The sequence below is a fragment of the Coregonus clupeaformis genome, chromosome 27, assembly GCF_020615455.1.
Source record: "Coregonus clupeaformis isolate EN_2021a chromosome 27, ASM2061545v1, whole genome shotgun sequence".
In the NCBI taxonomy this organism is placed as follows: Eukaryota; Metazoa; Chordata; class Actinopteri; order Salmoniformes; family Salmonidae; genus Coregonus; species Coregonus clupeaformis.
This window is the reverse complement of record NC_059218.1, coordinates 30,483,366-30,537,670: the sequence shown is the minus strand read 5'-3', so window position 1 is coordinate 30,537,670 and position 54,305 is coordinate 30,483,366. Positions and strand designations below refer to the sequence as shown.

The 54,305-nt window shown below is 44.9% G+C and overlaps 2 protein-coding genes across 3 annotated transcripts; one reads left to right on the top strand and one right to left on the bottom strand.

The window, feature by feature from the left end:
- Window positions 1-7,347: 7,347 nt before the first annotated feature.
- On the top strand, window positions 7,348-33,449 carry LOC121541733 (dihydropyrimidinase-related protein 2). 2 transcript variants are annotated; one of them, XM_041851004.2, is made up of 15 exons: window positions 7,348-7,687; window positions 8,069-8,464; window positions 23,031-23,119; window positions 23,339-23,523; window positions 24,127-24,291; window positions 24,531-24,592; window positions 25,360-25,440; window positions 25,545-25,613; window positions 25,738-25,858; window positions 26,021-26,177; window positions 26,555-26,696; window positions 30,463-30,633; window positions 31,822-32,001; window positions 32,254-32,428; window positions 32,972-33,449. In XM_041851004.2, the coding sequence occupies exons 2-15, from the start codon at window positions 8,207-8,209 to the stop codon at window positions 33,061-33,063; spliced, it is 1,947 nt and encodes a 648-aa protein (XP_041706938.2). In that variant the 5' UTR covers window positions 7,348-7,687; window positions 8,069-8,206; the 3' UTR covers window positions 33,064-33,449. The 2 variants fall into 2 exon arrangements, with proteins under 2 accessions (XP_041706938.2, XP_041706939.2); XM_041851005.2 differs by lacking the exons at window positions 7,348-7,687; window positions 8,069-8,464 and adding an exon at window positions 11,537-11,884.
- Window positions 33,450-44,650: 11,201 nt separating this feature from the next.
- Window positions 44,651-48,004, bottom strand: LOC121541734 (alpha-1A adrenergic receptor-like). The gene is made up of 2 exons (XM_041851006.2): window positions 47,071-48,004; window positions 44,651-45,323 (listed from the first exon to the last, which is right to left on the bottom strand). The coding sequence occupies exons 1-2, from the start codon at window positions 48,002-48,004 to the stop codon at window positions 44,785-44,787; spliced, it is 1,473 nt and encodes a 490-aa protein (XP_041706940.2). The 3' UTR covers window positions 44,651-44,784.
- Window positions 48,005-54,305: the final 6,301 nt, after the last annotated feature.

Below are 54,305 nucleotides of genomic sequence, written 5' to 3'. Positions count from 1 at the left end.
ACATAATGTTCCTTCCTCATGATGCCATCTATTTTGTGAAGTGCACCAGTCCCTCCTGCAGCAAAGCACCCCCACAGCATGATGCTGCCACCCCCGTGCTTCACGGTTGGGATGGTGTTCTTCGGCTTGCAAGCCTTCCCCTTTTTCCTCCAAACAGAACGATGGTCATTATGGCCAAACAGTTCTATTTTTGTTTCATCAGACCAGAGGACATTTCTCCAAAAAGTACTATCTTTGTCCCCAAACCGTAGTCTGGCTTTTTTATGGCGATTTTGGAGCAGTGGCTTCTTCCTTGCTGAGCGGCCTTTCAGGTTATGTCGATATAGGACTCGTTTTACTGTGGATATAGATACTTTTGTACCTGTTTCCTCCAGCATCTTCACAAGTCCTTTGCTGTTGTTCTGGGATTGATTTGCACTTTTCGCACCAAAGTACATCAATCTCTAGGAGACAGAATGCGTCTCCTTCCTGAGCGGTATGACGGCTGCGTGGTCCCATGGTGTTTATACTTGCGTACTATTGTTTGTACAGATGAACGTGGTACCTTCAGGCGTTTGGAAATTGCCCCCAAGGATGAACCAGACTTGTGGAGGTCTACATTTTTTTTGCTGAGGTCTTGGCTGATTTCTTTTGATTTTCCCATGATGTCAAGCAAAGAGGCACTGAGTTTGAATGTAGGCCTTGAAATACATCCACAGGTACACCTCCAATTAACTCAAATGATGTCAATTAGTAATAATAATAATAATAAGCCATTTAGCAGACACTTTTATCCAAAGCGACTTACAGTCATGCGTGCATAAATTTTTTGTGTATGGGTGGTCCCGGGGATCGAACCCACTACCTTGGCGTTACAAGCGCCGTGCTCTACCAGCTGAGCTACAGAGGACCAGAAGCCTATCAGAAGCTTCTAAAGCCGTGACATCATTTTGTGGAATTTTCTAAGCTGTTTAAAGGCACAGTCAACTTAGTATATGTAAACTTCTGACCCACTGGAATTGTGATTCAGTGAATTATAAGTGAAATAATCTGTCTGTAAACAATTGTTGGAAAAATTACTTAAGTCATGCACAAAGTAGATGTCCTAACCGACTTGCCAAAACTATAGTTTGTTAACAAGAAATTTGTGGAGTGGTTGAAAAACTAGTTTGAATGACTCCAACCTAAGTGTATGTAAACTTCCGACTTCAACTGTAGGTATTCCTCTTGTCCAGATGGGACTCCATGCACTCACTTTATGTAAGTGCATGGAGTCAACACTGACATAACACTGTGTTGATGCTTGTAACATGATTTGATGCTTGTAACTGCCCCCTCAACCCCCCCTCTATCTTTCTTTCTCTTTCTCTCTCACACACTCACTCACACACATCCTGTTACTAAACTGATTAGCCTCTGGCTTCCTGTAGGCACAGCACATATATACTGTAGAAGTCTCACCAACCACTGGTGAACAACACTCACTGGTGAACAACACCTGCTCTTTCCATGACATAGACTGACTAGGTGAAAGCAATGATCCCTTATTGCTGGCCATGCTTTCCATCTGGCTACCACTACCCCGGCCACCAACTCTGCACCCTCCGCTGCAACTTGCCCATGCCCCCCCCGCTTCTCCTTCACACAAATTCAGACAGCTGACGTTTTGAAAGAGCTGCAAAATCTGGACCCCTACAAATCAGCTGGGCTAGACAATCTGGACCCTTTCTTTCTAAAACTAGCCGCCGAAATTGTCGCCACCCCTATTACTAGTCTGTTCAACCTCTCTTTCATAACGTCTGAGATCCCCAGAGATTGGAAAGCTGCCGCGGTCATCCCCCTCTTCAAAGGGGGTGACACTCTAGATCCAAACTGCTACAGACCTATACCATCCTGCCCTGCCTTTCGAAAGTATTTGAAAGCCAAGTTAACAAACAGATCACCGACCATTTCGAATACCACCGTACCTTCTCCGCTATGCAATCCGGTTTCCGAGCTGGTCATGGGTGCACTTCAGCCACGCTCAAGGTCCTAAACGATATTATAACCGCGATTGATAATAGACAGTACTGTGCAGCCGTCTTCATCGACCTGGCCAAGGCTTTCGACTCTGTCAACCACCGCATTCTTATTGGCAGACTAAATAGCCTTGGTTTCTCAAATGACTGCCTCGCCTGGTTCACCAACTACTTCTCAGAAAGAGTTCAGTGTGTCAAATCGGAGGGCCTGTTGTCTGGACCTCTGGCAGTCTCTATGGGGGTGCCACAGGGTTCAATTCTTGGGCCGACACTTTTCTCCATGTATATCAATGATGTCGCTCTTGCTGCTGGTGACTCTCAGATCCACCTCTACGCAGACGACACCATTTTGTATACATCTGGCCCTTCATTGGACACTGTGTTAACAAACCTCCAAACGAGCTTCAATGCCATACAACACTCCTTCAGTAGCCTCCAACTGCTCTTAAACACTAGTAAAACTAAATGCATGCTTTTCAATCGAACGCTGCTGGCACCCGCCCACCCGACTAGAATCACCACTCTCGACGGGTCTGACCTAGAGTATGTGGACAACTACAAGTACCTAGGTGTCTGGTTAGACTGTAAACTCTCCTTCCAGACTCACATAAAGAATCTCCAATCCAAAGTTAAATCTAGAATCGGCTTCCTATTTCGCAACAAAGCCTCCTTCACTCATGCTGCCAAACATGCCCTCGTAAAACTGACTATCCTACCGATCCTTGACTTCGGCGATGTCATTTACAAAATAGCCTCCAACACTCTACTCAGCAAATTGGATGTAGTCTATCACAGTGCCATCCGTTTTGTCTCCAAAGCCCCATACACTACCCACCACTGTGACCTGTACGCTCTTGTTGGCTGGTCCTCACTACATGTTCGTCGTCAAACCCACTGGCTCCAGGCCATCTATAAATCACTGCTAGGCAAATCCCCGCCTTATCTTAGCTCATTGGTCACCATAGCAGCACCCACCCGTAGTCTGCGCTCCAGCAGGTATATCTCACTGGTCATTCCCAAAGCCAACACCTCCTTTGGCCGCCATTCCTTCCAGTTCTCTGCTGCCAATGACTGGAACGAATTGCAAAAATCTCTGAAGCTGGAGACTCTTATCTCCCTCACTAACTTTAAGCATCAGTTGTCAGAGCACCTTACCGATCACTGCACTTGTACACAGCCCATCTGAAATTAGCCCACCCAACTACCTCATCCCTATATTGTTATTTATTTTGCTCTTTTGCACCCCAGTATCTCTATTTGCACATAATCTCTTGCACATCTAGCATTCCAGTGTTAATACTATTGTAATTATTTTGCACTATAGCCTATTTATTGCCTTACCTCCATAACTTGCTACATTTGCACACACTGTATATATATTTTCTGTTGTATTTTTGACTTTATGTTTTTTCACCCCATATGTAACTCTTTGTTGTTTTTATCGCACTGCTTTGCTTTATCTTGGCCAGGTCGCAGTTGTAAATGAGAACTTGTTCTCAACTGGCTTACCTGGTTAAATAAAGGTGAAATAAATATAAATAAAAAACTTGTTAAATCCACTTCAATCAGTGTAGATGAAGGGAAGGAGACAGGTTAAACAAGGATTTTTAAGCCTTGAGACAATTGAGACATGGATTGTGTATATGTGCCATTCAGAGGGTGAATGGGCAAGACAAAATATTTAAGTGCCTTTGAACAGGGTATGGTAGCAGGTGCCAGGCGCAGCGGTTTGAGTGTGTCAAGAACTGCAACACTGCTGGGTTTTTCACGCTCAACAGTTTCCCATGTGAATGAAGCAGTGGAGGCTCCTCAGAGGAGATAAGCTTTTGGTTTTATTAATTTATTGGCACCGGGCCTGCCGGTGTAACTGCTAAACTGCTTGCTGCTGACTGTACATTGTACTGCATGATTGTAGTGGGTTTACTAACGCTTTAGTTCTAGTAGCTATGTTCACTATGACGTTAACATGGTGACAACGGTGTAGGCTGTGTGTAGCGGTTATGATATGAAGGTTTGGCTTGTAAAGTTTTTTTTGCCTGGTCACAGAAAGCTGATGTGTTGTGCACGGAAGTCCACAAGCGAAGGGAAAAGGTCAGAGGAGGAGAGCGCATAGATGCGAGAAGAAATACAACGATCAAAGGGATCATGCTTTTTAAAATGTGTCTGCTATGAAAGTGAACTGTGTTTGCGTGTGATCAGGGGTGTATTCATTCCGCCGATTCTGTTGAAAAACGTTTCTTAAATGGAAGCAAACAGAATGAAATGGGAATAAAACATACCTGAATTTGTCCAATAGAAACTCTCGTTTGCAACTGTTGGACTAATGATTACACGCTAAATCAGCTAGATGCAGGCAAGAGTGTGCAAGGCGGTACTGAATGTGTCAATGTCTGTCAGTCACCTTGATTACTCAAATTTCTCTCGACCTGTGCACCTACGTTGTAACCTTTCATTCATAGGCTAGGTTGTAGCAACCTCATGATGGGTGTAGGGAAAATGTTGGCATCATGTAGTAGCCTAACCCTATCGATGTTACATTGAGCTGGGTGAATGGAATATGAATGACAGAAATTCAGTATGCTGTAATAGAAATAAGGCCATGTTCATAAAACATTTTTTAAATCATCCTCCCTCATCTTAAACGGCACCAACCGCCACTGGTATCAAGAATTCCTAATGTTTCAGTGTATTTTCTGGTACAGTCCCTATTGAAGAATACTGTCCTCTAGTGGTGAAAATGTGAATGAGGCGAGCCTGTGCTTTGTGTGTTAGGGAAGTCTGGGGACCTGTGTGTCTATGTATGCTTGTTGCCTATATGAAATTAATGTTCAGTAGAAATGACTGATATGTGTATCAATATGGTGAAGTTGTGCAATACTCATACACTCTGACAATACAAATGACACAGACACTGAGAGTCAGACCAAGTGGAAAATGAGGCCGAACAGTAATGAATGGTAATCAGTGAGTACAAATGGGAATTATCCTAGAATTCAGTTCTACTTGCTTTGTAATAATGCATGCATACAAGTGGGATGGCATGCATAGACATCATTCCACCTTCATAATATACTAAACCAAAATATAAATGCAACATGTAAAATGTTGGTCCCATGTTTCAAGAGCTGAAATAAAATATCCCAGACATTTTCCATACTCACAAAAAGCGTATTTCTCTCATATTTTGTGCACAAATTTGTTTACATCCCTGTTAGTGAGCATTTCTCCTTTGCCAAGATAATCCATCCTTCTGACAGGTGTGGCATATCAAGAAGCTGATTAAACAGCATGATCATTACACAGGTGCACCTTATGCTGGGGACAATAAAAGGCCACTCTAAAATGTGCAGTTTTGTCATACAACGCAATGCCACAGATGTCTCAAGTTTTGAAGGACTGTGCAATTGGCATGCTGACTGCAGGAATGTCCATCAGAGCTGTTGCCAGAGAATTTAATGTGCATTTCTCTACCAAAAGCTGCCTCCAACGTCATTTTAGAGAATTTTGCAGTACGTCCAAACGGCCTCACAATCGCAGACCACGTGTAACCACGCCAGCCCAGGACCTCCACATCCGGCTTCTTCAGCTACGGGATCGTTTGAGACCAGCCAACTGGACAGCTGATGAAACTGCTGTGTATTTCTGTCTGTAGTAAAGCCCTTTTGTGGGGAAAAACTCATTCTGATTGGCTGGGCCTGGCTCCCCAGTGGGTGGGCCTATGCCCTCCCAGGCCTACCCATGGCTGCGCCCCTGCCCAGTCATGTGAAATCTATAGATTAGGGCCTAATGAATTTATTTCAGTTGACTGATTTCCTTATATGAAATTGTTGCATGTTGCATTTATATTTTTGTTCAGTATATGTACATCCTCCTCCATCTCCCTTTTTTCTTTAGATAATATCAATTCAAGCATGTAAGAATGCAATTTGAGTGTGCTGTATGAAGTCTGGCCTGTTGAGATGTGTAGGGTTGTGTTTTCAGTAGAAAAGGACACACAGAGCTGGCCACCACCCTGTAACCCATGGTAACACCACAAGCTGCAATGGGAGGAGCTGGGGAACTTGCCGCCTCTGGATTGGCTGGAAGCAGGTGTTCTGAGGCTCCATATGGGGAATGTGTAGGAGGAGGAGATGGGATGGGGTAGAAGGAGGGATCGAGAGCAAAATAATGTTTTATTTGTGTGTGTGTGTCTGTTACCGAAAGAAAGCAGTGATCATTGCTGTGCACTACCTGTTAATCCAGACACAGAAACCCATTCTCTATCCATTGGGGGATGGATGCAAGTACTTCATTTTCAGATATATGTTTTCTGTGGCAGTGTAACAGAATCAACAGTGTATAAAATATGGATTTACAACTCTTTGAACGCCATCTGTTTTCGTAATGCCAGGACCATGCCCTCCATATGCGGATGGAATGCCCAGAGGTCAGACATGGGGCCCCTTCTATTTTTTGGCAAACTACCTACTTTTCTCTCTTATTATCCAAGCTCCTCCCTCTTCCCTCTTTATTACAGAGTGTTGTACAGTATGAAAGGCAACCACAGTGACAGGTTTCTCATGCATGTCCATTGATTGTTGGGTGTGGTTGTGTGGACATACTTTTAGTATTTGCATGTGGACATAGAAACTCCTCTTTGACATCCAAACATCCAGTCCTCTCTTCCATTCGGCCCTTTCCTAGACAACCCTAATGCTCACCCAGACACTGGCCCTCAAATCCCCCCTGGAGAGCAGCCAGGCCAGTTGGTACTATGTTGTTATGGAAACTGGGCCTTGGCTCTGTCTGCCTGACAAGAGAACAAAATGGCCTTGTGTCCTTCCAAGATGGGCACACTGGGTTCTGACTCTGCTGAACGCTATTATCATGTGTGCTACTGCCTGATCTAGCTTTTGTCTTAACACTGTTACAAGAAACCATTTATAACATGTTATGTAATCAAAAATACAACTTAATATCATCAAATGTAGAATTATGCATAAATGCCCATAAGAACTTATGATCATCTTGTAACTAAACATAGGCCTATACAATCTGCATTCATTTCTATGAGAAATATCAGTGGACAGTGATATAAAAAAAAGTCTAATTTTGTGGTACTGAGGAAAATATATAAAACTTCAAATGCAATTCTTCTTCAGAATCTAGTTGATTCATGTTTTTTTCACGTGTGAGCAAGCGAGAAAGAATTCAGAACATGAGCAACTGCTGCCAGAGCTCTCAGCGCCACTAGTGCAGAAGACTTTCCCAGTCACGCATGTGGATGGGATGGTGCTGAAAGGACAGCGCCCTTCATTGTTGAGCGGGGCGTGACGTAGAAAAGTCTGAGAGGTGCTCTGACTGCCTTTTGAACCCATTCTGAAGATTCGAAGTTTTCAGTTAGCCACAATTTAACCCAATAGTTACATTTATTGACATAGTTTTCTCACTACCTCTCCAGTGCAAATCACATTAAGACCAGACCAGTGTTAAGCTTTTGAATGACGTCATACCCCTCTAAGTAGTAGACTACTCTTAATCGATTGGGGCAACAGATGAGCTAAATTTGATTAAGAAAGCATTGTCTGTCCTATGCCAGTGAGTGCACTGTTCGTTTTTGGGCATTACTTCCGGACAGAAGGCTCTGATGTCCTCCAGCTATATCTGAGCACCAGTGACCAGTCACTGTGGAGTTTGCTCGCATCTTAAAGGTAAATCTTCTCAGCATATCTCAAACTCATTCATTCATTGCCCATTGGGATGGGGGAGAAATTAGGCTACTAGGCTGGGCATGTTACTGGATCATTTATTCATGTTTTGCATTTAGGCTATGGGTTATACAGTATGTATTTTATATCTACATGAGTAAGCAATTATGTGAGTGCAAGAGATTACAGTTGGTCTCAAAATCGTATGATTATAGAAAATGATAGGAGCTAGAGAAAATTTGGTGCATCTCTGTGTAATTGCTTGAGATGAGCTAAAGGAAATATTTGGACTTGCAGAAATAAATAATGAGCTATTTTCCGATTTTACTAATAATTTCGCACCTTTCCTATTAAATTATGATGTATGCTATTCCTCCCTTTCAGCACTGAAGACAGAAACAGTGCGCTATCAACGACCACCTGCGCTATCAACCCGCAAGGCGGTGGCTGTCCAATCTTACAGTTCGCAATTCGCAAGCAGCGCTACAAAGGATCAAAACTCAGCAACCCCGCTGTGCAATCATGTCGACTACCGGGGAAGTCCCTGCCTTCTTCAAGAACATGGGCTCGGGTAGCCCCATGCCACGGCAGAAATTCTGTGGCATGTTCTGTCCAGTTGAAGGTTCTGGCGACAGCAAGACGTTGGATTTTCAGTCACTGCCCGGGGGCAGTAGAAGGAGTGACGGACAGGTCATTGACAGGCAGACGGACATCTCCCAGCCAAGGGTCGAGATACGGGAGAGCAGAGGAAAATCAGCCCTGCAAAACCTGGATGACAGGGTAAGAGCTGCAGATTTTTGTGCTTTGTCACCCTTGATGAAATAAAATACATGTATTTCTTTCTTTCTTCTATATCATTTATGTATGTCTGTCTGCCTCTCACAGATAAAGCATAAATAAATGAACACAGTCATGCAGAAATAGTTCACTGGGATCTCTAGAAACTTCCCAATCGGTAAAAAAAAGTAAAGTCTCTTTCCAAACCATTTAGCTAATGCGTTTACTCAATCAATCAATGCCAGTGCAATTAATTCTGCCGACCTCTTGAATTACGTTCGAAACGTGATAACCATTATTCTAAATTAGGAAAAATAGACACAAACCTGGTTAACAATACATTTATATTACACCAAATTGCGGATACAAAATATACACTTACAAAAATACATCTCCCAGTGTGCTTTAGCCTCAACATGTTTACTGCTCATTTTAACATACATTCTAGCCTAATAAAAATATTCAGACAACAGCAGAGTAACACGACCAAAATATTATATTATTAATATTATTACCATCATCAATTACAATCAATCAGGGAATTATTTTAATTTACTAATTTAAAAACAGAACAATGGCCTGTGTACAAAATGTGTGAAATTGATGAAACAGCACCGCGCATGGTCAACTGGTATAGTTTACACATTTCGCCAGCTCCACACGTAATCTGGTACCTTCAGAATCGGCACCTCCTCCAGTATTTCATAGGATACTGGGTTGCAACATGCACTACCAGTTTCATAAAATTACTTGGTTATTTAGCCATTACTTACCAGGCCTAGAGAATCAGGTTTCATAGGCTATTTAATGTTATTGAGGTATGGATCATTGACTATAGGGAAAGCAAATCCAGAGCAAGGCTAGCACACAGCTGATATCCTTCATATCACTTTTAAACGGACTGGACATTATCAGGTGAAGTTTGCCTACATTCCCCATGAGGCTCTGTGATGGGCTATTTCTTCCTATGCTGTGCTGGGTTGTGTAGCCATCAGAGGGAGTAGTTCCTGTAGTTCCTATTGTGAGCTGGTCCTGTTGCTGACTGAGATTGATGTTCATAGGGTCCCTCTGCACTGGGTGTAGGCTATAGGTTGGTATATGTGGGTGGGAAACACGCTCACATACACATGCACACACACACGGCTCTGACAGATCATCTCTTACTCAGTGGAGGCTCCTCAGAGGAGGAAGGGGAGGTCCATCCTCAGTGAATTTCATAAAAATAAAAATAGTAAAACATTGAAAAAGTAAACTATACTAAATATATTCACGTCATAACATAATTGATTAAAACACACTGTTTTGCAATGAAGGTCTAAGGTAGCCTCAACAGCACTCTGTAGGGTAGCACCATGGTGTAGCCGGAGGACAGCTAGCTTCCGTCCTCCTCCTGGTACATTGAAGTTAATACAAAACCTATGAGGCTCTTGGTTCTCACCCCCTTCCATGGACTTACACAGTAGTTATGCCAACTTCCGGAGGATGTCCTCCAACCTATCAGAGCTCTTGCAGCATGAACTGACATGTTGTCCACCCAATCAAAGGATCAGAGAATGAATCTAGCACTGAAAGCATATGCTACAGCTAGCTAGCACTGCAGTGCATAAAATGTGGTGAGTAGTTGACTCAAAGAGAGAGAAAGACAATAGTTGAACAGTTTTCAACAAATTAATTTCTTCAAAAATGAAGGAGAAGCAAGAGAGAGAGAGAGAGAGAGATTTCATCTTTTTTTCACTTTCAGTTTCACTTACTTAGTTAGCAAATGCAGCTGGCTAGTTTAGTTACTCAAACACCCAGCTCAAACAGAGGGATGCTATGTTAGCTAGCTGGCTATGACTAACCAACACAACACTGTAACTCTTCCAAGTCAAGGTAAGCTTTTGGTTTTATTAATTTATTGCCACCGGGGCCCGCAGGTGTAACTGCTTACTGACTATACACTGTAACGTTACTGCATGATTGTAGAGGGTTTACTAATGAATTAGTTCTATTAGCTATGTTGACAAGGACATTACTTTAGCTAATATGGGGACAACGATGTAGGCTGTGTGTAGTGGTTATGACATGGTTTGGAAAGTGTTTCTCGCCTGGTCATATACAGCTGGTGTGTTGTTCATTGAAGTCCACAAATGAAGGGAGAAGGTGAGATGAGGAGAGTGCATAGAGGCTGCTATGAAAGTGAACTGTGTTTATGCATGATCAGGGGGGTATTCATTCCGCCGATTCTGTTGAAAAACATTTCTTAAATGGAACCAAACGAAACGGGGTTACATTTACCAGAATTTGTCCAATAGAAACTCTTGTTTGCAACCCTTGGACTAATGATTACACCCTAGATAAGATAGATGCAGGCAAGAGTGTGCAAGGCGGTACTGAATGTGTCACTGTCTGTCCATGTGTCACTGACTGTCATCTGAAATGTTTCTCTCGACCTGTGTGCACCTATGTTGTAAACTTTCATTCATAGGCTAGGTTGTAGCAACCTCATGATGGGTATAGGGAAAATGTGAGTATCATGTAGTAGCCTAAACCTATCGATGTTACATTGATCTGGGTGAATGGAATATGAATGACAGTCATCCAACATGCTGTAATAGAAATAAGGCCATGCTCATGAGAAAAAAAAATCGTCCTCCCTCATCATAAACTACACTGACCGCCACTGCTCTTACTATAATGTATATTTTATTACTCTTTACAAATATCCTCTGATTTACCTTCCATTTCCTGAGTAGTCTAACGCACTAATTTCCCACAATCTGATACTTTTTTATTAATTTTGTATATAATTTAGACCTAAAGTATAGCTCTTTACATTGTTGATCTATGATTTTTGTATGGTTATGATGAAGTTTTTAGGCCAAATTCTTCAACGATGACATAACCAAAACAACTCAAGGAAATATGACCTCATACCATAGAGAATCAAAAGCTAGACCGTGCACATGCCGTGGAATTTATATTCAGGGCAGGCAGTAGTGGTGTAGCTAGCTGGAGCCTACTACTGTACTGGAAATGGCATAGTGCCTGACTTCGCAATGGATCAGGGCGGGGCTCTGCGCATGCACGTTGGGCTTAGTCCAGAGTATCTGTCCCTCCCTCCCTCGGTGGCTGAGTCTGTCTGGCAAGGTTTGGTGCATCGGCGGAGAACAGAAGAGTGAACGTGATCTGGAGCTGCGATTATTTTCCTAGATTCTGCGAGTGGTGGCCTCCCCCTTTAGGACGCACAACTCCTTTTGGAATTGTACCCACTTTTTGCTGCTATTTTTCTCTGCCTATTCCACACCGGCCTTATCCAGCCGCAAACCGCACTATTCTGAACATCCATTCCATTGATAGCGGTCCACTAAGTGCAGCAAGAACAGAACAGCGAAGATGTCTGGGCAAGGCTATCAGGGCAAGAAGAACATTCCCCGCATTACAGTGAGTTAGGAAAACATGTATTCATTCCATTGAACAAAATGAACATTGTGCATGTAACTAACTAACCTACAAAATGCGCCATTCACTAGTCAGGCAAAGATGTGGCATTGCTGAAATGAGGCTTGTGGTCTGTAGTTGAATGCTCTCTCGGGTAAACCTACAGCTCAGAGGTGAAGGACCTGTTTGCATCAGCTGTGAAATGCATTCTGCACGAGCCCTTGGTTATAGGCCTTTAATAAGGTGCTTATAAATAAAATCGGGTCAACACACGTGATCTTTCAGAGCATCTATCTCAAGGGCTCATTTCAATTGTCTTTATTTGACAAAATGTAAGCCTGTGGGTGACTGTCTACTTTTGCATAAGCTATGTCACATGGCTCTTGTAAGACTATCCTTGAAATCCATGTTGTCCGTGAATCAATTTCACGCGTAAAAGTCCGTCAGGTGCACGGCTGAGGTTTCGCGGTCGCGCATTATTACATTTCCACGCGGATGTTCTTTGTTAGGGAACGGTGTCTGGCCGGTTATCACCGCTAGCCAACGGGTGGAGCAAATGCAATAGTTTTCTCGCATCCGCCCATCCGCTGCAATGTCGGTTAAATTTTTTATTTAAAGGGGGTTTAGGGCATGCAGGCCGTTATTGTTGACGGATTTTGTGTGGCTTTGCGTGAGGCAGCAGCCCTGTCTCTCCCCCACTGTCTCTCCCCCAGATTATCGCCGGGAGCCGGGAGAAATCATGACGAATAGAGAATAGCGGTAGGCCTATAGGATAATGGAAATAGAAGAAGAATGGGAGAGGGGCGGCAGTGGCTCCAATTTCCTTCCTCATCTCTCAGCACAGTAATGAAGGGAAAGGGGCAAAAACGAGACAATAACTATAGACTCCTGTCTTTCCATATTTATATCGCTGAACTGGATCATTTATAGGTTTTCCTCTCTAAACCGCACTGGTCTATGAACTCCTCATGGTCACAATAAACTACTGACCCTCATGGGTCCCCACCCCACTGCAATGAACCGATGCTTGAGTACATCGTTATAAAACACGTGTAGGCCTACATGTCATAAAACCTACTTTTCCATCTAAAATATGACCTAAAGAAAGATCTTTAACAGTTTAAGGTTTTGGGGGTACAGTGCACCTCTCCTCATTGTGTGTGCATGAGCTTTTGTGTGGACAAAGAAAGCACTTTGATGGGTTACTCCAGCAGGCTGTCAGGCTGGCTGAGTCTGACACAACTGGAGCAGGTTTGCCCTAAACTCCTGCCATATCCTACACCCTGCTTATGTGGATACTGCATTACCCGGTGAAGGGAACAGGCCAGGCCTAACTCACTAATGATCTATTCACACAGTCTCTCACACACACACACGTACACACACAGAGTCTTGTATAACTAACCTTGTGGGGACACACAATTCAGTCCCATTCAAAATCCTAACCCTTACCCGAAAACCTAACCCTAAACCTAACCCTAGCTCCTAACCCTAACCCTAACTCCTAACCCTAAATTTAATTGTAACACTAATTCTAACCTTAACCCTAAAACCCTAGAAATAGAATTTGATCTTGAGGGGACTAACAACATGTCCCCAGTTGGTCAAATATTTGTTTGTTTACTATTCTTGTGGGGACTTCTGGTCCCCACAAGTATAGTTAAACATGTCCACACACACACACACACGCACACAGTCATGCTGCGGTGCTCAGGCCCCCAAGGCCCCCAACTGAGCATGCTCCCTGCCTGTCCTCATCCCTCTCTGAGCTCCTGTTGCTAAACTCAGCCGTTGCCCAACATGAGGATGACAGAAGGAAAGAGAGAAAGAAAAGAGGTACGTCTAAAGTGGCCCATCTTTCAGACAGTAAGAGATGAAAGAACAAAGTGGATAGACAGCAGAGAAACAGGGGTGACTGAGAGTACAGTGCCAAGGGAGCAGCCGCAGTGTGTGTACGTGTGCCACACCCCTGTGGCAGAGAGCAGTGAGCACACTATGTTGTCTGTCTGTCTCTCTGTCTTCTTAGAGACAGCCTCAGTCACAGACACGCTTATGGAACCACACAATCCCCTTATAATCCAACAATCTCCTGCTTATCCAGGTCGTCACTATCCTTGTTTATTTCATTCATTTACCCATTATCATAACATAGCCATCGGTCATAGGACCAGTGGCCAGGGCGTCACTGGGTCTAATTGACTGTCATATCAACTGTTTCAAGGTAGATTGATGACCATGTGTATGAATGTGTTTGCGTTTGTATATCAGCTGTGTGCACAGTCAAAGAGAAACTCTTTCATTCATTCTCATCTTCTTGCTCCGGGCTTGGCTCTGTCTTCACCCAGTTCTGGAGTAGATTCCACGAAGAGCCTAACTGTTACAGTGTTAGATCAGAGGATTAGGAGCCATAGTAGCCCAAACAGTGATTAAGCTAACTCTAAACTGATATAGAACGTATACTCTGGACCAGGGAAAGAGACAGAGTAAGAAAAAAGTAGGGTGAATCTAATGTACTAAGCAATTCACTGTATAACCAAACACAAATGATCACTATAGATACACACAAAGGATGTATGCTACTTTCTGTCTTGCAAGTTAATCCAATTGAGTAATTATTTTTAGATTATGACATAATTCGATTTTAATGTCCTTTTACCCACACACACACACACACACACAAGCACACGCACACGTACACACACAGTTGTAGAGATTGGAAAGTCAAAGGCTAACAAAGGACAGCAGGCAGGCTGCAGTACGAGGCTGTCGTCACCAGCTGGAGTGGTCAGCTGCAGACTGGGGAGCAGCACACCTCAGGCACGCCTCATAAAATATGAATCTCATCCTAAAATCACCACCTGGGACTGCCTTCAAAAGATGACTCATCCAATTTTCTCATGAATAAGATTATCTTAATTTACAGTCAGACACACACTCAAAGTTACAGTTGGAAAAGAAGGAAACAAAATAGATTTTTAGATGTTTTTTTATTAAAGGGGAGGACTGACATGGCTCCTGTATAAAGATGATGGACTTAACTGCAGGATGGACATGTCATGAATACTTTACTGAGAGAGGTCTTCCTGTGGTTCCCAGGCTCTGGGGTCAAGAGTTCAGTACTCAGTGCGGTACATGGTATAGGCCGCCGTGGATGCCTTTTTACCCAGAAGACCCTGCCTCTTCCTGTTAGATCAGTCTCTCTAACTAAAGACAGTCCAGCCTGGCACTGCTCATCTCCAGCCCGCCATTCTCCTACAGTAATCCCGCAATGCACTGTGGCCCGGGGCATTCCGTGTTCACACATTACACAAAGCACACTCTTAGTTCTAAGGGCCACCTGCCAAGAATGCTTTTTTCCCTTATATGCTGAGAGATATAATCTAGGATATCCCCATTCATAAACCCTCCAGTTTGAGGTAGCATGTATTTATGTCCACTTCAGCAGCTGGGCACAGGAAAATAGGGGAAGGAAAGTAACTGAGATGCATGCATGCATACCTCAGCCTTATGGTGCCCCAGTGCAACCTGGGATTGTCATTATGGGGTATTGTGTGTAGATTGATGAGGAACATTTTTTATTTAATCCATTTTAGAATTAGGCTGTAACTTCTCAAAATGTGGAAGAAGTCAAGGGGTTTGAATACTTTCCAAATCCACTGTATATCCTCTGGTGTGTTGATGTTAATGTGTTGATGTTCTCTGTATCCATAGCCAGAATGATTTTGCAGTGCATGGTGATCAAACAGGTTTCCTGTTATATTCATCAGAGGTATAGGGAGGGTGAAGTCTGTGAATCCCAAAAATAGTAATTATACAAAACATGCACACAACAGTATTCATACTTTGGTTTTTGGGAAAGTGTGAATGAAAAAAAGTGTTTTGATAATGGTTTTCATACACATACCTTGTCCATAATGTAGAGGCCTATGGGATTCTCATTGAAGAGGTAAGGGAGGACGATGGTACATGTGATCTGCATAACATACCAATACCTAAACCTGCTGTCCTTTCAAATTAAAATCCAAAAGTTTCAGTTGGGCTGTTAGGTTCCTGCAAAACCCCCAACTAAGGAGGTTCCTCGATAAACCCCACCGCCTATGAGGTTCTTGGAAGAACCTTTTGGGGGCAATTTTCAGTGCCAAGAACCCGAAGGTTCTTCTAAGAACTTTGAGGATCTTAGAAGAACCCTTGTTGAACCCCAAATGTTTGAGTGTAGTCTTTAATCCAAGCCCTCTATCACATGATACACTGGATTGATCTTCCACACAGTGTGGAAAGAGGACTGATCAATGCTACCTCACTCAGTCTCTCTCTCTGATATGCAGTACCTTTAACCTATCCAGGCTCTAGTCTGGTGCTGGGCTTGTTATTGGTTCAGATCTGATTTTGAGCATAGGGACATTCTGAAAACTGCTTCTACGCTTAATCTCAATTGAATAAGTTTTTATTTGGGTATTTTTGTTAACAAAGATTTATGGCCTGTATTAGTTGGTCAGAGATGATTAATGAACATTGACCAACAACCATAGGCATATTATTTGACTAAGTTTAATGGATACATTTTTTTTGTTGAAACACTGTCCACATCCTGTTTGTGTGTGGCTGGAACTGGTTCTTATCCAGGGAAGGTCACTGTCATGTTTGGCTCAGGTCCAGCATAATCAAAAAGAGATGCTCTCCCACAACATGATGCCTGATGGCCGTCATAGGCCAAGCAAATGGGGACTCTGACTTGCAAATGCTTCTTTAAATATATATATATATTTTATACCTACAGTGATCCTACAATTCAAAATCGAATGGCTAAATAAAACATTTTATGACCATCTTAAAATAATTCCATATGTTAGCTTAATAGATATTGCGATCTAAGGGCTTAGACCTACAGGGGTTAAAAACAAGAAACCGCTAAGTAGGATGAAATAAGAATAGGCATGCTGTCACGATCGTCTGAAGGAGGAGACCAATGCGCAGCGTTGCGAGTGAACATGATGACTTTATTTACTTAAAGCAACCACGAAGAAAAAAACAACAAATGACGATCCGTGAAGTTCTATACAGAATACTACTAACAGCAAACACGGAAACAATAACCCACCAAAACAAAGGAGAAAACACACAGAATATATAGGCTCCCAATCAGAGATAACGAGCCGACAGCTGACACTCGTTACCTCTGATTGGGAGTCATCGACCAATCACCACATGACACAAACAAAATGAAACTCACCCATCCCCAACACCACCAAATGAAATACACCCAACACAAGAAAATGAACAACCCTGGCTCAATATAAACGTCCATAGAGCCAGAGTGTTACAGTACCCCCCTAAAGGTGCGAACTCCGGGCGCACCAACATCAGGACTAGGGGAGGGTCTGGGTGGGCGTCTGTCCATGGTGGCGGCTCTGGCCCCGGTCGTGATCCCCACCCCACCACAGTCACAACCTGCTTCGGTAGCCTCCTCCCAATGACCACCCTCCACCTAACCCCACCTGGACTAAGGGGCAACCCCGGACTAAGGGGCAGCATCGGCCTAAGGGGCAGCACCGGGATAAGGGGCAGCACCGGGATAAGGGGCAGCACCGGGACAAGGGGGCAGCACCGGACTACGGGGCAGTACCGGACTAAAGGGCAGTACAGGACTAAGGGGCAGCACCTGACTAGATGGCGGATCCTGGCTGGCTGGCTCTGGCGGATCCTGGCGGGACGGCTCTGGCGGATCCTGGCGGGGACGTCTCTGGCGGATCCTGGCGGGACGGCTCTGGCGGATCCAGGCTGGACGGCTCTGGCGGATCCTGGCGGGACGGCTCTGGCGGATCCTGGCGGGACGGCTCTGGCGGATCCTGGCGGGGACGGCTCTGGCGGATCCTGGCGGGACGGCTCTGGCGGATCCTGGCGGGACGGCTCTGGCGGATCCAGGCGGGACGGCTCTGGCGGATCCTGGCGGGACGGCTCTGGCGGATCCTGGCTGGACGGCTCTGGCGGATCCTGGCTGGACGGCTCTGGCGGATCCTGGCTGGGCGGCTCTGGCGGATCCGGGCTGAACGGCTCTGGCGGATCCTGGCTGGACGGCTCTGGCGGATCCTGGCTGGACGGCTCTGGCGGATCCGGGCTGGACGGCTCTGGCGGATCCGGGCTGGACGGCTCTGGCGGATCCGGGCTGGACGGCTCTGGCGGATCCTGGCTGGACGGCTCTGGCGGATCCTGGCTGGACGGCTCTGGCGGATCCTGGCTGGACGGCTCTGGCGGATCCTGGCTGGACGGCTCTGGCGGATCCTGGCTGGACGGCTCTGGCGGATCCTGGCTGGACGGCTCTGGCGGATCCTGGCTGGACGGCTCTGGCGGATCCTGGCTGGACGGCTCTGGCGGATCCTGTCTGGCGGAAGGCTCTGGCTGATCCTGTCTGGCGGAAGGCTCTGGCTGATCCTGTCTGGCGGAAGGCTCTGGCTGATCCTGTCTGGCGGAAGGCTCTGGCTGATCCTGTCTGGCGGAAGGCTCTGGCTGATCCTGTCTGGACGGCTCTGGCGGATCCTGGCTCGACGGCTCTGGCGAATCCTGGCTGGATGACGGATCTGGCTGCTCATGGCTGGCTGACGGATCTGGCTGCTCATGGCTGGCTGACGGATCTGGCTGCTCTGGCTGGCTGACGGATCTGGCTGCTCATGGCTGGCTGACGGATCTGGCTGCTCGCGGCTGGCTGACGGATCTGGCTGCTCATGGCTGGCTGACGGATCTGGCTGCTCGCGGCTGGCTGACGGATCTGGCTGCTCATGGCTGGCTGACGGATCTGGCTGCTCATGGCTGGCTGACGGATCTGGCTGCTCGTGGCTGGCTGACGGATCTGGCTGCTCATGGCTGGCTGACGGATCTGGCTGCTCATGGCTAGCTGACGGATCTGGCTGCTCATGGCTGGCTGACGGATCTGGCTGCTCATGGCTGGCTGACGGATCTGGTTGCTCATGGCTGGCTGACGGGTCTGGCTGCTCGTGGCTGGCTGACGGATCTGGCTGCTCATGGCTGGCTGACGGATCTGGCTGCTCATGGCTGGCTGACGGATCTGGCTGCTCATGGCTGGCTGACGGATCTGGCTGCTCGTGGCTGGCTGACGGATCTGGCTGCTCATGGCTGGCTGACGGATCTGGCTGCTCATGGCTGGCTGACGGATCTGGCTGCTCATGGCTGGCTGACGGGTCTGGCTGCTCATGGCTGGCTGACGGATCTGGCTGCTCATGGCTGGTTGACAGATCTGGCTGCTCATGGCTGGCTGACAGATCTGGCTGCTCATGGCTGGCTGACGGATCTGGCTGCTCATGGCTGGCTAACGGGTCTGGCTGCTCATGGCTGGCTGATGGTGCTGGCTGGGCGGCTAGCGGTGAGGCGGACCCCAGCCTCGGATTGCAGTCATCACCTCCAGCAGGACGGCTCCCATCCGCATGAGCCGCTCCTGCCGGTCACGAACCCGAGCCTCCAGTCCAGCATAGGCTGCGTCGGCTCCTGCTGATTCCATAGCAGGTGTATGATTCTGTCTGGCGGACGGCTCTGAAGGCTCATGGCAGACGGACGGCTTTGCAGGCTCAGTACAGACGGGCGGCTTATGCAGCGCTTGGCAGACGGGCAGTTCAGACGCCCTAGGGCAGACGGCAGACTCTGGCCGGCTGGCGACGCACATCGTGGACCTGGTGCGTGGAGTAGGAACAGACCGGTCCGTACCGGGAACACCCACCACTGGCCTTAACTGGGGATCAAGAACGGACCGGACCAGACTGGGAACACACTTCAGTCTCTCATGCCGTGCCACAACAACTTCCCTCCTTCCACTCGCCAATGGCTCCCGTACTCCGTTAGCCTTCTCTCCTTTTCTCCCTGTGGCAGCCTCCTGCTGCCCAGCTGCCCAAGCCATGTGCCCCCCCAAAAATTTCTTGGGGTTGCCTCTCTTCCACGGGCTTCCAGCCTCGCCTTCGCGCTGCCTCCTCGTACCACCTCCTCTCGGCTTTGGCTGCCTCCAGCTCTTCACGAGGGAGGCGATATTCTCCCGGTTGTGCCCAAGGATCCTTTCCGTCCAATAACTCTTCCCATGTCCCGACCTTAGGAGGCGTCCATAACTCCTGTGTAGGTAGGTCCTGTTGCCGCTTGTTACGCTGCTTGGTCCTTTTGTGGTGGGTTATTCTGTCACGATCGTCTGAAGGAGGAGACCAATGCGCAGCGTTGCGAGTGAACATGATGACTTTATTTACTTAAAGCAACCACGAAGAAAAAACAACAAATGACGATCCGTGAAGTTCTATACAGAATACTACTAACAGCAAACACGGAAACAATAACCCACCAAAACAAAGGAGAAAACACACAGAATATATATGGCTCCCAATCAGAGATAACGAGCCGACAGCTGACACTCGTTACCTCTGATTGGGAGTCATCGACCAATCACCACATGACACAAACAAAATGAAACTCACCCATCCCCAACACCACCAAATGAAATACACCCAACACAAGAAAATGAACAACCCTGGCTCAATATAAACGTCCATAGAGCCAGAGTGTTACACATGCACATTTATATACTGAAATACTCCACAGTAGATTACATTTGAAAGCACTTGACTGTTGTTATCTTGGGACCACATTTTTCCTGTAACTTTTCTTGCCATTTTTGGTAAAGTATGAGTATCTAAAACCTGAATTATTGTTGTTATGTCATGATGGCTGTCTTACACATATTTGTATGAGTGTGTATGAATGGATTTCAGTAAAGGCCTCCAGTTTATATGTCTAATGGCACGACAAAAAAATGATGTAATGATAGTCAAACACATGACTCAGTTGTTCAGTGAATAGTTGCCAAAACAGGATGGAGTCTTGCCAGGCCCTGCAGCACAGCAGTCTACTCCACATAGATGTGAGAATAGACTGGGTTCATCACTCCTGTCACATGAGTCATCAAAAATGACAACTGCTTATATGCATGTGCCAAGACCTGACATAGTCATCTCTAACAAGACATTCCTTGGGGGATTGTTTGAAAGAGAGTGGGTTTCTCTGTGTGTGTGTGTGTGTGTGTGTGTGTCTGTGTTTTATAGAATGTTTGTTTTCTGGCAGGGAACAAGTAACCACTTTTATTAGGGAAAATATACCAAAGGATGTCAATGTCACAGAAATGGGTTTTCTATTCTTTAGCCCAAATGCATTTTGAGCTGGGCATTGTGAGCCCCTTTGGAGAGCAGTTCTGCTTGGGGACAGGGCTTCTAGCAGGGAAACACGTTCACTGCTGAAACTCAAACAGAGCAGCCTTTGTTTGTGGAGGATGCTAAAGGCCTCGTGACCAGAATGGTGCCACTCCCCTTTTGGAGGGGAGCCCACCACCACTGGGGCGACGCAGGGGGGTGCCAGGGGGTCGGGTCCCCCCCTATCTAATTCTCACACAGAGACAAGTGGCCTGGTGACAGAGGCGTGGATGATTGATTACCAGGTCTGCATCCTGATTGCTCCTTTATTATGTCCATTATTCTGTCAGCCAGTCAGGGTGAGGATGCCGGAGGGGCGTGTCCTCAGGCGGGCTATGCTACTTGTCATTGTTTCATCAGTGCATTCCTCACCCTAATTTGGAGCCATGTTGGTATCAGCCTACCTAGTCAATTATCCATTAGAAGATGTATATTCCGGATTTTGTTCCCGGTCCCGACATGCTGTATTCAGCTGTCTGTAATAAGCACACTGTAGTTCTGCTTCTGCATTCACTTTGTCCCTTGCTGTATTAGGATGTGCATGAAGCATTGCTCACACAGTCTCTCTTTTAGACTCTTTAAAAGCAGTCGTTCTGCTTTCATTCCAGGCTGCTGCTCAGCTCCGATCCACCCCCACTGCTGTATATCTGTCTTTTGTTCCTGTTTAACTCCTGCTCCCTCTCTCCTATCTCTCTGTTTCTCTATCGCTCTCCTTTATTATTACAATCCCAAACACATGTGGTCCTCTGTAGCTCAGCTGGTAGAGCACGGCGCTTGTAACGCCAAGGTAGTGGGTTCGATCCCCGGGACCACCCATACACAAAAAAATTAATAATAATGTATGCACGCGTGACGGTAAGTCGCTTTGGATAAAAGCATCTGCTAAATGGCATATTATTATTATATTATACATACTTTCTGTCCCTTACTCTGTCTCACACACATACTGTAAAGGTTGAACGAGCTTCACCCAAGACCTGGTGCTGATCCATTCCAAACTATCTCTGCATGGAACTAAAATATGAATTCTTACAGCTCTGCTTTCTGTTCTCTCTGTCTCTCTCTCTCTCTCTCTCTCTGTGCGTGTGTGCATGCGTGTGTAAGAGAGAAAGAGAGAGAGAAGGAGAGACTTACAACACAAGCCTAGGTCATACATTGTGCCAGCTCAACACAACCAGTTCGTGCAACCATAAACATTGTGGGAGGACACGTGGTTCCTTATCAACACAGAACTCACTTGGACAAAGCCTAATATTAGCGTGACGCAACAGAGCACAAGGCAGAACATCAGATAATGCTGTGACAGTGACACATGTTGTGACACTGCCCAATATAGCAGAGAGGCAGTCGTCTGTCTCTTTTGGCCATGGTGGGGGTGATGGGATGGCAGGGACGTGGAAGGGGTGAAATCTTTTGGCTTTTCTTTAGTATTTGTAGTATTTCTGTACAGATGTAGGATCTTAATTAGAAAATATGATCCTGCAGTAACAGGAAATGTGAATTATCAAGTCTGAAATGTATATGTGGAAATTACAAACTTCAGAAGCTTTTTTAAACCTCAAATACACTACAAGTTTTACATTTCATGCATTACAGGAAAGTTCTCCTGCAACAGGATAAACAAATTAAGATCCTATATTTGTATGTAATATGTTAATAGCACAGTGTTAGCCGATGCTTCCTGTAAAGAAAGTGGCTTGTATTTGGCATCACCGCAGTACCATACTAACCCTCATAAGCTCATTTTTATATGGCCATATAAAAGCCCAGGCCATTCTTTGTGCGTTACATTCTGGTGTCTGGCGTTAAAGGCTTTTTCCTGAAAGACCACTTACTTCACTGTGTTAACTCTGTGAGAATGAAGAGGAAATGGACGCGTGTATATTAACTAATGATGATTTTTAAAAATTATCTTCTAGAGTGATCGTCTCCTGATCAAAGGGGCGAAGATCGTGAACGATGACCAGTCCTTCTGTGCTGACATCTACATGGAGGATGGCCAGATCAAGTGAGTTTCACAATGACACCTCCTGAGGTTCACAGACTCTGCCTCCGAGATGTTAACTATCTCTGAACCATCTTTGTAATGCATTAGACCTAACACTGGTCGTTGTTCGGTTTTACAGATTAGTATACAGAGTAAATGCAGTCATAATGATAACTCTATTACAACTATCTCTCTCTCACTTTCTGTTCCTTCTCTCTATCTCTCTTCCTCGAATTTCAGACAAATTGGCGAGAACTTGATAGTGCCCGGTGGGGTGAAGCTCATTGATGCCCATGGGCGCATGGTTATGCCAGGGGGTATCGATGTGCACACACGCTTCCAGATGCCCGACAGGGGCATGACCTCAGTGGACGACTTCTACCAGGGCACCCGCGCCGCCCTGGCAGGGGGCACCACCATGATCAGTATGTACACTACCACCTACCCCCTCTCTCTCTTCCCCTTCTTGAGAGGGATTGGGAGGGCGCAGTGCCAGCTCCATCTATGGCAGCGCCAAGTCCTGAACCTATAAAGACCCATCTATTACAGTGTTAGGCTAGCGTGCCACCAGGTGCTGCTGAATGTAGTGAAAAGTTGACTAGGGAGAACATTCAAAACCTTTTGCAACTTGTTTATCCACTCTCCTCGTAATTCCTCAGTAATAGCGTGGCCTGCCTGTAGCATTCATAGAGATTAGATGCCTTAGCACTATGCCATCTGAAGTAAAGGTCCTCTCCCCTACTCAGCAGTCACACAGACTCCTGGAGAGTTAGATGGCTTTGTCCTATCATGCAGAATGCTGACTCCTGCTGACAGCACTGCAGAGTCCACAGATCCAGCTATGTAAATGGATCACACATCTCACAACAGTACAGTACAGTACATCCTGATGGAAAAAACATGATGCAAGACCCAGACGTAGCCATTTAATCTGAGCTACTTTATATAATAATTGAAAGCACCCCTAACAATAAGAAGGAATATTTTTGGACCAATTTGCTAAATAATTGTATGTGTGTGTCCACTAGTTGACCATGTGGTTCCGGAACCCGGGGCCAGCTTGCTGTCAGCCTTTGAGCAGTGGCGTGAGTGGGCGGACAGCAAGTCCTGTTGTGACTACTCCCTGCATGTGGACATCACTGAGTGGCACAAGGGAGTCCAGGAGGAGATGGAGGCCCTCGTCAAGGACCACGGTATTGCCACACCCAGTACATATGACATCATATAGTAGGTTAAGATTAGTTGTGTTCATGTTTTCTCTTTCTGTATGGTTGTTACATTTCCCAAAGATTGGTTTAAATGTGTATGTTTGTTCAGACTAGTTGGTCCTCTGAATCTGTTTCTTCTACAACCGTTATTGGTCTCTTCCGCTCTCTTTATTTCTCTTTCCCACTCCCTGTACCTTCCTTTGACACGCCCTCTCTTTCCTCAGGTGTCAACTCTTTCCTTGTCTATCTGGCTTATAAGGATGTTTTCCAGCTTACTGACTCTCAGGTATGACTTCCTTTATCATACGGTAGCTTTTTTGATGTTGGCTCCCTGTTTATCTCACAGGAAACACACAACGATTGCTACCATCACAAAGAACATTAACGGTTATAATAATCTTTAAGAATATAGTATGAAAGGAATTCACCTTCTTTCGCACCTCATTAACTGTACTATTAAAAGGTATGTGGCAAAATCATACTGAATGCTTAATAAATTGCACCGTATGACATCATATACTCTAGCTCTTAGATCCAGATGCTTCCCATGGTCTGCTCTGCTCTTGGCTGAGGGCTGTGGGCTGAGTTGGAGGAGGCTGAGGCACTAATTGTCTGTGTGGGTCTCCAGAGGGACACAATGCACCAGTCCATGTCTCTGTCTCTGGTAAAACAGATTAATCTTGGACGCGAGGCTCCTTTGAAAACAGCCCGTTTTGGTCTTTGCACCTGTATGAGGAATGCATGGAGGCTGCCCGGGCCAGAGCATTACACTCTAATTTGTGCAGATCTCCCAAGGAAAACTATGATAGCTCTTTATTTATTTCTGGCTGTTGGGGAGACGATGACTCATACAAGACTCATACATCAGTCATACATCAGTAACTGGTTTTACCACTGATGCATCTGAGAGTGTATGAGTTTTACATACTGTATGAAATTAACTTTACTCAATTAACTTTACAAAACGATGACTAGATGCCAAGTTTGTCTGTGTGTCTGTTCTATGATCCATCTGTGGTTGTCTGACGATGCTGGCGTGGTTATTTCCTGTAGGTCTATGAGGTGTTCAGTGTGATCCGGGATCTGGGGGCCATCGCTCAGGTCCATGCTGAGAACGGAGACATCGTGGCTGAGGTAAGACCTGGGGCTAACAATACACCATTTACCGGACTATCAAAACCCTATTTACTATACCTAACACTGGACAATTATAAAATATACCTGTTCCTTCCAATAAGGAGCAGCGTCGTATTCTGGAGCAGGGAATCACTGGACCTGAGGGACATGTCTTGAGCCGTCCTGAAGAGGTATGATGCATCAGCATTTGACTTCAGAGTTCCTACCTATTTCTGTTTTTATCTTCCCTTTATGTTTCCAAAATGTGTCCTTGCATGGTCATCTTGACCTCTGAACCCTGGGTGTCTATTTCAGGTGGAGGCGGAGGCTGTCAACCGCTCTGTGACAGTAGCCAATCAGACTAACTGTCCCCTCTACATCACCAAGGTGATGAGCAAGAGTGCTGCTGATGTCATCGCTCAGGCCAGGAAGAAGGGTGAGACACTGTTGCTAGGATGTTTGCTAGGGTACAAACATACAGAAAGATGAACGGAAGATGCACATATGTGAACCAAAAGAAGGGAGAGGCACCATATTGTTTACATCAATATCATCATTTAAATCTGTAATCACATCATGTCTCTGATTGGCCTTGCAGGCACTGTGGTGTACGGGGAGCCAATCACTGCCAGCCTGGGTACAGACGGCTCACACTATTGGAGCAAGAACTGGGCCAAGGCAGCCGCCTTCATCACATCCCCGCCCCTCAGCCCAGACCCGACCACGCCCGACTATCTCAGCTCCCTGCTCTCCTGGTGAGAGCACTAACTCAATGCCTTGACACTACCAAGCCGTGTCTTCTGTCTGGGTTTTCCGTTTCGTCTTACATTGTTTGTTTTTTAAAATCCCAGCCCCCGTTCCCACACAAAGCCTTTTGCCTCTTGCCAGGACGTCATTGTAAATAAGAATTTGTTCTTAATTGACTTGCCTGGTTAAATAAAGGTTAAATTAAATATAAACTGGATTGGACTATAAGGACAAATACCCATGTTAATGATGTAAACTGTTATCATGGTAACAAAATTAAATAGGACAATCATCCCAATCTGACCCCAGGTGGCACAGTCTCAGTTTGCTCCCCTCAATGTCTCCTCTCCCATCCTAACCTCTTGCCCTGTTCCCTCCTCTCCAGTGGGGACCTGCAGGTGACTGGCAGTGCCCACTGCACCTTCAACACTGCCCAGCGTGCCGTGGGCAAAGACGACTTCACTCTCATCCCTGAGGGTACCAACGGCACTGAGGAGAGAATGTCCCTCATCTGGGACAAGTGTGTGGTGAGAGATTAATACATACTATATACTATATACTATTCAATACAGTCACATATTCTCACATACAGTACTTACAGTGGAACATACTGACATGTAGATCAAATCAAATCCAATTTTATTTGCCACATGCGCCGAATACAACAGGTGTAGACATTACAGTGAAATGCTTACTTACAAGCCCTTAACCAAAGTAAAAAATAATTTTAAAAAGTGTTAAGCAAAAAAAATTTAAGCAAATAACTAAAGAGCAGTAGTAAAATAAAATAACAGTAGGGAGGCTATATACAGGGGGGTACCGGTGCAGAGTCAATGTGCTGGGGCACCGGCTAGTCGAGGTAATATGTACATGTGGGTAGAGTTAAAGTGACTATGCATAAATAATAAACAGAGTAGCAGCAGAGTAAAAAAGGGGGACGGGGTGGGGGTGGGGGGGCAGTGTAAATTGTCCGGGTAGCCATGATTAGCTGTTCAGGAGTCTTATGGCTTGGGGGTAGAAGCTGTTGAGAAGCCTTTTGGACCTAGACTTGGCGCTCCGGTACCGCTTTCCGTGCGGTAGCAGAGAGAACAGTCTATGACTAGGGTGGCTGGAGTCTTTGACAATTTTGAGGGCCTTCCTCTGACACCGCCTGGTATAGAGGTCCTGGATGACAGGAAGCTTGGCCCCAGTGATGTACTGGGCCGTACGCACTACCCTCTGTAGTGCCTTACGGTCGGAGGCCGAGCAGTTGCCATACCAGGCGGTGATGCAACCAGTCAGGATGCTCTCGATGGTGCAGCTGTAGAACCTTTTGAGGATCTGAGGACCCATGCCAAATGTTTTCAGTCTCCTGAGGGGGAATAGGCTTTGTCGTGCCCTCTTCACAACTGTCTTGGTGTGTTTGGACCATGATAGTTCGTTGGTGATGTGGACACCAAGGAACTTGAAGCTCTCAACCTGTTCCACTACAGCCCTGTCGATGAGAATGGGGGCGTGCTCAGTCCTCTTTTATTTCCTGTAGTCCACAATCATCTCCTTTGTCTTGATCACGTTGAGGGAGAGGTTGTTGTCCTGGCACCACACGGCCAGGTCTCTGACCTCCTCCCTATAGGCTGTCTCATCGTTGTCGGTGATCAGGCCTACCACTGTTGTGTCGTCTGCAAACTTAATGAAGGTGTTGGAGTCGTGCCTGGCCATGCAGTCATGGGTGAACAGGGAGTACAGGAGGGGACTGAGCATGCACCCCTGAGGGGCCCCCGTGTTGAGGGTCAGCGTGGCAGATGTGTTGTTACCTACCCTTACCACCTGGGGGCGGCCCGTAATGAAGTCCAGGATCCAGTTGCAGAGGGAGGTGTTTAGTCCCAGGATCCTTAGCTTAGTGATGAGCTTTGAGGGCACTATGGTGTTGAACGCTGAGCTGTAGTCAATGAATAGCATTCTCACGTAGGTGTTCCTCTTGTCCAGGTGGGAAAGGGCAGTGTGGAGTGCAATTGAGATTGCATCATCTGTGGATCTGTTGGGGCTGTATGCAAACTGGAGTGGGTCTAGGGTTTCTGGGATAATGGTGTTGATGTGAACCATGACCAGCCTTTCAAAGCACTTCATGGCTACAGACGTAAGTGCTACGTGTCGGTAGTCATTTAGGCAGGTTATCTTAGTGTCTTTGGGCACAGGGACTATGGTGGTCTGCTTGAAACATGTTGGTAGTACAGACTCAGTCAGGGACATGTTGAAAATGTCAGTGAAGACACTTGCCAGTTGGTCAGCACATGCTCGGAGTACACGTCCTGGTAATCCGTCTGGCCCTGCGGCCTTGTGAATGTTGACCTGCTTAAAAGTCTTACTCACATCGGCTACGGAGAGCATGTTCACAGAGTCATCCGGAACAGCTGGTGCTCTCATGCATGCTTCAGTGTTGCTTGCCTCGAAGCGAGCATAGAAGTGATTTAGCTCGTCTTGTAGGCTTGTGTCACTGGGCAGCTCGCGGCTGTGCTTCCCTTCCCTGTAGTCTGTAATAGTTTAAGCCCTGCCACATCCGATGAGCGTCAGAGCCGGTGTAGTACGATTCAATCTTAGTCCTGTATTGACTCTTTGCCTGTTTTGATGGTTCGTCGGAGGGCATAGCGGGATTTCTTATAATCGTCCGGGTTAGAGTCCCGCTCCTTGAAAGCGGCAGCTCTAGCCTTTAGCTCAGTGCGGATGTTGCCTGTAATCCATGGCTTCTGGTTGGGGTACGTACGGTCACTGTGGGGATGACGTCATCGAAGCACTTATTGATGAAGCCAGTGACTGATGTGGCGTACTCCTCAATGCTATCTGAAGAATCCCGGAACATATTCCAGTCTGTGCTAGCAAAACAGTCCTGTAGCTTAGCATCTGCGTCATCTGACCACTTTTTTATTAACCGAGTCACTGGTGCTTCCTGCTTTAGTTTTTGCTTATAAGCAGGAATCAGGAGGATAGAGTTATGGTCAGATTTGCCAAATGGAGGGCAAGGGAGAGCTTTGTATGCGTCTCTGTGTGTGGAGTAAAGGTGGTCTAGAGTTTTTTTTCCTCTGGTTGCACATTTAACATGCTGGTAGAAATGAGGTAGAACGGATTGAAGTTTCCCTGCATTAAAGTCCCCGGCCACTAGGAGCACTGCCTCTGGATGAGCGTTTTCCTGTTTACTTATGGCCTTATACAGCTCATTGAGTGCAGTCTTAGTGCCAGCATTGGTTTGTGGTGGTATATAGACAGCTACGAAAAATATAGAAGAAAACTCTCTTGGTAAATAGTGTGTTCTACAGCTTATCATGAGATACTCTACCTCCGGTGAGCAAAACCTTGAGACTTCCTTAGTATTAGATTTTTTGCACCAGCTGTTGTTTACAAATATTCACAGACCGCCACCCCTTGTCTTACCGGAGTCAGCCGTTCTATCCTGACGATGTAGCGTATATCCCGCCAGCTGTATGTTATCAATGTCGTCGTTCAGCCACGACTCGGTGAAACATAAGATATTACAGTTTGTAATGTCCCGTTGGTAGGATAACTGTAATCTTAGGTTGTCTACCTTATTTTCAAATGATTGAACATTGGCTAATAGGATTGATGGAAGAGGCCATTTACTCCTTACAAGGCACCCCGAACTACGTCCACGATATCTCCATCTCTTTCTCATGCGAATTACGGGGATTTGGGCCTTGTCGGGTGTCTGTAGGATATCCTTTGCGTCCGACTTGTTGAAGAAAAAATCTCCAGAAGCTCTTTTTGGTCATAACAGACTGTGGCAGAATCATTATGTACAGAATACATTAGAATTAACGCCAATAAACACACATAATAGTATAATTGGTTAGAGGACTGTAAAAACAGCAGCCATCTTCTCCGGCGCCATTATGTTTTTACATGTAGTGTACAATATGTGTATTTGTATACATATTTACCTCATACACTCACATGTCCTAACAACACAAAGTTAAGCGCTTGGTCTCTGTTAACCGCCTGGTCTTCGGCCAGTCTCAACACTGCTAAGCTCTTCAACCTCACACACTCACATGTCCTAACAACACAAAGTTAACCGCCTGGTCTCTGTTAACCGCCTGGTCTCTGCCCGGTCTCAACACTGCTAAGATCTTCAACCTCACACACTCACATGTCCTAACAACACAAAGTTAACTGCCTGGTCTCTGTTAACCGCCTGGTCTCTGCCCAGTCTCAACACTGCTAAGATCTTCAACCTCACACACTCACATGTCCTAACAACACAAAGTTAACCACCTGGTCTCTGTTTTCACCTGGCCCATCCAGGTGACAGGTAAAATGGATGAGAACCAGTTTGTGGCGGTCACCAGCACCAATGCTGCTAAGATCTTCAACCTGTACCCCCGTAAGGGCCGCATCGCTGTGGGCTCTGACGCTGACCTGGTGCTCTGGGACCCAGACGTCATCAAGATCATCTCAGCCAAGAGCCACAACTCGGTCAGTCAGTTACACACTCACTATGCACAAATACTGTACCGTCAGAAAGGTACGATCTACTGTATATCCAGCCATATGGTATTCCACATGTGGGATTACCCTACAGATTCATCTTTGGGAAAATGCCACAAAATAAATAGTTAGTCTTTGAACATTCAAGTGAACATAATAGGTTAAATTGTAATAGTTATATGAAATGACTCTCCACATATGGGCCCCGTGTAGCTCAGTTGGTAGAGCATGGCGCTTGCAACGCCAGGGTTGTGGGTTCGATTCCCACGGGGGGCCAGTATGAAAAAAATAAATATATATATATATATATATATATGTATGCACTAACCGACTGTAAGTTGCTCTGGATAAGAACGTCTGCTAAATGACTAAAATGTAAAAAATGTGATTGGTTGGGTTCCCCAGCACTAGGGCGTGGGCCTTATGTTGACTCAGGGGAGTGATGTCATCCTCAAACTCTGCCAGAGGACTGAAACATCTCATTTCTGATTGTTAGCAGGCAAATCACACTGTTTATGTGTCTGTATGTGCCAGTCTTTATGCATGTGTGTGTGTTTTTGTAATCTAATTGCTCTAGCTCTCTGTGTTCTATGGTTTCTTTCTTTCTGTTTGGTCAGGAAATAGACTAATGTAAATGGAGAAAATTGGTCATTCAGAGAGAGTGGTGTGTGCGTGCATGTGAGGGGGGACGTCCAGCCTCCGTGTGACCTCATGCTGTTTCTAAGCCCTGTGGAGCCCACCAGATTGCCTAGTCAGCCAGTAGCTTTTAGGAGGGTAGTCACACTGCTCTCCACTGCACACACCCTGTTGTAACTGCCTTGTAACACTCTGCTCCTCGCTGCCTGGCTAAATCAATGGTCTGTTGTCTGGAGAGACTCAAATCTCACCATCACATCAATGATGCTCTCTCTAGAAGGGTTTTCAATTGCCATTTATCTAACCATTGAAAAACACATAGGGAACTGTTAATGATTTGAACATTGGCCCACTATAAAACAACTCCTCCACTGGCACAGGATGGAGAGGGAGGGAGGTCCACCACACTAGTGCTAAACACCAATCAACTCACACAAATCATAAGAGGCTGATTGATATATGGAAATATTGGTCTGATCCAAAACATTATCTACTGTACTACATTGCCTCTCCTCCTTTCTCCCCCTGTCGCTCTTCCAGAATGTGGAGTACAACATATTTGAGGGTGTGGAGGTGCGTGGCGCGCCCCTGGTAGTGATCAGCCAGGGTAAGATCGTCCTGGAGGAGGGGAACCTCCACACCACCGAGGGGTGCGGCCGCTTCGTGGGCCGGAAGCCCTTCTCTGACTACGTCTACAAGAGGATAAGGGCTCGCAGCAGGGTAGGGCACTGTTATGGAACTGTGTCATTCTAGGCTGTGTTGTGCATTGTTGTGTTTTATTTCCAGCTTGAGTGTTACTGATGTATCTAAGGGAGTGGGTTACAGTTTTTGTTGTGACCCTGTATTATTTTAAGTTGTTGTTTCATAATAAGATGAGGTTGTTTGCTAACAAGTTGGATGTTGCATTCCACTATCAGTAGGTTTAGGTTGTTTGATCTTGACTCTTGATTCTGCCTCCTCCCTGTTCTCCAGCTGGCTGAGCTGAGGGGTGTTCCCCGAGGTCTCTATGACGGGCCTGTCTGTGAGGTGTCACTCACACCCAAAACTATGACTCCTGCCTCTTCTGCCAAGACCTCTCCAGCCAAACAGGCAGCAGCCGGCGCCCAGCCTGTCCGCAACCTGCACCAGTCAGGGTTCAGCCTATCTGGTGAGGAACACTGGGGTGGATCCATGGATCCATTCACTAGAGATACAGTATCGGTCATTATATCTCAATCAATCAAATGTATTTATAAAGCCCTTTTGACATCAGCAGATGCCACAAAGTGCTTATACAGAAACCCAGCCTAAAACCCCAAATCCCAAATGCAGATGTAGAAGCATGGTGCATAGGAAAAACTCTCTAGAAAGGCATGAACCTAGGAAGAAACCTAGAGAGGAACCAGGCTCTGAGGGGTGGCCAGTCCTCTTCTGGCTGTTTCAGGTGGAGATTATAAGAGTACATGGCCATTAAGGCCAGATCGTTCTTCAAGATCTTCAAACGTTCATAGATGACCAGCAGGGTCACATAATAGTTGCGCACTATCATAGTTTTGATGATAAACTTCTTCATAACAATGAAAAGGTCATAATCCAGTGAAAAAATGTATGCACTCACTTAACTGTAAGTCGCTCTGGATCAGAGCGTCTGCTAAATGACTAAAATGTAAAATGTAAATATTGACATCCTCCTCTTCTTCTGTACTTGTAGGTGCTCAGGTTGATGACAACCTTCCTCGACGTAACACCCAGCGCATCGTGGCGCCACCTGGTGGCAGGGCCAACATCACCAACCTGGGTTAACCACTCCCATTGGCCACCAGGGGAAACGAGGGCTTGAGGGGAGGGGCATCAGGGACTAGGGGCCATTCCACCAGGAGCCAAACCCTCTAGCTACAGTACCTGACCAAGTCTCCCCTCCTCAATCTCTCAACCCCTCTCCCGTTCCCTACATCTCTCCCCCACTCTTTCCCCCCAACCCCCAAACACCCCACCCTAGAGGAGACACCTATAAAAATGATTTGCCTCATTTGAAGAAGAAAATAGAAAAAACAACACTCCTTATATGACTGTATTATTTAGTGTTTTATACTGTACTTTCTACCTGCCATGTATCATTTAGTTTAGTTTTTTATTTTCATGTTATAATAGAGGGGTGAAGGGAGACTAGACTGAGCAGTTTTAACACGGCCAGAAGGTCAAGACAGTGCTTGTGACATTTGCATAGAGGAAGTCCATTTGGCCCCTCTTTTTTTATTTTGGATGTATGGTAAATGAAGTATGGAATCACAAGGGGAGCATGTTGTACTTGTGCTTTACCTTAAGATAATAGACGGGTTGGTTGTTTAGTAACAAAACCGACGTGTGTGCAACTATGGGGCAAAACAGACAGTGTTGGCTTAGACTGTTGACAACATGTAAACTATATTTAGTCTCCAAATGTTTATTGAAAACATAAATGAATTTGCACAATGAGCATTTGTCTCTCAAATACATTGTTACAGTTGTAAGGTTAGCTAGCTTGCGAATTTGAGCCATATTAGCATAGACACCTCAAAAACAAGACATGGTATCAATAACAAGATTCAACGAGCTGAAACGAGCCACCTACTATTCCCCACATGGCAGCTTCTTGTCATTTTTGCTAGCTATCTGACCGTTCAGAATCATAACAATGCACGCCTTCCTGCCACATTGATGTGCATATCACTTCCGTGACTTTGTCGGCCAACCCGTCTATGGGCACATCAGATTAGTTGCGCTAACATTGTGTAGTGAACATGAAGAAGCTAATATGCTTTCCTCAATTGATATGTTCAGTCTGTCTCTGGTTTGTCAGCTTTATACAGCTTTGCCCTCTAGTGTGATTTTCATCTCCTCCATACTGTTAAGATCAGTACAGCACTGGCTATGATCAACACCATTTATTGACTTGTAACCATAAGAAAAACGATTATGAGACTGTAAAACAGTCCATTGTTATCATTTGAAAATCACTGCAAGCTGGTAGTAAGCTATCCTCGTCCCCAGGCTACGTAATGATACATGAGATTAGTATAAGCCAAACCACTATAGTGTTTGAAACCTTAGAGGAACTTGTCACAGGTGCTCACCTCATGTCATCCCACCAGTAGCTTTGTTAGGTTCTAGATGTAATAAAAAAAACATGGTCCATATTTGGAAGCTGCTTGTGAAAAGGGAAAGTCCAGTAGAGTAGGAGAAGGTGTTGGCGGGCGGTGAATAGAGCGCTGTATTACGTCTCCCAGGGAGAGGCCATCATGGAACTTAAATGTCCATGAGAGGAGATGTGACTCAAAGTTAGGATGTTGGGAGGAGTGTAGCGGGTGGCAGGGAAGGAAGGAAGATGTTGGTCAGAATACTAGGGAATGCCCAATTTTTCATAGCCTCATTCAATTCAGCCTCTTAGCAAGATGGTGCCACACTCCTTGTACTCAGCTAAGCTGTAGTACAGTATGTGTCCACTGCCCATATACCTGGCCTAAAGGGTATTGTGACCCCTCACTGTTATGGGATCTTTGAGATTCATACACCATTTAATTGACAGTGTTGCAGGTAGCATCCCCCCCACTGTTCTAGAATGTTCCAGTACCAACCAGTGCATTTAGAAGACTGAATGTCTTTCTGCTCCCTGCCTCCACTTTTCTATTCATCCACTCCCTGTTTCCCTTTTAACTCTTTATGTGCCTGAACCCATAGAAGTTGTACTGATAGTTTGATTTTTATTATTCTTATTGTGGTAAGAGAAGGATGTAAGATAAAAATGTAAAATAGCCAGTGTTAACCGATACAAAGGTGCCATATTTTGTTCTTTGGTATTCCACTGGTAGTGCTCCTGTAAAAATATCTATGCTTAATATGTTGAAAGTGTTTGAATGTTTTAGGGTTTTTAACCGTACTTGTTTCTGCTATGTAGTGTCATTCTGTACTTAGTGGCCTAAGGCTGAACACTATTAATTTGAGCTTGAAAGTAGACATGGAGTAATGTATTTCTAACTAGTGTGCAGTGTTATGTTGTGAGGGATGGGGCAAACACACACACACAGGTCTCAGTGCACCACTCCTTTGGGCTCAGACCTGGAGCGACAGTAATGGTCCTTCGCTCTCGCTCATTTTGCACGGTCTGGTTTTCATTAAGGCAAAGCAGTCCTCCAGCTGTTTTTCTTCCTTCACTCGCATGTCGGTGAGATCTTGGCCTAAAAGTTGCCGTTCTGCAATGTTCACCTTTTCCTCTCCATGACTCAACACCAAGCAAAACACTCACTCACACTGTTACGCACACACAGACACACACAGTTGCACGCATGCACTCACAGAACAAGTGGTGTCTGTATGTCCTTCCAGCACTGTGCTGTGGTTTAGACCTTTGGTTTTCATGGCCGTGTTAAGTTCTCATAGGAAGCCCTTAAAAGGTAGTCTCTTTCAGGGTAGTAACAGTATCTGTGTTTAAGGAATCCATAGCAGGGAAATTAAAAGTTTGACACTTCAGTGTGACCGCCTACAGGGAATGAGATGAGACAGGGATGGGAGGGAGGTCTGCTTGTTAGTGTTCAATCACTCAGGTGGCAGGGTTCAGGCCACTCCAGTGCTTATACTCCAACAAAACTGTAAAATCTGCCATGTGAGATTAGGGCTAGGACAAGTCTTCGTCCTCACATGTGTAGAGTACATGGCTGAGCAAAAACTCTCTTTAGTCTACCTTTGCCTCCTCTCTTTTGTATCATTCTCATTGAGATATTATGGTCATCATGTTTATGATTTTGATATTATTATCATGATTATTGTTGTCATTATTATTTTTACTATGATCACTAACAATATTTAAGATCTTTGATTCTCCAGTTGTTCTTCTCGATCCCATGGAAAACGCTGGCCGGTGTATTGGCATCTTTTCAGCATGAGTCTCCTAGTTGCTTGCTTGGTGTTTGAATGCATATCTCTCAAACAGAGGGTGACACAGAATTAAAATGATTCATCCCTCTATTCCCATAGACTTGACTTTTTTCACTCTGATTTGGGGGAGGGGGTAAAGAGGGGGCTGCCGAAGCACAAATACATTTTGGCAGCCAGGAGTGCATGAGTCCTCCTGAGACTAAAAGTATGTCTTTGCTTGTTTCCACCCCGCTCTTCCTCTCTCTTTTGCTTTCTTTCTCTCTCTCTGGCTCTTCCATTGTTTCCCCGTTGCCTTGACTACGAGGCCCTCCAGGCCCCACTTTTTGTTTGTCATGGCAACACTTGTCAGATTGTAAGTTACCCATAGTAACCCCTCTAGACCTGGTGCTATTAGAATAACATTGTGTCCGTGGCAGATTAGCTGTATGGAAGCCATGCACACTATAGATCTCCCTCCTCTCTCTCTCTCACACACACACACACTCGTTTTCTTCAATGAACTGTTGTTGCAGACTTCACCTGGTTTTAGTGTCACCATTTGTATATAAGCTTTTGGCTTGTTGGGTGGGATCCACATGCTTCTTCTGACCCATGATTCGTGGGCCCTGAATTGCGTCATTGAGAGGGAGCCACAAGCTTCACATGATAGCAATTACCCAGTGCTCCTCTACAAGGCCACATATATCTACCCACTGGGCACACACTGATTGAATCAACGTTGTTTCTACATAATTTCAATAAAATTACGCTGAACCAACGTGGAATAGACGTTGAATTGACGACTGTGCCCAGTGGGTACCATGCACCCAGCGCTGTCTGTAGCTGTGGTGGAGCACGATGCCTAAAGCATTGACTCAGATATTATAAACCAGCTGGCGCCACCATCGTGTCCCCTCAATACACACACACAAACACACACAATCCTTCTTCTTGCTCTGTCAGTTTGGATGTTATTCTATGCCACGCTAATATGTGATGTAAGCGAAACGCAGATTGAGAGAAGAGCTTTAGGTTTGAGGTTGCTAATGCTGTTAAAATCCCACCCGCACCCCTGTCCTCCCCCCTCCACCTAACCCCCTCCCATTGTGAAAGTAACTGTGTGATGGTGTTTGTCTTGATGGCTGTGGGGTTTTGAGGATGCTTGCTCTCTATGGAAAGTGTCAAATCCCATGGATGGTGATGTAAAAACAATGATTTCAAAGAATTAAAGTAAAAAACGAAACAAAGCTCAGCCTCTAGCTTTTTGTGAGTGTGAGAGTGAATGTTGTCTGTTGACCTTAGGAGGTAGAATGGGTTCCCTCCCTCCTCTCCTCACCTGTGGTAATAACAGTTTGTTTAATGGTCACATCACATGGCCACTGATCATGTTTCATAGGAACATTTGATTTGGCAGTGTTTAAGTTTAGCCCTAGTGATCTGTGTATTAAGGTTACTGAGAATATCAATGTCTTTGAGTAGGAAAGACCATATAAATATGAATATTAAGGCTAAACATCCAAATCAGTCAAACAATTCCAAACAATTCCACTGTAAATTATATACAGAAACATTACTGAATGGTCAATACTCTTCAATGGTGCCTCTACTTATTCAGCTCATGTACTGTAGGCTACTGTACAACTCTTGAAATCCCCACAGGAAATAACGGGCAGCACAGTCCTTTGAGCGCAAGTACACTCTCATGACACAAGATGGCAGTATGTCCCCTAGTCTGTTTACAGGAGTAAAGGGAGACGGCAACAATCTATAGACAGCAAGGAAATAAAGGGTTAGAGAGGCAGGAATAAGTGTACCTAGCGCAAAGTATTACGTAAGAGCCATTTTGATAGGAAAGGAAATGTGTTGAGTTTATGTTTACAGAAACCCTTTTTTATTTGTTTATTGTGACACCTGTGGTTACCAGGTTTAAGATAGAGATATTCATCTCAATCCACCGCACCACCGCACACTTCCACATCTGCGTTGAAAGGTGACAGAGCTAGAGCGGTGTTTGTCAGACCATGAGACATCCCGAAAATCAGCCTTCTCACAAAATCGTCTGTAGAGTCCAAACGGTTTGGCCTAAAAACTATGATCCCTCTATGGAACGATGAGACTCTCACAAACACGATGGTGTTCTCTGTTCTGCTCTACGACCCCAAGCCTCTTGGACTCGTCTGAAGTCGGTACAGCCGATCTGCCAACTTCTGTGTGTTGCGTCCGGACAGTTTGGGCTACACACTAATATGACCCCTCTGTGGAAAGGTGAGCCCCTCACGAACACGTACATGTTGGTTGTTTTGCTCTAGGACTCGTCTGAAGGTACCCCGGTACCAGTTAAATAATTAATGGAAGGATGTATGGAGACTATTTAGTGACAAAAATAAGGGTTAAATACATGTAAAAAAAAAAAAAAAAAATATTGATCTTTCTTCTATCTCTCAGATATAGGATAGACACTTCAGAACACACTTCCTTTAGATAATTTTTTGGAACTATATGTTGTTCTGTGTAGTGAATCTGTTATTCAATGTGTTTGTATGGGCTAATGGCAGTAAAGCCAAATAAAAAATTCACCAAATAAATTTTGTATGTATTTTTTTGTTACTTCAAGGGGTCTTAAAATTCAAAATCAAATAGCAAAATGATCCTGGGTATGACCTTCTTAAAACAATTCTAAATAGCTTAGTTCCTCAGCGTACACATCTCAGAGGAGCTGAAATGGTCAAACCACACAGACACCGTGGTGAAGAAAGCACGAAAGCGACTCTTTAACCTCAGGAGGCTGAAGAAATTCGGCCATCTCCACAAAGGCCCTCAGTGTTCTACAGGAGAACCATCGACAGCATACTGTCGGGCTGCATCACAGCCTGGTACGGCAACTCCACCGCCGCTGACCGCAAGGCTCTACAGAGGGTGGTACTCTCAGCCGAACGCACCTTTGGGTGCACACTGCCTGCCCTCCAGGACACCTACAGGAAGGCCAAGAAGATAATCAGGGACCTCAGCCACCAGAGCCACGGCCTGATCTCCCTGCTTCCATCACTCAGAAGCGGGCAGTATAGGAAAAAAGAAACTGGCAGACTGGCCAATAGCTTTAACCCCCCAGACCATCAGGCTGCTCAATAGCCACCACTAGTCAGCTATCTGCTTCCCCTGTCCCCCTCCTGCCCCCCAGACTTCATTTTTGGGATGTCTAATGGTTTGACAAACACTGCTGTAGCTCTGCCACCTTCCACGGCAGATGCGGATGGCCGACATCGGCGGATGCGGTGAATTGAGACGCAACCTATCCAAAAAATATATCTCTAGCTTTAACATACATATTTTTATGTTTTTTATTTTATTATGCTGATTAGATTTCCGTGGGGCACGGACATCGATTCTAGGAGGTTAAGTTTTACAGCACCAAAGTTATGCGACTGTTCTCAGAAATCAGCATATATCTGATTCTGACAGCTGACACTGTCCTTCATTTGGGCAACGTGATAACGTTCCAGAGAGCAGTCAGCTCAGCGGTGCTGTAGAACTCAGTGCACTAATCACAGCAGAACAGATATCATGGAAACTCATTTGTGCATTAGCTAGAACCAGAGGCGCAACTTTCACTGGGGATGGGGGGACATGACGCCCCCACATTCTGAAATTGCATTTTTGTCCCCCACAGTTTTATCATTGCACTGTGATACAAAACACGGCATCGGGGTGCTTTAGGATCATGCTGACGCCTCAGAACGGTCGGGTAGGCTGTTTTCCGGTTTTAGATGGCTGGATTGAGGACACCACAGAAAATGCGGACAGGCTGTGTGAAGGCAAAGCTTCTGAAAGGCTGGCGTATAGGACCAGCACAGGTGAGATGAACAGAGGCAGCTGCTGTCTGTGTTGTGCTTTTTCTCAGAGTTGTAAAAGCAAGCAGAGCAGAAACTGGCTACTCTTTAGCTGACTTATCTAGCTGGCAAGGTAACTGCTGTTTGACAGAAGAAAAAAATATTCCCAGTGGTGAGCTAGTAGTGTAACTGACATGTTACCTTAGCTAATGTTTCATCCCATCTCGACTGAAGTGAATGAACTACTACCAGCAACTGTAGTTAGCTGGCTAGTATCCTACCGCAGCCAGTTCAGCTCTAGCTAGCCTATAGCTATCAGTCAGGTAGCAGTATCTAACAGCTGTTGTGTGTATGGAAATGTTTTGTCCCGTTTCAACAGAAGTACATTTTATGATGTACTATTGTACCATTATCTAGCAGAGCTAGCCAAGCGTTGGCTAATGTTAGCGAGCTAGGTAGCTAGCTCACTAACTTTAGCTATTATTATTGCCTCAATCACACTAGACCTGAATCAAATCATGAAACTAGCGGTCAAACGATTGAAGACCTGTATTCTGACGTTTTTTCAGTGCATTGTGATTTTTTTTTGTCAGTATAGCAATGTAACGTTATTGATCTGTCAGTTTCCCTAGCTAATTCCGTACTGTCATGGTGCACTGTCATGGTGCAGTCAGTACACAACACTATGCTCATCATGTCTTAGCAGAATCAGATGGTGACAGGTGTCCCTGCAGGGTCAGAAAGCCAGGGAAGACCAGTCTACGGAGCTCAGGGGAATTTTGCAGCATATTATAACAATCAGTGAATGGACACAAAGTTCCATCTTGAGTTGATGGGTAGTCTACAGTCTGGGATCTGGGAATAATGGTAATTTCAATTATTGAACCATTGATTCTATTCATGGGTAATATAATGTATAAATGTACACCGATGTAATTCTTTATCATGCCTCATCTGAGCAGGATCAAATGGTGACAGGGGTCTCATCAGGATCAGGCAGCCAGGGAAGACCAGTCTGTGACAGCGCAGAGGTGAACTTTTGCAGATACAATACTTTATTTTCTCTGTGCAGCAAACACTGGACAAGCAAGAAGCTTCAAAGATTGAAACTATTTTAAAGCAGTCTGACAAACCTCTAAAATTAATTTCCAAAAGGTTGATAGAGGCTTTTCCCGATGACACAAAACATGTAAAACAAAAATGTGAGGAAGACCTGGGAGATGCTATTGATGATGATGAATGGATATAGATATGTTAGACTGCCCAGTCATGTTCATATAATCTCAGACATAAATTACTACATTTTAAGACCGTCCATAGAACGTACTATATGACAGTGAAACTGAATATCATGTACTCAGAAATTAAATTATCCTGCTGGAGGTGTAAAACACAGAAGGGGACAAATTTGCGGATGTTATGGTCTTGTGAAGGCTGGCTGAATTCTGGCAAAGAGTATGTTCTTTTATCTCAGCAGGTCTACATATTCTCTCTTCTCCCTGTTTTTGTTTGCTTGGAAATGTTGATACTGAAAATGTGTAACCTAGCATTTATAGCGGCTAAGAAATGCATTGCCATTAATTGGAAGGTTGGTTATCCTCCCACAATGGATGGCAGAAATGTCAAGTTATGTATAACTAGATTTGATTTATTACAAGATTAAGGGTATACTGTGCAACTTTCATAAGGTCTGGATGCCTTATATAGAATACTGTATGACAAAAGGAGTCTGTATTGAAAACATGCCCATGTCAGGGGAAATACCTAGCTGCTGAGCTGCTCAGTCCTGGCCCTGGGGGTCTGCCATACTGTTGGTTGTCACTCTGGCCTTGGCCTAACACACCTGAAACCAATAATGAATGTTTCACTAAGATCCTAAAGCTGAGTGGGGTGTGTTGGGTTGGGGCGCTGCAGGGCCGTGGACCCCTAGGGACAGGACGGGTTGACCCAGCTATATCGTGTGCAAGTAAAAAGAGCTCTACAGTACTATTATCCCTATGATATGAATTATATGGAGGGTGTACTGTTTCTGTGTGTTAATGTGTAGGTGTATGTGTGTTTTTATAAAACGTTTGTTTTCCAAAACTTTCCTTGAGACATAAAAAAAATATATGGGAAGGAAGTTGTGTTGTGGAGAGAGTTGAGTTAGGTTGGTTAAAATTGCAACACAATACTGATTGTTGAATTATCATTGATCTAGTTCAGTCTTATCAATCACTTAAACATATTTAATAATGATCTCTTACCTAACTTGATGACCGTGGGCATTTTTGCTTACTTTTTGTTGTTCTAAATAGAGACGGCTAGAAGGACCATGGGTCATATTCGATTGTGTAGAAATGCAGGAAATGAGCTTTAGATGCCCAAAAAAATGTTATGACCCCCAGACTCCCCGCCAAGTTATGTCCCCCCCCACTTCTAAAACCAATGTTGCGCCCCTGGCTAGAACTTCACTAGCTAGCTAGCAGGAGTATTCAGCATTGAGTGTGTCAACTGGCGTTGTTAGCCTCCCTGCCTTTCATTTCATATGGATTGGTTTGAGACTGCATGGTTCAGCCAGCAAGCAGACACTAGCTAGCTAATTTTCTACCACCACAAAACACCTTAGTTAGATGTAGAATTAGGTAGTGAGTACTTGCTACTGAAAGAAATGGCAACATTTGCTACAGGTATATAGTTTTTGGTAAGATTAACTTTGACTCTTTTGAGGATGAAAGTGGGTTCAGTGGATGATGTCACCTTGGTAACATTTTCAAATGTTAGGACAGCAGTAGCCAAACTTCTATTGCGGGCAGCCTAACAGCTGAAAAGGCCATGCATACCTGGTTATAATTACACTGAACAAAATATAAATGCAACATGTAAAGTGTTGGTCCCATGTTTCATGAGCTGAAATAAAAGATCCCAGAAATTTTCCATACGCACAAAAAGCTTATTTCTCTAATATGTTGTGCGCACATTTGTTTATATCCCTGTTAGTGAGCATTTCTCCTTTGCCAACATCATCCATCCACCTAACAGGTGTGGCATATCAAGAAGCTGATTAAACAGCATGATCATTACACAGGTGCACCTTGTGCTGGGGCAATAAAAGGCCACACACAACACAATGCCACAAGATTTGAGGGAGCGTGCAATTGGCATGCTGACTGTAGGAATGTCCACCAGAGCTGTTGCCAGAGAAGTGAATGTTAATTTCTCTACCATAAGCCACCTCCAACGTCGTTTTAGAAAATTTGGCAGTACGTCCAACCGGCCTCACAACCGCAGACCACGTGTATGATGTCAGCGTTGTGAACAGAGTGCCCCATGGTGGCGGTGGGGTGATGGTATGGGCAGGCATAAGCTACGGACTACGAACACAATTTGATTTTATTGATGGCAATTTGAATGCACAAAAGTACCGCGATGAGATCCTGAGGCCCATAGTGAGGCCCATTTTTTTTTCTATCTGTAACCAACAGATGCATATCTGTATTCGCAGTCATGTGAAATCTATAGATTAGGGCCTAATGAATTTATTTCAATTGACTGATTTCCTCATATGAACTGTAACTCCGTAAAATCAATGAAATTGTTTCATGTTGCATTTATATTGTTGTTCAGTATATTAATCGCATAGGCAAAACAACAGGTGACATGTTTAATTTTCACAGAAGATTGGTGCAGACACAGTGAAACCTGTGATTCGAGAGAGGCATGATAATATATTTAGTATAAAAATATTTTCTGTATTTTACATAACTTCCATTGCATTTAATGGGGATGAGATTTCAATGCGTTATACAGATGCTTACAGACTTTTTCTTGAACATCACTGATCATTGAACTGAAACATCCCACAATGCATAGCAGGTATTTGGCCCATTCTCTGGGCCTAAGGAGGGTTTCGGAGTATCAGGCTGTGCATGGGAAAGTGTACTGACTGATCCGTCTAGTGTTTGATAGACATGTTCTTCTGCTATTTGAGGAGGTAAAGAAAGAGGCCACTAGCTAGGTTTCCATCCAGTTGGTTACAGATTTTCATGCAACTATTCTAAAATCTGCATAAAAACAATATGTGCATTTTCCCACTAGAAGTGTTTCCATCAAATTGATTTGTTGCAGATAAAAATCTGTGCATGATGTTGTAGCGCACATACTTTTGCGGTTAAATTCCCATGACTGAATAAAACATACAAGTTACATGGGTTTCCATCGCATTTTCAACTTTACTGAGGGTTATCTAACAGAAATGTTTGCGTTATATAGGGAATGTGCCCACTATGGTCTTGGCACGTGTGCTCTAACCAACAGCTCGCGGATACAGTGCAGGTAGGGTACTACATGATGAGATTATTATGGACAAAAGAGCACAATTTTTTTGTTGTTGTCAAAAGGCAGCCACGCATCGAACATCATGTCACCAGAATAAGACCCTTAATATTTATTGGAAAGGAGCATCAAGTTCATCACCTTGCTCACCACCCTGTGAAGTTCAGCATAATTTATATAATCTGTAGCCAAATAAACAGCATGCTTTTCCGAGTCGTAGTGGGAGGACCACACAACATGTCATTGCGTGACTCCAAGTTTACTTCCATATGATGGTTATTATATCAATATTTGCACATAAAAGCGTTTCCACCGCCATTTCTCTCATAATGAATTTTACCGACACAAAAAGATCCCACCTTGTCTAGCATATTTTGTTTTGTCTGACTCTAGCAAGTTTATAGATATGACTTAACTTCACGCCAATTACAATCACTTATTTTCCCAGAACTTGGGGATTTTTTTATTATCCAGCAGCCTTTAGTGTTCCCAGTCACACTGCCTCCCCTTTCGCTCCCAAGGAGAGGCGATGGACTTTGGCTTGACATGTAGCAGCACCACGGGCTGAGGGGCTTAGGCTAGGAGCACCCAATGGTGGCAGTCTTTCCCCCGCTGCAAAGCACCACGCCTTCAGCAGGCTTTTACTGTGGACCCGGGCAATGTGGGTATGACCTGGCACCCCCACTGAGGAAGAGGAGCCAGAGAAGGTCCTACAGCAGCCCAAGGAGGGAGAAGCTGGGGAGGGGGCTTGGGGTGGCTGGGTGGAGGAGCTGGAGGAGGAGGGGGGAGGCTGGGATCTGATAAGAGACAATGGACCAGGACTGGGATCATAGGAAGAAGCAAACCCCAGAGACTTGGAGCTCCTGCCCCCCTGTCTGAGACAGCGTCCGTGCAGAACGTTGAGGAAGGCCCTCTTGAACTCCTGGCTGAAGCAGGGATAGATAATAGGGTTGATACAGCTGTTGAGGTAGCCCAGCCAGAAGGTGATCTTAAAGATGGTGTCAGATGGCCTGTATGATGGGAATATGGAGCCTGTGGAAAGAACAGACAGAAAGCACACACACACAGATCACTTAAATCACATACAGTAGTTCACAATGTCAATATGAATCATCGATCATTGGCATGTTTTATCGACCATTCTCTGTATGTATATAGGATGAGCAGAGATAGCTCACACATTAACCCACACCATTTCACCATAGTTTCAAATACAGACATACTGGTGTTCACTGTGTACTTACACTTTCTAGGTTATCTTTCTAGGTGAGAGTTTTGTAAAGCCAACATACCTGTATCTCTCTATCTGGAGAGCTTTGTCACTAAAGGTCTTAAACATTCAACTCTTTCATTCATATAGTCTGAGAAGCTCAGGGGCATCATCTCAGAGTCGGCATGAAATATTGTGCTCTCGGGTCTAAAGGTCTGTTTTTAGTGAAATGCTAAACTCCAGTCATGCGTTGCTGCCTTGGAAAGATGAAGGGTGATTGTGGGCGCCTGCTTACTGAGCACAACATCATATCCTTTATGTTTGTTGTCCATAATGGTTTAGGAATAAAATAATGAATAGTGTTTTTGTTTTTGTTCATTTCATTTCTTCCCTGAAGTATAACCCAGCACTGGCATTTCATTTGCTCTGCTTCTCCATGGCAGTAATTGAATTCCTGATGTACTGTAAAAGAAAACAGACATGTATAGGGAGCATTCAACAGGGGTAACCAAGGTCATAGACTCCATTGTTATGTATACAACAAAACACAAATAAATCAATAAACTATTCTAACATTGGACTCATTGGATTTCCATCAAGAAATTGTATATAAATGCATTCTAAAGTAGGATACAAAATGCACAGTATGGATGCATTCAGATACACCTCCCCAGACCTAGGCCATCAGCAGGCTTTCTGCTGATCTGCTAATCTACAGTAGATGAGTTCAACCCCAATTTCCATATCATCTTGAATTACAGATCTGTCCCATCCCTAATCAAGGATATTAAAGTCTGTGAAGCCATTATACTGCATCTCGTTAATCACATTCTGTGGGGGTATTAATGACGTGGATGACAGCTTTGAGGCAACGTTGGATTTGACTGTAGGTGACATGCATCATCATATGATCATACATAGCTCCTCTTAATCTTCCTATCGTTCCTATTTTTGCCATCATATTAACGCACCATTTGTGTCCTGTCATATTCTTTCAAATCACTGAACTATTGTTATAAGTGACTCATCCCATGGCAATGCTAACAGCAGTGATTTTGTAGCTGAATTTGTATAATAGAGGGTTGCTTTTGCTTACGGCTCCTAACATTGTTTTTGGTGTGCTGCAGCAGAACTAACACAATGGAATATGCAGAAAATAGGCCTTGTGGCTTATTCCCCCTCTTTCAGTCTTCATCAATACATTAATTTCCATTCAATTTTGTCACAGCGCTTTTCCATTGAGAGGTTGAGATTTACATTTTAAAGTTCAATTGAGTTGAGTGGAGGGGTTTATTTTTCTGAGATTTGGAAGGGAAGCTTTCCCTGACTAGAAAACGACACAGTGTGAGGCAATCACTCTCTATCCAGTAATGGGGGTTTATATGCTGCTATGGGAAATCAGTTAGAGAGATTATTTTTGTGAGAAATTAATTCAGTGATGCTATTCCCTCTGACAGACATCTAGTCATATTAATGTCTCTTTTTCATTTCCATGCAATTCAAAACAAAAGGCATGCAGCAGCACATACATATCATAGAGAGGAAGGAAATGCATTGTGGGATACTCACCGATGGGCATAACCAGGAAGAAGGGCAGCCAGCAGAGAACGAAGCAGCCAACCACGATGCCCAGAGTCTTGGCTGCCTTCTTCTCCCGGGAGAACTTCAGCAGGCGCATGAGGGCGAAGGTGGTGCGTCTCCGCCTAATGGTGCCCTCATCTCCCTCCTCCTCCTGTCCCTCTGGCACAGCAGGGGCATTTCCCCGATGGATCCTCAGTGTCACTCCCTCTCCCTCCGTGTCCATCCCCCCCTCCCTCTTCCTGCCCTCCCTCAGGTCCTGAGTCTTCCGCTTGGCCACCACATACACCCTGCAGTACATGGCCAGGATGACAGCCAGTGGCACATAGAACGACCCCATGGCAGAGAAAATAGCATAACCCGGTTCCTCTGTGATCCGGCACTCAGTCTCGTCCTCTGGGTCGGGCTCCTTCCAGCCGAAGAGCGGACCCACTGATATGGCTGCTGAGAGGCCCCAGAGAGCTGTCACTGCGACCATGCCGCGCCGCCCAGTGGCTATGGACGGGTAGCGCAGCGGGTAGCTGACGGCAAGGTAGCGGTCCACAGAGATGACACACAGGCTGAGGATAGAGGCCGTGCAGCAGAGAACATCCAAGGCGGCCCAAGCACTACAGAAAGGCCGGCCAAACACCCAGCGGCCCAGGACCTCCGAGGTGGCAGAGAACGGCAGCACGGTGGAGCTCAGGAGCAGGTCGGCCGCTGCCAGGTTGGCGATGAAGTAGTGTGTGACGGAGCGCAGGTGGCGGTGGCACACGACAGACAGAATGACTAGGATGTTACCCAGAACCCCGAAGATGACAAACACTCCCAGCACCAGACCCAGGGTCACAGCCTTAGTGTTATCCATATCAGGGTAGGAGGAGGAGCTGCAGTTGGGACAGTTCTCTGACACTGGGAAAGTTATGTTCTCACCCGAGGGAACCATTTTGGGTTTGTTTATGGTTAATTCATTAGTTGAATGTTTTTGGGATTGATTGCAATGTTCTGTTAAATCAGAAGTCAGCCTTGCAAACTTCAGCTCAGGAGTTGGGAGTCCACCATGTGTATCTACCCTTCTTGTGACTCAAGACTGCAAGAGTTGCTACCTCATCAATCACAGATCTTTGATGCCAGGAGGCAGGAGCCCTTGCCAATGCGTGCACAAATCACATGTCCTTGGCAGAGACATAAAAAATACTGACAGGTCAGGATAGTAAATCTTCAGCACTGCCACTGATTGTTGTGCCATTTGTCTGTGGAGTTTGGCTGCACGGCTTTCTGGGTGATAACAAGATCCAATATGTTTATGCGGTCTCTTCCTCCATGGGACTGAGATGGCATGGTAGAAACTTGCTGGAGGGATGATTTCATTGAACAAAAGTCCCACTAAAAACACAGGAAAAAGAGAGCAGTTAATAATAAAATACATCCTCCTAGGCTCCATCCCTGTTTCACGGAATGGCGGAAACTAAGGTGAGATTAAATCAGAATCAGCATCAGACTGCATTCACGGTAAACACTGCAAATGACAGCGCAATCGGAAATTACATTTAAATGTCAAGCATAGTATAATGCAGAACTTCCTCAGTCTGGAATGAATCTAGGTCTAAATGTAGAGGATGCCTGGATGTTCTTCAAAAGTGCTTTCCACTCCATCTTAAATAAGCATGCCTCATTCAAAAAAATGCAGAACTAAGAACAGATATAGCCCCTGGTTCACCCCAGACTTGACTGCCCTTGACCAGCACAAATACATCCTGTGGCGTACTGCGTTAACATCGTACAGCCCCCGCGATATGCAACTTTTCAGGGAAGTCAGGAACCAATATTCACAATCAGTTAGGAAAGCAAAGGCTAGCTTTTTCAAACAGAAATTTGCATCCTGTAGCACTAACTCCAAAAAGTTTTGGGACACTGTAAACTCCATGGAGAATAAGAGCACCTCCTCCCAGCTACCCACTGCACTGAGGCTAGGAAACACTGTCACCACCGATAAATCTACGATAATTTCAATAAGCATTTTGCTACGGCTGGCCATGCTTTCCACCTGGCTACCCCTACCCCGGCCACCAGCTCTGCACCCCCCGCTGCAACTTGCCCATGCCCGCCCCCCACTTCTCCTTCACCCAAATTCAGATAGCTGATGTCCAGAAAGAGCTGCAAAATCTGGACCCCTACAAATCAGCTGGGCTAGACAATCTGGACCCTTTCTTTTTAAAATTAGCCGCCTAAATTGTCGCAACCCCTATTACTAGCCTGTTCAACCTCTCTTTCATATCGTCTGAGATCCCCAGAGTTTGGAAAGCTGCCGCGGTCATCCCCCTCATCAAAGGGGGTGACACTCTAGATCCAAACTGTTACAGACCTATATCCATCGAAAGTATTTGAAATCCAAGTTAACAAACAGATCACCAACCATTTCGAATCCCACCGTACCTTCTCCGCTATGCAATCTGGTTTCCGAGTTGGTCATGGGTGCACCTCAGCCACGCTCAAGGTCCTAAATGATATAAAAACCGCGATCGATAAAAGACAGTACTGTGCAGCTGTCTTCATCGACCTGGCCAAGGCTTTTGACTCTGTCAATCACAGCATTCTTATTGGCAGACTAAATAGCCTTGGTTTCTCAAATGACTGCCTCACCTGGTTCACCAACTACTTCTCAGATAAAGTTCAATGTGTCAAATCGGAGGGCCTGTTGTCTGGACCTCTGGCAGTCTCTATGTGGGTGCCACAGGGTTCAATTCTCGGGCCGACTCTATTCTCTGTGTATATCAATGATGTTGCTCTTGCTGCTGGTGACTCTCAGATCCACCTCTACACAGACGACACCATTTTGTATACATCTGGCCCTTCATTGGACACTGTGTTAACAAACCTCCAAACGAGCTTCAATGCCATACAACACTCCTTCCATAGCCTCCAACTGCTCTTAAACGCTAGTAAAACTAAATGCATGCTCTTCAATCGAATGCTGCTTGCACCTGCCCGCCCGACTAGAATTACTACTCTCGGCGGGTCTGACTTAGAATATATGGACAACTACAAATACCTAGGTGTCTGGTTGGACCGTAAACTCTCCTTCCAGTCTCACATTAAGCATCTCCAATCCAAAGTTAAATCTAGAATCGGATTCCTATTTCGCAACAAAGCATCCTTCACTCATGCTGCTAAACATGCCCTCGTAAAACTGACTATCCTACCGATCCTTGACTTCGGCGATGTCATTTACAAAATAGCATCCAACACTCTACTCAGCAAATTGGATATAGTCTATCACAGTGCCATCCGTTTTGTCACCAAAGCCCCATATACTACCCACCATTGTGACCTGTACGCTCTCGTTGGCTGGCCCTCACTACATATTCGTCGCCAAACCCACTGGCTCCAGGTCATCTATAAATCACTTCTAGGCAAATCCTCGCCTTATCTTAGCTCATTGGTCACCATAGCAACACCCACCCGTAGTATGCGTTCCAGCAGGTATATCTCACTGGTCATCCCCAAAGCCAACACCTCCTTTGGCCGCCATTCCTTCCTGTTCTCTGCTGCAAATGACTGGAACAAACTGCATACATCTCTGAAGCTGGAGACTTATCTCCCTCACTATCTTTAAGCATCAGTTGTCAAAGCAGCTTACCGATCACTGCACCTGTAGTGTTAATACTAAATTGTAATTATTTTGCACTATGGCCTATTTATTGCCTTACCTCCATAACTTACTACATTTGCACACACTGTATATAGATTTTCTATTGTGTTATTGACTGTACGTTTTCTTTATCCCATATGTAACTCTGTGTTGTTGTTGTTTTTAATCGCACTGCTTTGCTTTATCTTGGCCAGGTCGCAGTTGTAAATGAGAACTTGTTCTCAACCGGCTTACCTGGTTAAATAAAGGTGAAATAAACAATTATAATAAAAATAAATATGTACCCACTGGGCACAAACTGGTTGAATCAACGTTGTTTCAATGTAATTTGTCATCGTATTATGACGTGGAATCTACGTGGAAAATACATTGGTAGTGGATATCAACTTCAAGATCTGACTTTGTTTCAAAGGTACAATTTCAATATATTTTACACAAGGTTTGTCTATGTTGAAAATTGGTTACCATGATGACATAATTCTGTGGTTGAAATTTCACCCTCAAAACAACAGTTGATTACTTTTTTTTATATCCAATGTATTTTTCACGTAGATTCCACGTCACAATACAGTGGGGAGAACAAGTATTTGATACACTGCCGATTTTGCAGGTTTTCCTACTTACAAAGCATGTAGAGGTCTGTAATTTTTATCATAGGTACACTTCAACTGTGAGAGACTGAATCTAAAACAAAAATCCAGAAAATCACATTGTATGATTTTTAAGTCATTAATTTGCATTTTATTGCATGACATAAGTATTTGATACATCAGAAAAGCAGAACTTAATATTTGGTACAGAAACCTTTGTTTGCAATTACAGAGATCATACGTTTCCTGTAGGTCTTGACCAGGTTTGCACACACTGCAGCAGGGATTTTGGCCCACTCCTCCATACAGACCTTCTCCAGATCCTTCAGGTTTCGGGGCTGTCGCTGGGCAATACGGACTTTCAGCTCCCTCCAAAGATCTTCTATTGGGTTCAGGTCTGGAGACTGGCTAGGCCACTCCAGGACCTTGAGATGCTTCTTACGGAGCCACTCCTTAGTTGCCCTGGCTGTGTGTTTCGGGTCGTTGTCATGCTGGAAGACCCAGCCACGACCCATCTTCAATGCTCTTACTGAGGGAAGGAGGTCGTTGGCCAAGATCTCGCAATACATGGCCCCATCCATCCTCCCCTCAATATGGTGCAGTCGTCCTGTCCCCTTTGCAGAATAGCATCCCCAAAGAATGATGTTTCCACCTCAATGTTTCACGGTTGGGATGGTGTTCTTGGGGTTGTACTCATCCTTCTTCTTCCTCCAAACACGGCGAGCGGAGTTTAGACCAAAAAGCTCTATTTTTGTCTCATCAGACCACATGACCTTCTCCCATTCCTCCTCTGGATCATCCAGATGGTCATTGGCAAAATGGCTTGAGCAGGGGGTGCAGGATTTTAATCCATGACGGCGTAGTGTGTTACTAATGGTTTTCTTTGAGACTGTGGTCCCAGCTCTCTTCAGGTCATTGACCAGGTCCTGCCGTGTAGTTCTGGGCTGATCCCTCACCTTCCTCATGATCATTGATGCCCCACGAAGTGAAATCTTGCATGGAGCCCCAGACCGAGGATGATTGACCGTCATCTTGACCTTCTTCAATTTTCTAATAATTGCGCCAACAGTTGTTGCCTTCTCACCAAGCTGCTTGCCTATTGTCCTGTAGCCCATCCTAGCCTTGTGCAGGTCTACAATTTTATCCCTGATGTCCTTACACAGCTCTCTGGTCTTGGCCATTGTGGAGAGGTTGGAGTCTGTTTGATTGAGTGTGTGGACAGGTGTCTTTTATACAGGTAACGAGTTCAAACAGGTGCAGTTAATACAGGTAATGAGTGGAGAACAGGAGGGCTTCTTAAAGAAAAACTAACAGGTCTGTGAGAGCCGGAATTCTTACTGGTTGGTAGGTTATCAAATACTTGTTCTCCCCACCGTACGTTGAGAAATTACATTGGAACAACGTTGACTCAACCAGTTCGTGCCCAGTGAATAGTCACTGTTGAAAATAAGACTGAATAAGACTGAGACTAAGTAAGCATTCATCTATGTTTACAACCATATGCCAGGCATCCATCAAATAATAATTTATAAAAATGTTTTATAGTAATCCTAAATAAAACCACAAGACAGCAAAAAACAACAATAACATGATGGGTGTGCTGTAAAAATGCATTAGACTGCCAAATATCTTCTCCCCAAGAGAGAGGTGCTCTGTAAAGATGTCTTCACTTTCACACATCATTAAATGCCACCCGAGGCCCTGCTTCAATAAACACCATTTTCTATTTCCTTTTCATCAAAATAACATTACTGAATCCGTCTGTCGATTTGCCTCCTGATGCATAAAACAGTCTACTTCAAACGCCAGCTCCACTGACACAGAATCATTGGTAGTCAAAACGTAAGTTATGAGGGAAACCAAAAATTACTATAAAACAAAAGCTAATTTTGACGTGGGTCATAAATCAGGCAGCAACATGTGCTAACTCTGTAATGAGCAGTGTGTGAGTACGCTTTAATATTGCAGATAGATTGTGGGTTCTATCAATTTAATTGTTTACATAATTCCTAATCCTGCTTTATTTTTTATTTATACTTTTTTATTTTTTACCCTACCATCCCTATGTTGATTGGAGTAAACTAACAGACAACAATAATTATACTGCTACTTACAGCTATTTTCGCTCACATGTACGGTACATGTAGTTAAATAATTATACATACATTGAGTGTACCAAACATTAGAAACACCTGGTCTTTCCATGACACAGACTGACCAGGTGAATCCAAGTGAAAGCTATGATCCCTTATTGATGTCACCTGTTACATCCACTTCAATCAGTGTAGATGAAGGGGAGGAGACAGGTTAAATAAGTATTTTTAAGCCTTGAAACATGGATTGTGTATGTGTACCATTCAGAGGGTGAATGGGCAAGACAAAATATTTAAGTGCCTTTGAATGGGGTATGGTAGTAGGTGCCAGGCTCACCGGTTTGAGTGTGTCAAGAACAGTATCCCTGTGGAATGCTTTCGACACCTTGTAGTACCCGACAAATTCAGGCTGTTCTGAAGGAAAAAGGGGGTGCAACTCAATGTTAGGAAGGTGTTCCTGATGTTTTGTACACTGTGTATATTCCTAATTTCCTCTTTCTGCAAGTGCTGTATTTTCACCCACAGTGGCCAATCCACCATTCATTGTGATCTCCCTCCTATGTCCACAGATTAACCCATCTTTCTCAGTATAATGCCATTTTGCTATTTCCTTTTGCAATACATCCTGACACAGGCATTAACTCAGCAGCCAGATGACAGGCTAGGGATGACAGGCTCACATAATGTGTCCTTAGTAGAGTATAATTTGTAGCCTATGTGCCAGTCTGTTTGTCCTATCATGCCAACTCCTTGTCTCTCATTGTCATGCCAAATGTTTGGCATGACAATCCTATAAGGAGTTGGCAAGGGAGCAGAAACAGACTGGCACCCAGGCTTTATGATTTGGGGGTATATAATTTAAAGTTATCATCATGGAAGTTATTATTATAGGCCTATGTCTCATTCATAGTG

Bases quoted from the DNA above. Each gene is read 5' to 3' on its own strand.
- LOC121541733 (XM_041851004.2), top strand. From the start codon at position 8,207: ATGTCGACTACCGGGGAAGTCCCTGCCTTCTTCAAGAACATGGGCTCG. The intron at 25,441-25,544 runs GTAAGACCTGGG...CCTTCCAATAAG, and splicing joins ACGGAGACATCGTGGCTGAG to GAGCAGCGTCGTATTCTGGA. The intron at 26,697-30,462 runs GTGAGAGATTAA...TGGCCCATCCAG, and splicing joins TCATCTGGGACAAGTGTGTG to GTGACAGGTAAAATGGATGA.
- LOC121541734 (XM_041851006.2), bottom strand. From the start codon at position 48,004: ATGGTTCCCTCGGGTGAGAACATAACTTTCCCAGTGTCAGAGAACTGT. The intron at 45,324-47,070 runs GTGAGTATCCCA...TTCTTTCCACAG, and splicing joins CTTCCTGGTTATGCCCATCG to GCTCCATATTCCCATCATAC.